The sequence below is a fragment of the Oncorhynchus mykiss genome, chromosome 21, assembly GCF_057628025.1.
Source record: "Oncorhynchus mykiss isolate SJ-2025 chromosome 21, ASM5762802v1, whole genome shotgun sequence".
Classification (NCBI taxonomy): domain Eukaryota; kingdom Metazoa; phylum Chordata; class Actinopteri; order Salmoniformes; family Salmonidae; genus Oncorhynchus; species Oncorhynchus mykiss.
In genome coordinates this window covers 48,300,247-48,372,335 of record NC_143042.1, presented here as the reverse complement: position 1 = coordinate 48,372,335, position 72,089 = coordinate 48,300,247, and the positions used below count along the sequence as shown (strand labels likewise).

At 44.9% G+C, this 72,089-nt stretch overlaps 1 protein-coding gene across 1 annotated transcript; it reads left to right on the top strand.

The window, feature by feature from the left end:
- The first annotated feature begins 23,134 nt into the window (after positions 1-23,134).
- LOC110500728 (arylsulfatase J) lies at positions 23,135-53,985 on the top strand. Its single transcript, XM_021578252.3, has 2 exons — positions 23,135-24,187; positions 51,949-53,985. Exons 1-2 carry the CDS (start codon positions 23,883-23,885, stop codon positions 53,315-53,317), a joined length of 1,674 nt encoding a protein of 557 aa, XP_021433927.3. The 5' UTR covers positions 23,135-23,882; the 3' UTR covers positions 53,318-53,985.
- The last annotated feature ends 18,104 nt before the right edge of the window (positions 53,986-72,089 follow it).

The window sequence follows — 72,089 nt, the reverse complement described above, 5'->3', positions numbered from 1 at the left end:
CAAAAGTCCATCAACTGGTCCGGTCATTTGGTCACGAAAAGCACCTGGCCCTATACTAAGAAGTCTGCCATTTTGAAACTACACCAGTAAATAGAGTTGTTTTCTCAACATACCTGCAATGCAACAATGTCCTTCTCACAGTTCTGTATTATTCTGGACGGTCTCTGCTTTAAATGAGCAAATATTGGAAACCTTTCCATTGCCGATAACAAACAAAAGCGATCGGTGGTCGTCTCTCTGGGCTTTAACAACAGTCTTGACCAAGTGGTGCTCAAGTTCCAATCCTGAACCACTGAATAACCAACCAAATGGCTGTCATGTTATCAGTCTAACTGTTCAATAGATTTATCCAAGGACCTCAGCACCACTGTTACATTTCACAGGAGAGACTGTGGTTGCTGACCCTCTCAAGAGTTATACTATTTCACAAAAAAAAGTGTAAAGAGTTGCCCTTTGCTTCTCTCGTTTTTGGTGTCAGCAAGTCTTTGAAATGGCTTACGTGTGTTAAGTGAATGTTCCTATAGCGTATAGCCTACCACCAGGCCTAAATTACTAACATTTTATCGTTGTAGAAATATCACTGCACACTCATGTTCTCACACGCAGAAACATCGCAGTATAACAACATAATTCAAGTATAATTACTCACCTTTCACATGCAAACATTTACATGCAAATGTTCTCGAAGTCAGTATTATTAATTTAATACTACACTGAACAGAAATATAAATGTAAAATGTTGCTTCCATGTTGAGCTGAAATAAAAGATCCCAGAAATGTTTAATGTGCACAAAAAGCTTATTTCTCTCAAATTTTGTGCACAAATTTGTTTACATTCCTGTTAGTGAGCATTTCTCATTTGCCAACATACAGTTGAAGTCGGAAGTTTAAATACACTTAGGTTGGAGTCATTAAAACTCGTATTTCAACCACTCCACAAATTTCTTGTTAACAAACTATAGTTTTGGCAAGTCGGTTAGGACATCTACTTTGTGCATGACACAAGTCATTTTTCCAACCATTGTTTACAGACAGATTATTTCACTTATAATTCACTGTATCACAATTCCAGTGGGTCAGAAGTTTGCATATACTAAGTTGACTGTGCCTTTAAACAGCTTGGAAAAAAACACATGAAGGTACCACGTTCATCTTTACAAACAATAAATAGTATGTAAGTATAAACACCATGGGACCACACAGCCGTCATACCGCTCAGGAAGGAGACGCATTCTGTTTCCTAGAGATGAACGTACTTTGGTGCGAAAAGTGCAAATCAATCCCAGAACAACAGCAAAGGACCTTGTGAAGATGCTGGAGGAAACAAAAGTGTCTATATCCACAGTAAAACGAGTGCTATATCAACATAACCTAAAAGGCCGCTCAGCAAGGAAGAAGTCACTGCTCCAAAACCGCCATAAAAAAGCCAGACTACAGTTTGCAACTGCACATGGGGACAAAGATCGTACTTTTTGGAGAAATGTCCTCTGGTCTGATGAAACAAAAATAGAACTGTTTTGGCCAAAATGACCATCATTATGTTTGGAGGAAAAAGAGGGAGGCTTGCAAGCCGAAGAACACCATCCCAACCGTGAAGCACGGGGGTGTCAGCATCATGTTGTGGGGGTACTTTGCTGCAGGAAGGACTGGTGCACTTCACAAAATAGATGGCATCACGAGGATGACAATTATGTAGATATATTGAAGCAACATCTCAAGACATCAGTCAGGAAGTTAAAGCTTGGTCGCAAATGTGTCTCCCAAATGGACAATGACCCCAAGCATACTTCCAAAGTTGTGGCAAAATGGCTTAAGATCAACAAAGTCAAGGTATTGGAGTGGTCATCACAAAGCCCTGACCTCAATCCTATAGAAAATGTGTGGGCAGAACTGAAAAAGCATGTGTGAGCAAGGAGGCCTACAAACCTGACTCAGTTACACCAGCTCTGTCAGGAGGAATGGCCCAAAATTTACCCAACTTATTGTAGGAAGCTTGTGGAAGGCTACCCGAAACGTTTGACCCAAGTTAAACAATTTAAAGGCAATGCTACCAAATACTAATTGAGTGTATGTAAACGTCTGACCCACTGGGAATGTGATGAAAGAAATACAAGCTGAAATAAATCATTCTCTCTACTATTATTCTGACATTTCACATTCTTAAAATAAAGTGGTGATCCTAACTGACCTAAGACAGGGTATTTTTACTAGGATTACATGTCAGGAATTGTGAAAAACTTGAAATGTATTTGGCTAAGGTGTATGTAAACTTCCAACTTCAACTGTAATCCATCCACCTGACAGGTATGACATATCAAGAAGCTGGGGACAATAAAAAGACACTCTAAAATTTTGCTACAGATGTCTCAAGTTTTGAGGGAGCGTGCAACTGGCATGCTGACTACAGGTATTACTAGAGCGGTTGCCAGATAATTGAACTTTCATTTCTCTACCATAAGCTGGCTCAAACGTTGTTTTAGAGAATTTGACAGTATGTCCAATAGGCCTCCCAACTCCAAACCACGTATAATCACCCAAGCCCAGGACCTCCACATCCGGCTTCTTCACCTGCAGGATCGTCTGAGACCAGCCACCCGGACAGCTGATGAAACTGTGGGTTTGCACAACCAAATCATTTCTGCACAAACTGTCAGAAACCGTCTCAGGGAAGCACATCTCGTCATCCTGAAAAAAAAAATCCTCACCAGGGTTTTGGCCTGACTGCAGTTTGACGTCTTAACCGACTTCAGTGTGCAAATGCTCACCTTCGATGGCCAACTGTTAAATAGTTAAATAAAATGTTATTTAAAAAAATGCATTTGATTTGAATACATAGAAACACTGCCGAGATCCTGAGGCCCATTGTCGTGCCATTCATCCACCTCCATCACCTCATGTTTCAGCATGATAATGCACAGCCCCATGTGCACAGCCCCAGGATCTGTACACAATTCCTGGAAGCAGAAAATGTCCCAGTTCTTCCATGACCTGCATACTCACCAGACATGTCCCCCATTGAGCATGTTTGGGATGCTCTGGATCGATGTCTACAACAGCGTGTTCCAATATCCGGCAACTTCGCACAGCCATTGTAGAGGACTGGGACAACATTCCACAGGCCACAATCAACAGTCTGATCTACTCTATGCAAAGGAGTGACCAACAGTCATGTGAAATCCATAGATTAAGGCCTAATGAATTTGTTTCAATTGATAGATATCCTTATATGAACTGGGAGTCAGTAAAATCTTTGAAATAGTTGCATGTTGTGTTTATATTTTTGTTTACTGTATATCAAGTTTCGCTGCTGAATATGTGTGTTAATGTGTGGTTACACCAAAAATCTGTCAATCAAAAAAACATTAAAATCCCAGCTACAAATGCTGTGTGAGGTGTTAGGTTTGTGTGCTGATTATATGCCGTCAAGTGTTTGTAGCAAATTCCAGAGATGGAAGGAGTGAGAGAGATGGAGGGAGTGAGAGAGATGGAGGGAGAGAGAGAGATGGAGGGAGAGAGAGAGAGAGAGATGAAGAGAGAGAGAGAAAGAGAAAGAGAGTGTGAGAGAGAGAGAGAGACAGAGAGAGAGAGAGATGGAGGGAGGGAGTGAGAGACAGAGAGAGATGGAGGGAGTGAGAGAGAGATGGAGGGAGGGAGTGAGAGAGAGAGAGAGAGATGGAGGAAGTTAGAGAGAGATAGAGATGGAGGGTGAGAGAGACAGAGAGAGAGATGGAGGGAGAGAGAGATGGAGGAAGTTAGAGAGAGATAGAGAAGGAGATGGAGGGTGAGAGAGACAGAGAGAGATGGAGGAAGTTAGAGAGAGAGAGAAGGAGATGGAAGGTGAGAGAGACAGAGAGAGAGATGGAGGAAGTTAGAGAGAGATCGAGAAGGAGATGGAGGGTGAGAGAGACAGAGAGAGAGTTGGAGGAAGTTAGAGAGAGATAGAGAAGGAGATGGAGGGTGAGAGAGAGAGAGAGACAGAGAGAGGTAACTCACTTTAGTGATGGACTTGTACACTTACCCTCCTGGCACTTTGCCTGTGTTCCCTAGCAACAACTGGAGTTTAACACACACACACACACATACACAGGATGTTTGCCCGGCCAATAGCCCTGTTTGTGTGTCCTCTGATTAATGGTCACTACATACGATCCAGTGGCGGACTGTTAATGTCATATAAGGTCTCTCCTTTACAAACAAAGCCTTTCTCTCCACTGTCTACTCAGGCTCCGTCCCACACTGATACTCCACCCCTCCACTTGCAGCCGATGGTTCCAGACCGTCTCCTTGGCCAGGCCATGTTATGTCTCGACCTCGCCTTTCTGTCACTGTGCACCGCGGCACAGCTGTGTGTTGTCATACAGGACCAGTCAGAGGGCAGCTGGCCATGGCTCACTGTCTATCTGAAGCTCTGCTGTGGAGAGGCCTGCCGGGTTTATAGAGACACTCTAGCACATTTTTTTCCATAGTTCACAGCCGCTGAAACCCACTGTCTCTGTTGTGGAAGGAGATGGCGGCTGTTGGTAACCATGAAGCGATGGGTTTTTAGACCTGCCAAGGGGTTATAGTGGTGTTTAAGATCCAGCATCCTTCTCTGTCTCTCTCTCTCTCTCTCTCTCTCTCTCTTTCTCTCTTTCTCTCTTTCTCTCTCTTTCTCTCTTTCTCTCTTTCTCTCTCTTTCTCTGACTTTCTATCTCTTTCTCTCTCTCTCTTTCTCCCTCTCTCCCTCTCTCCCTCAGCCTTATCACCAGAAAGGTTTCCTCCAACCGGGGCCCATTTCCCATAATTCCCGATCTGTATGGTCGGTTAGCCAGATGCTGAGCCCATGAATCTGTTGACAACTCATGACAAACACATATTTATATACATATGTACTGGAGAAGTTTATGTGTCCAACTCCAGACATAGTTCCTACTGGTAAAGGAATGACATAATACTGTTCAGGAGACCACTGTATGAGATGGTGTTTATATACATTATAATGTCTTTTTACTTGTTTAGCATCAGCTCAGTCTGTCAGACACATCAGAGACACTCAGATCCATCATGCTCAGGGGCCGGCCACACACACACACACACTAACACACACTCATACTAACACACACACACTCACACACTCATACTAACACTCACACACACTCATACTAACACACACACACTCACACACTCACACACTCATACTAACACACACACACTCACACACTCATACTAACTCACACACACACTCATACTAACACACACACACTCACACACTCATACTAACACACACACACACTCATACTAACACACACACACTCACACACTCACACACTCATACTAACACACACACACTCACACACTCATACTAACTCACACACACACTCATACTAACACACACACACTCACACTCATACTAACACACACACACACTCATACTAACACACACACACTCACACACTCATACTAACACTCACACACTCATACTAACACACACACACTCACACACTCATACTAACACACACTCATACTAACTCACACACACACTCATACTAACACTCACACACTCATACTAACACACACACACTCACACACTCATACTAACACTCACACACTCATACTAACACACACTCATACTAACACTCACACACTCACACACTCATACTAACACACACTCATACTAACACACACACTCACACACTCATACTAACACACACACACTCATACTAACACTCACACACTCATACTAACACACACACACACACTCATACTAACACACACACACTCACACACTCACACACTCATACTAACACACACACACTCACACACTCATACTAACTCACACACACACTCACACTCACACACTCATACTAACTCACACACACACTCACACTCATACTAACACACACACACTCACACTCATACTAACACACACACACACACACACACTCATACTAACACACACTCATACTAACACACACACACTCATACACTCATACTAACACACACACACACACTCATACTAACACACACACACTCACACACACACACACTCATACTAACACACACACACTCACACACTCACACACTCATACTAACACACACACACTCACACACTCATACTAACTCACACACACACTCACACTCATACTAACACACACACACTCACACTCATACTAACACACCCACACACACACACTCATACTAACACACACTCATACTAACACTCACACACTCATACTAACACACACACACTCACACACTCATACTAACACTCACACACTCACACACTCATACTAACACTCACACACTCATACTAACACTCACACACTCACACACTCATACTAACACACACACACTCATACTAACACACACACACTCACACACTCATACTAACACTCACACACTCACACACTCATACTAACACTCACACACTCATACTAACACACACTCATACTAACTCACACACACACAGACTAACACTCACACACTCATACTAACACACACACACACTCACACACTCATACTAACACTCACACACTCATACTAACACTCACACACTCATACTAACACACACACACTCACACACTCATACTAACACACACTCATACTAACACACACACTCACACACTCATACTAACACACACACACTCATACTAACACTCACACACTCATACTAACACACACTCATACTAACTCACACACACACTCATACTAACACACACACACACTCATACTAATACACACACACACACACACACACACTCATACTAACACACACACGCACACACACACTCATACTAACACACACACACACACACACTCATACTAACACACACACACACACACTCACAGACCTGTGTTATCTTTACGGTAGTAGCGTACCTTTGCCGTGTATACTATCCAATGAGAGAGGCCTCCAGTTGAGGTAAAAAAGCTCTTTTCAACAGGGTTTATGTATGGTGAAAGAGAGTCAGTGTGCTTGGCTAAAAACAGTGCTCATTCATCTAGTGTCAGAGCTTGTGTGTGTGTGTGTGTGTGTGTGTGAAAGCTGAGGCCCACTGATTACAGCCTGAGCTCAGCCAGCTTACTTAATACACCTCCACCTGGACCAGAATGCACTGGTGCAGCTAAAAATAGACCAAATGGGCCACAGTGGGCTTCCTTTGTGTGAGGTTGGAATCTTGTGATGACCCTCCGCCACGCGCCACTCCAGAGAAGGAGGGAGGGACTGTTTTTCTCTCTCTCCCTCTCTCTGTCTCTCTCTCTCTCTCTGTCTCTCTCTCTCTCTCCGTCTCTCTCTCTCTCTCTGCATTTCAGCTGTTTTCCTCTCCTTAGGTATTCTTTCTTTCTCTCTTCTATTTAATATATTTCTCTCTCTTTCACTCTCTTTCTCAGTCTCTCATTTTCCCTACCTCTTCAGTTCTCCCCTCAGTCGGCACTGTTTGAGCTAGCACAGCAGCCCCTGTATTTGAGTGACACAACAGGTCCTATGTGTGGCTCTGAGGCTCCCAGGGAGAACGGGGAATGAGAGGAGAAAGGAGGGGAGTTGAAAATGGATTCCTCCCCAGAGGGCAGGTACCTCCATGGGCACCGATGCCCAGGCTGCATCCATCTCCCAGGAAACCTGGGAGAGCGGCAATTTTACATTTTATTGGTAGGAACCGTATATGGCGGGAGAGAGAGAGGGGGGAGGGAGGGGGAGAGAGATATGGGAGAGAGGGAGGGGGAGAGAGAGAGGGCGAGAGAGATGGGGGGAGAGAGAGAGAGAGGGAGAGAGAAAGAGAGATGGGGAGAGCGAGAGAGAGAGGGAGGGGGAGAGCGAGAGAGATGGGGAGGGGGCGAGAGAGAGATGGGGAGAGGGGGAGGGAGAGAGAGGGAGAGAGAGAGGGGGAGGGAGAGAGAGATGGGGAGAGAGAGAGAAAGAGGGAGAGAGATGGAGGGAGAAAGAGGTAGAGAGTGTGAGAGAGACAGAAGGAGGGAGAGAGAAAGAGGAAGAGGGAGAGAGGGAAAGGAAGTGAGAGGTAGAGTCTGGTTTACAGGTTAGGTTTACTGTGACATCTGTCCAGTGGTATGAACTTTGACCTCTGTGAGTTGATATGAGTCACAGACAGGAAGTGCTACCGGGGTCAGTGGTGTTGAGTAAGGGGTGGAAACCGTTCCATCACAATGGACTTGAACCCACCATTGAAAGAAAGAAGGAGAGAAATGAGTGGGAATAAGATCGAGATAAAGGAGAAGGATGTGGGACAAGCAGATGGGAAAAGAGATCGGGGAGGAGAGAAAAACGACAACTGTGGGAGGAGACAGCAAACTGAGTGAACAAAGCCACATCTTCACACCATTCCAGTCAAGTAAGACAACCGATGACAACCTCAGCAGTGTGTGTCACTGTCGAGCTGCACGGCGCGGCGACGTCACACAGGCCAGCACACAGCAGGAAAGGTTCAAATTTACGACGTGGTAACACCATGTACACACAACACTATTACGGCTCCTTTATTTTGGCAAGGTCAAGGCCAGGGGCTCCCACAGTTTCTGCAGGATACATCATTGTAAAGAGCAGCGTCTGTGTGTATGCTGCCTGCCCTGGTGGTCATTATGCAGGCAGCAACTCACATATTTTTATCATGCAGTAATCCAGTCCTTGGATGGTTGGATGTGCCAAGCACTCACTTTACACTCTGAGTGGCTCGGTACTTGGCAGAGTTCTGTCCTAGAGTGGTTCTTGGGTTGAGGAGAGAATGTGTGGGTGTTGGGGGGGGGGGGGTAGAGAGAGGGTGGAGGATAGTTGACAGATAGCTCCCATGTGGGTGAGGTTTGTTACTAACTCTTTCTGTTTACTCCTACCGACTCCTAACTCTGCCGCTCTCTTGTCGCCTCATCTTTTCTTTTCTCCTCACTCTTTTCTCCCTCATCTCCTCTCCTTCACTGCTCTACCCTTTATTCCTTTCAATTATCTCCTCTAACCTCTCTCCTCTAACCTCTCTCCTATCTCCTCTAACCTCTCTCCTATCTCCTCTAACCTCTCTCCTGTAACATATCTCCTATCTCCTCTGACCTCTCTCATATCTTCTCTAATCTCTAAACTCTCTCCTATCTCCTCCAACCTCTCTCCTATCTCATATAATCTCTAAACTCTCTCCTCTAACCTCTCTCCTCTAACCTCTCTCATATCTCCTCTAACCTCTCTCCTATCTCCTCTAACCTCTCTCCTACCTCCTCTAACCTCTCTCCTATCTCCTCTAACCTCTCTCCTATCTCCTGTAACATCTCTCCTATCTCCTCTAACCTCTCTCCTATCTCCTCTAACCTCTCTCCTCTAATCTCTCTCCTATCTCATCTAACCTCTCTCCTCTAACCTCTCTCATATCTCCTCTAACCTCCCCCCAACTCCTCTAACCTCTCTGCTATCTCCTCTAACCTCTCTCCTATCTCCTCTAACCTCTCTCCTATCTCCTCTAATCTCTCTCCTCCAACCTCTCTCATCTCTCCTCTAACCTCTAAACTCTCTCCTATCTCCTCTAACCCCCCTCCTCTCTCCTCTAATCTCTAAACTCTCTCCTATCTCCTCTAACCTCTCTCCTATCTCCTCTAATCTCTAAACTCTCTCCTATCTCCTCCAACCTCTCTCCTATCTCCTCTAATCTCTAAACACTCTCCTTTCTCCTCTAACCTCCTCCTCTAATACATTTTCTCTCCTCTAATCTCTCTCCTCTAACCTCCTCTCTCCTCTAACTTCTCTCCTCTCTCTAACCTCACTCCTCCAACCTCTCTCCTCTCTCTAACCTCCTCCAACTCTCTCCTCTCTCCTCTGTCTCTCTCCTCTAACCTCTCTCCTCTCTTTCCTCTAACCGCTCTCCTCTAATCTCTCTCCTCTAACCTCTCTCCTCCATCTCTCTCCTCTAACCTCCTCTCTCCTCTAACCTATCTCCCCTAACCTCTCTCCTCTAATCTCTCTCCTCTATCTCTCTCCTCTATCTCCTCTAACCTCCTCTCTCCTCTAACCTCTCTCCTCTCTCCTCTAACCTCTCTCCTCTAACCTATTTCCTCTAACCTCTCTCCTCTAATCTCTCTCCTCTAACCTCTCTCCTCTCTCTAACCTCTCTCCTCCAACCTCTCTCCTCTCTCTAACCTCCTCCAACTCTCTCCTCTCTCCTCCGTCTCTCTCCTCTAACCTCTCTCCTCTAACCTCTTTCCTCTAACCTCTCTCCTCTAATCTCTCTCCTCTAACCTCTCTCCTCCATCTCTCTCCTCTAACCTCTTTCCTCTAACCTCTCTCCTCTAACCTCTCTCCTCTAACCTCTCTGCTGCACGTTTGCCTCTTCTGTTCTCCAGCCTCTTTTTACTCCTTTCCTGTGCCTCCTCTCTTGTCCATGTTCTGTTCTCCAGCCTCTCTTTTCCCTCCTTTCCTGTGCCGCCTCTGTTCTCCATTCTCTGTTCTCCATTCTCTGTTCTCCAGCCTCTCTTTTCCCTCCTTTCCTGTGCCTCCTCTGTTCTCCAGCCTCTCTTTTCCCTCCTTTCCTGTGCCTCCTCTCTTCTCCATTCTCTGTTCTCCCGCCTGCTGCTGGAGTGGAATCAGGACCTCAGGACCCACCTGGAGCTCCAGACATCTCTTCTCAGCCATGAACAGCTTTCTCTCTCTCGCTCTCTCTCCTTCTCTCTCTTTCTCTAGCTCTCTCACGGGGCCTACTGTATGTTTGTTTATTTGTTATACTTTGCCTCCAGAGAGAGAGATAAAGAGAGAGTGAGAGAGAGAGAGAGAGAGAAAGAGAGAGAGAGAAAGTAAGCAAGATAGAGCTCCTGAGATCCCAGAGCTTTTTGAGGAGGAGAGCAGAAGCTCCTCCAGACCAAAGGCAAACACTGGGCCAAAAGCCAGCAGTACGTCGCTCCAGTCTTCAAGAGTGACCCTAAATGTTTTCCCTATCAATCCATCTCTCTCTTCTCTGCTTTCTCTTGCTAGGTAGACATTAAAATTACAGGAAGGTTGTATCATCCATTGAAGCTGGACATATTTTAGAACCTTGTTTTGGGAACCGTGACGACTCTCCGGTGGGGACTGCTGGCGAAGGGGGTTGCTGGCGAAGGGGGGTCACCCTAATTCATCGTACGGGCAGAGGAAACAGGTCTTGTTGATACAGTCATTCGAGTCAACTGGATAACACATTAGACCATACTAACTGGAGCTGTGCTCCGCACCAGCTGTGCACGTGACCAAAAGAAACCATGCTGAGTTAACATGAGCCCCCCTAATAGATATCGCATAGCCGTATTGGGATGTGATTTACCTGAGCGGTGGGTAAAGTTAATTATTAACCAGTCAACTTTGTTTAGGATATTGGGTATTATTTCGATAGGTCGTTGATTTTAGTTGGGTTTTGAGTTCCAACAATAGCCTATGACATACTGAACCAGTGGAGATTATGTGTGCTTAGAAGCCCACCTGTGTTTTTCTTCAACACAAGAGCCCTATTCTGGCCGGACATGTTGAGAGGCCAAAGGTCAAATTGGGGTTCATATGGTCCTCGAATCAGAACACAGGGAACTGTCCTCTCTCTTCATCTGCCCTTGCTCTCCTCATCCTTCACTCTCTTTTCCTTCAATATCATCCTCACTGACTTTGTCAGGTTGGATTTATCCATTATTCTTACCTCCACTCCTCACACCTTATCTTGAAGTGAAATTACAAACCAGAACCCACATGATCTAATCAAATGAATGAGAAAACGGGAGATGGTAGAGACTGAGTGATGGCGCCGGCGAGGATGGCTGCTATTTTATTGTCTCTTAACCAACCGTGCTATTTTGTTTGTTATTTCACATTGTTTGTAACTTATTTTGTACATAATGTTGCTGCTACAGTCTCTTATGACCGAAAAGAGCTTCTGGACTTCAGAACAGCGATTACTCACCTTGAATTGGATGAATAATTTTCTTTAATGAGTCGGACGAAAGGGATTTACTCCAGTCATCCGAATGGACACTCATCCCAGTCCTTCGCCGGAGAAAGAAACTGAGATTTTGCGGAAAGAGATTGGGGTGCCTTGTGAGGATCAGGCAACGAGTGGCTAATCTGCCTTTGCCATCTGTCCTGCTAGCTTATGTTTAATCGCTGGAAAATAAATGGGATGAACTGAAAGCACGTATATCCTACCAACGGGACATTAAAAACTGTAATATCTTATGTTTCACAGAATCGTAGCTGAACGACGACATTAATAACAGCTGGCGGGTTTTACATTATCGGCAGGATAGACCAGCAGCCTCTGGTAAGACACATTTGGCAAATCTGACCATAATTCTATCCTCCTGATTCCTGCTTACAAGCAAAAACTAAATCAGGAAGCACCAATGACTCGGTCTATAACAAAGTGGTCAAGTGAAGAAAACAGGTCAACATTCACAAGGCCGCAGGGCCAGACGGATTACCAGGACGTGTACTCCGAGCATGCGCTGACCAACTGGCAAGTGTCTTCACTGACATTTTCAACCTCTCCCTTTCTGAGTCTGTAATACCTATATGTTTCAAGCAGTCCACCATAGTCCCTGTGCCCAAGAACACTAAGGTAACCTGTCTGAATGACAACCGACCCGGAGCACTCACGTCTGTAGCCACAAAATGCTTTGAAAGGCTGGTCATGGTTCACATCAACACCATTATCCCAGAAACCCTAGACCCACTCCAATTTGCATACCGCGCCAACAGATCCACAGATGATGCAATCTCTATTGCACTCCACACTGCCCTTTCCCACCTGGACAAAAGGAACACCTATGTGAGAATGCAATTCATTGACCACAGCTCAGCGTTCAACACCATAGTGCCCTCAAAGCTCATCACTAAGCAAAAGACCCTGGGACTAAACACCTCGCTCTGCAACTGGATCCTGGACAACCTTACGGGCCGCCCCCCAGGTGGTAAGGGTAGGTAACAACACATCCGCCGCGCTGATCCTCAACAGGGGGGCCCCTCAGGGGTGTGTGCTCAGTCCCCTCATGTACTCCCTGTTCACTCATGACTGCACGGCCAGGCACAACTACAACACCATCATTAAGTTTATCGATGACACAACACCGACAATGATGAAACAGTCTATAGAGAGGAGGTTAGAGACCTGACTGTGTGGTGCAAGGACAACAACCTCTCCCTCAACGTGATCGAGCCAAAGGAGATGATTGGAGATGATTGTGGATTACAGGAAAAGGAGAACCGAGCACGCCCCCATTCTCATCGACTGGGCTGCAGTGGAGCAGGTTGAGAGCTTCAAGTTCCTCGGCGTCCACATCACAAACAAACTAACATGGTACAAGCACACCCAGACAGTCGTGAAGAGGGCACAAAAAAAACCTATTCTCCCTCAGGAGACTGAAAAGGTTTGGCATGAGTCCTCAGATCCTCAAAAGGTTTTATAGCTGCACCATCGAGAGCATCCTGACGGGTTGCATCACTGCCTGATATGGCAACTGCTTGGCCTCCGACCACAAGGCACTACAGAGGGTAGTGCGTACGGCCCAGTACATCACTGGGGCCAAGCTTCCTGCCATCCAGGACCCCTATACCAGATGGTGTCAGAGGAGGCCCTGAAAATTGTCAAAGACTCCAGCCACCCTAGTCATAGACTGTTCTCTCTACTACTGCATGGCAAGCGGTACCAGAGTGCCAAGTCTAGATCCAAGAAGCTTCTAAACAGGTTCTACCCCCAGGCCATAAGACTGCTGAACCTCTAATCAAATGGCTACCCAGACTATTTGCATTGCCCCCTGCTGCTAGTCTCTGTACCGGTACAGACATTGAGTCTGTACCAGTACCCCCTGTATATAGCCTCCACATTGACTCTGTAGCGGTACCCCCTGTATATAGTCTCCACATTGACTCTGTACCGGTACCACCTGTATATAGCCTCCACATTGACTCGGTACCGTAACACCCTGTATATAGCCTCCACATTGACTCTGTACCGGTACCACCTGTATATAGCCTCCACATTGACTCTGTACCCGTACCCCCTGTATATAGCCTCCACATTGACTCTGTACCAGTACCCCCTGTATATAGCCTCCACATTGACTCTGTACCGGTACCCCCTGTATATAGCCTCCACATTGACTCTGTACCCGTACCTCCTGTATATAGCCTCCACATTGACTCTGTACCGGTACCCCCTGTATATAGCCTCCACATTGACTCTGTACTGGTACCCCCTGTATATAGCCTCCACATTGACTCTGTACTGGTACCCCCTGTATATAGCCTCCACATTGACTCTGTACTGGTACCCCCTGTATATAGCCTCCACATTGACTCTGTACTGGTACCCCCTGTATATAGCCTCCACATTGACTCTGTACTGGTACCCCCTGTATATAGCCTCCACATTGACTCTGTACTGGTACCCCCTGTATATAGCCTCCACATTGACTCTGTACTGGTACCCCCTGTATATAGCCTCCACATTGACTGTACTGGTACCCCCTGTATATAGCCTCCACATTGACTCTGTACCCATACCTCCTGTATATAGCCTCCACATTGACTCTGTACCGGTACCCCCTGTATATAGCCTCCACATTAACTCTGTACTGGTACCCCCTGTATATAGCCTCCACATTGACTCTGTACTGGTACCCCCTGTATATAGCCTCCACATTGACTCTGTACTGGTACCCCCTGTATATCATCTTGCTATTGTTATTTACTGCTGCGCTTTAATTATTTGTTATTCTTATCTCTTACTTTTTTGGGGTATTTTGTTAAAACTACATTGTTGGTTAAGCGCTTGTAAGTAAGAATTTCCCTGTTGTATTCAGCACGTGACAAATACAATTTGATTTGATTTGATTTAATCAGGTATTTTGGTTGTTGGCTGAAAGCTAGCTATGCTTCTACAGACTCTTGTTTTGTCTTCGTCTCGTATTTCCAACGTCTCGTATTCCCAACGTCTCGTATTCCCAACGTCTCGTATTCCCAACGTTTCGTATTCCCAACGTCTCGTATTCCCAACGTCTCGTATTCCCAACGTCTCGTGTTCCCAACGTCTCGTGTTCCCAACGTCTCGTATTCCCAACGTCTCGTATTCCCAACGTCTCGTGTTCCCAACGTCTCGTGTTCCCAACGTCTCGTGTTCCCAACGTCTCGTATTCCCAACGTCTCGTATTCCCAACGTCTCGTATTCCCAACGTCTCGTATTCCCAACGTCTCGTATTCCCAACGCACAACACAGCTAAGGAGATTGTGCAATAAGCACAATCAGACAAACTGAGGGAGATGAAACGACTGAACCTGCTTATCTCAGATCAGATAACACCAGCATGTGTGTCCACTTAGCAAGGATTACTTTCACTCAACACCCAATACCTGAGTGGGCAACCAGACATTGCTGTCATGAACAAATTGACATTGCTCGATTTTGGTTGACGAGACAACGGCTCTGTTGCAAGTTACACCTCCAACTCAACCAGGTGGGACTTCGTGCTTGTTCTCGTTCACCACCATAGTAACAATCACATCCAGACAGTGATTCTATTAGGAAAATAACATACCTGAATTCACCAGAGCACGACCAAACAAGGCTTTTTCTCTCAGCCCGGTCGGTGAGTCGTCATGTCTATGCTGGGGCATGTTTGACACGCTAACAAAGCAGTAGGGAGCTGGCTTGGACAGCTGCCCATCGATGGAAAGGAGAAAACAAGCATTGTTTCACCATCGTGTCTCATTAAACACCATCTATAGAGTTGGGTGACACCCTCAATCTCCTCAACAGTCTGAATATCAACAAGTCTGAATATCAACAATCTGAATATCAACAAGTCTGAATATCAACAATCTGAATATCAACAAGTCTGAATATCAACAATCTGAATATCAACAATCTGAATATCAACAATCTGAATATCAACAATCTGAATATCAACAATCTGAATATCAACAATCTGAATATCAACAAGTCTGAATATCAACAGTCTGAATATCAACAGTCTGAATATCAACAATCTGAATATCAACAATCTGAATATCAACAATCTGAATATCAACAAGTCTGAATATCAACAGTCTGAATATCAACAGTCTGAATATCAACAATCTGAATATCAACAATCTGAATATCAACAATCTGAATATCAACAATCTGAATATCAACAAGTCTGAATATCAACAGTCTGAATATCAACAGTCTGAATATCAACAATCTGAATATCAACAATCTGAATATCAACAATCTGAACATCAACAATCTGAATATCAACAATCTGAATATCAACAAGTCTGAACATCAACAATCTGAATATCAACAAGTCTGAACATCAACAAGTCTGAATATCAACAATCTGAATATCATATCTACAGTATATTGACAACGTCATAGAGAAAACTTCATTTCCATTTCTCTGCTCCTGACTAGAACAAGAAACTTCTTAAGTTTTCTCCCCATTTTCAGATGGGGATGATTGGCGCGTTTGGCCGACAGGAAGCGCTCCACAAAACAGCTATTTTTTGGCCCATTAAACCCAGGAGCTGGCCTGTGATTTGTTCTGAGAGGAAATAAGCTCTGTGTTCCTACTGCTGTTTTTAAATCAGCCCTGTAGTGTGCCTGTAGCCCATTATAACCATAATTATCTGTGATTGGATTAGCCAGCCATTTTGAAGGGATAGCCACAGGGGCCACAGGGGTCATGCAGCACCTCAGTCAGGAGATCAGCTGACTGACTCATTACATTTGTCGGAGGGATGGATAAGTTATTTCCAGGTGATCGGGTCAGCCACTTGACCGCACACTGTCTCTTTTGATGAAGGTGGTTCACATTCCCTCCATATCGGCACATCAGGGATAGTTATATACAGTACGACAGTACATACCGCCGTAGGGACCTTCACCTCCCACATTGGTATTCCCCATAACACACTCTGGAATGTCTGACAATGACAGTACTGCTGGCTGAGTGCCTTAGGTCATGTGGGTCACACTCAGTCACTGACTGACCCAACTGTAATCTCAATGTCAACACCTGAGCATGAAAATAACATGGAGATGTGTCTCCTCTTTTCTGTTAACAAAAAGGGTCATTTCAGTGTTAGCCGTGTTCGACTAAACATTTTGAGTGTAAAGAAACATTAACTATGCAACTTGGTAAAAAGTCTCACAGCTATTCAAAGGCAGGAAATCATGAATGTCTTGTGTAAATGTCTATAATTGTTGGTGCAGAGAGCTATCAGAAGGTGGGCCGGTTCATCACAGAATCTGTCGTTCCGCGAATCAAATAGGCTTTCTTCAAAGCCTCAGCATGAAGCTTCATTATTCTTTGGCAGTTTGGTGTTTTTCATCTTCCCTCCATATGTAAAATGAGTCACCTCAACAGGGAGGCAATTATGCAGGAAGACAGCTCAGTGGGAATGTGCTGAGAGGTTGGTTCCTGGAACAGAGATTGTGGGCTGGCAGGCCCCAGCATCTGCCAGTGTCTGTGTGGGGTGGCCTACATGCATGGGCATTTGCACTTTAAGTCTAAAATTCGCCGTAAAACAAATTCCTTGGAAATAGGACTTGCAAGGTTTTCCAATCTTCCAAAGCAAGGGGATTTTTCCTCACACACACACACACACACACACACACACACACACAACCACACACGTCTGGATCCTTGCATTCTGAATGCCATTGCATAATCATTGTGGGCCGGTCCGTCCGGTGCATCATCATCGTGGGCCGGTCCGGCCGATGCATCATCATCGTGGGCCGGTCCGGCCGATGCATAGAGTGGAAGCAGGTACAGTCACCGTTTGTCCCTTGTTACATTCACATTTGGATCGTTAGACATTCTGGAGCCATTCTCCTATTTACACTAAGTCGTTGGTGTCTGTCAACCTTGTTTGCCAAGCAGCAAATTAATTCACGTCTCAGACACCTTCTCTCTGAGTCGTTATGTGGGTCCATGCATTAACTCTCCCTGGATCCTAGAAAGTCAAGAGTCTGTTTCAGAGGCTTTCATGGACACACACACACACACACACACACACACGCACACACACACACGTGCACACACACACACACACACACACACCCATGGACACACACTGTACAATCCCACCAACGCCTCCTCCCCAGACACCTCTGGCCCAATTCACAAACTCACCAGCCGTTCATATGAAACTCAGTCAGTATCATAATACTAAGACTTGTTTCGTAGTACTACTTGATTTAACCGGCGGCTGAATCCCTCTAAGAAAATAAACCGTTTTTCTCTGAAACACAGTCTACTCCAGCCAAGTGGGCTGCACATGTAGGTTTATGCCCCAGCACTACACAGCTGATTCAAATAAACAAAGCTTGATGATAAGTTGGTTATTTATAATGGCGCCGGAGGAGATGCCGTTTTACAGGCTCCTAACCAATTGTGCTATTTTGTGTGTTTTTTCACGTTGTTTGTAACTTATTTTGTACATAATGTTTCTGCCACTATCTTTTATGACCAAAAAGAGCTTCTGGATATCAGAACAACAATTACTCACCTCAAACTGGACAAAGATTTTTTCTTTAACGAGTCGGACGCGAAGGATTTACTGCTGATACCGGACCAGGCCCAAATCCGTGATATTCACATGAAGAAGAGACGCCTATACAGGGGACGCAGGTCTGGGTGCCTTGTGAGAATTTGTTGGCGAGTGGGTAACCCACCTCGACCATCTGTACTATTGACCAACGTGCAATCACTGGAGAATAAACTGGATGAGCTCCGTTCGAGACTCTCCTAACAACAGGACATTAAAAACTGTAATATCTTATGTTTCACTGAGTCGTGGCTGAACGACGATATGGATAATATACAGTTGGCTGGGTTATCCGTGCATCGGGGGACGGAGGGTTGTCTACTTGTCATTATCAGCTGGTGCACCAAATCTAATATTAAGGAGGTCTCAAGGTTTTGCTCGCCTGAGGTAGAGTATCTCATGATAAACTGTAGACCACACAATTTACCAAGAGAGTTTTCATCTATGTTTTTCGCAGCTGTCTATTTACCACCACAAACCGATGCTGGCACTAAGACCCCACTCAACGAGCTGTATACGGCCATAAGCAAACAAGAAATGCTCATTCAGAGGCGGCGCTCCTAGTTGCTGGGGACTTTAATGCAGGGAAACTTAAATCTGTTTTACCTCATTTCTACCAGCATGTCACATGTGCAAAAGCCTTGAGATAATTGAGACATGGATTGTGTATGTGTGCCATTCAGAGGGTGAATGGGCAAGACAAAGGCTGTAAGTACCTTTCAACAGGAGTAGTAGTAGGTGGTGGTAGTAGTAGTAGTAGTAGTAGGTGCCAGGTGCACCGGTTTGTGTCGAGAACTGCAACGCTGCTGAGTTTTTCATGTGTATCAATAATGGTCCACTACCCAAAGAATGTCAAGCCATCTTGACACAACTATAGGAAGCGTTGGAATCAACATGGGCCAGCATCCCTGTGGAACTCTTTTGACACCTTGTAGAGTCTATGTTCCCGATGAATTGAGGCTGTTCTGAGGGCAGAAGGGGATGTGTCCTTAATGTTTTGCATACACTCAGCATATATAGGAACGTCAAGGAACGGATCTGGGGCAGTGTACCAAAAAATGTTTTGCAGCATTGATGGTCCCCAAGAACACAGTGGCCTCCTCCAAGTTTGGAACCACCAAGATTCTTCCTAGAGTTGGGCGCCCGGCCAAACTGAGCAATTACGGGAGAAGGGCCTTGGTCTGGGAGGTGACCAAGAACCTGATGGTCACTCTGACAGAGCTCCAGAGTTCCTCTGTGGAGATGGGAGAACCTTCCAGAAGGACAACCATCTCTGCAGCACTCCACCAATCAGGCCTTTATGGTAAGCGTCACATCTGGAAGAAACCTGGCACCGTCCCTACGGTGAAGCATGGTGGTGGCAGCATCATGGTGAGGGGATGTTTTTCAGTGGCAGGGACTGGGAGACTCGTCAGGATCAAGGGAAATATGAACGGAGCAAAGTACAGAGAGATCCTTGATGAAAACCTGCTCCAGGGTGCTCAGAACCTCAGACTGGGGCAAAGGTTCACCTTCCAACAGGACAATCACCCTAAGCACACATCCAAGACAACGCAGTAGTGGCTTCGGGAGAAGCCTCTGAACGTCCTTGAGTGGCCCAGCCACAACCCGGACTTGAACCTGATTGAACATCTCTGGAGAGACCTGAAAATAGCTGTGCAGCAACGCTTCCCATCCAACTTGACAGAGCTTGAGAAGATCTGCAGAGAAGAATTTGGAAAAACTCCCAGGAGTGCCAAATACAGGTGTGCCAAACTTGTTGCGTCATACCCAATAAGTCTCAAGGCTGTAATTATTGCCAAAAGTGCTTCAAAAAAGTACTGAGTAAAGGGTCTGAATACTAAATGTGATATTTTCATATTTTATACATTCGCAAACATTTGGAAAAACCTGTTTTTGCTTTGTCATTATGGAATATTGTGTGTATATATATATTTTTCCCCCCATCAATGTAATACATTTTAGAATAAGGCTGTAACGTAACAAAATGTGGATAGAGTCAAGGGGAATACTTTCCGAATGCACTGTATCTCCCCAAAAATGTTATTACAAACTTTGTGACTGACTCCAAGGGCAAACCATCAGGTAGGGCAGAGCACCACCTGTTTAGAGCACCACCTGTTTAGCTACAAAATAAATCATGTTTTTTTCCCTGTTTTGCATGTTATTTTGTCATTAATACGTGTAATATATCAGTTTTTATCATTTTTTTATTATAATAATTTAGTTAATAAAGCCGCAAACAAACATGGTCTCTTTTTTGCTTTCTTGAGTAAGGCAGGTCCAAAATACAGGTGTTTCAGCCTAGCTCAGTGCTTTCTGTGGTGGTGGGGCAGCCAGCGGAAAATACGGAGCGTAGGGGTTGGTAATGTTCTCTAGTTGCGCAGTGATTGGCTCAGTGTTCTGTCACTCATGCGGACATTACGTCAAGCCCTTTGAGTGCTGCCATAGATTTATATTAGAAGTGCCCATCCAAGAAGGCTCAAGGTCATTGGCCACAGATAAAATGACGTCAAATCACATTTACATCTACCGTAGTATGAGTCATCATTATGAATCAAGTTGACAATCTACTGGCAAATCCTTTCAATTCTTGTCATATGAAGAGAAATAATGAAGATAAATTATAGATAAAACATAGCAGTGCTCATCGGCCATCGGACATAAACATTACACAACAAGTTGGAAATCGCAAATTCAACAAGTAGTGGTTTGGAAGGAATCAGTGGCTAACTGCAAGCATTGCAAAGCAATCACTAGTCTGCTATTCAATGGAGTGGGAGTGTGGTCCAAATCTGAGTTTAAGGGTCTCTTTTCCAAGCTTAAAAGGATAAACATTAAACATTGGCCATGCTGTCAATCCAGCATGACTTCTGCCATGTTCAAAACAACTGGAAACTGAAAAAAAAGACCCCTGATTGGGAAAATGTGTTTTTGAACGGTCATCCAACTCTGAATTTCAAGTCGGGAACTAAGGCCTCTTTCTAGAGCTCCGACCTGAAGATCACTGATGTCATGATTTGACCTTGTTTTTTTCTGAGTTTCCAGTTGTCTTGAACGCACCATAAATCCAGAGAATGTCAGACAAAGTTTGATGAGAAAATGTGCCCACAAAGAACAGCCGCACCACCTTTCCTGTTCAAGTGAGCACAGCACAACAAGTTGAGTCCAAAAATGTCTTGTATACTGCCGCATAAATTATGTAATATGCCAGGGAGATATGTATACTGTAGCTAAGAAAGTAATACTAAGTGTATGTTGTGTAGTAAGCTGTTAGTAACCCATGTGCCTCACCCTAATAATTTGGTCATTTTTCCCTTCCTAATTTAGCCAACTGTTCTGACTTGTTGGTGCAGATGTGGCCTATAGCCTGTTTTAGAGAAATGTCATCATCAAATATTATAAGAGCTTTCATTGTCTGCTTATATGCCCCCTTTATTTATCATACGATTCTGACTTGGTGTACAGGGAGAATACTGTAAGTACGGCCCATGTTCTGAATTCTGTCGATGTACATTTCAAAGTGCTGAACAAATAGTTATATTGACTATGTCTGTCCTAGCTCGCTCATTAACGTCTTAATAAAAATTACGGCTTGCCTCTTATCCGCTCGTCGTCCCCTTATGCAATAGCTTTTACATCTCAATTATCAGTAGAAACCACATTTCTTCGGGATCGGTATCCATTCATCGGGACAGTTGAGCTAACATATGCTAATCGCATTAGCCTGAGGTTGTAAGAGAACACAAGAACATTTCCCAGGACATTGACATTTCTGATATTTGCAGAAAGCTTAAATTCTTGTTAAATGCAATGGTTCATTGTATCAGTCTAGAACTTTGCAGATACACTGATGCCATCTAGTGGCCAAAATTGAAATAGCATCCGGGCTGGAATAATACATTATGGCCTTTCACTTGCATTTCAAAGATGATGGTACAAAACAAATACAAAAGAACGGTTGTTTTTTTCTTTGTATTATCTTTTACCAGATCTATTGTGTTATATTCTACTACATTCCTTTCACATTTCCAGAAACTTCAAAGTGTTTCCTTTCAAATGGTACCAAGCATATGCATATGCTTGCTTCAGGGCCTGAGCTATAGGCAGTTAGATTATGTAATTTTCTGCAAAAATGTAATAAAAGGTGCTAATCCTTAATAGGTCAAATCAGCCATATCAGCTATGTTGTTTAAGGCAGTAAATAAGGCTGAATGAACTGTTTCGCTGCTAGATAAGGCTCCACTGATAACCAGGTGTAGCAGTAATAAGGTGTTGGGACTGCTGTAGGCCCTAACAGTTTGTGGGTACCATTTGTCACCGTTATAATGCAATTAATGTATTGTTAGTGATGTGTTGTCCAGTCGCATTTTTTTCGTTTGCGCCTCCAAGATGTACATGCTTAAATCGCCACTGCAAATGTCACTCCTTGCAGGTCTGCAAATCCAGAGACGTAAAACAGCTTTCCTCTAGGAGTTATGGGGAAACAAATCAATTATATTCGAGAAGACGGTTGAAATGGATCCCATTATTTGCATTGACACTGTCACTCATAACCCAAAAGGTTGACGCAGATGTTTTATCGTAGCCCACTGCCCTACTCTCATTTACATATGTGGACTTTGGGAGAGAGAGTCAGACAGGGATGTTGAAATGCCAGAACGCAGAGGCAGTGTCAAAATGCTGCATGAATTGAGCTTTCAGTTCTGCGGTGTTGAGCAGTTGACCGTGAGCGCGAGGAGAGCGCACGCACGGAACAGCCCACGGAGCTGACAGCGCGTGCTGGCATGTCAGGGAGGTTCTTGAAAAGCAGATTCGCGGTTGCTGAGAGAGGAGGACCATTCGGATGGAAAGAAACTGAGCTCCAAAAACCAACCTGTCGAGCGATGTCCCACGTCCCAGACGAAAGAATGAGTTTCGGGATTGATTTTTGGACTGTTTGCAGAGCAAGACAGTGACGTAAATCCAATGACTTTGGTAAGAACCACGTTTCAAACGAGGAATAAAACATTCCGACGGAAAAATGTGTTTTTACATTCCATAAGTTTAGATGAACGTTTATGTGATCACAAAATACACTTGTTGCAGAATTTGAAAGGACTGGACTGGTATATCGTCGGCTTCCGAACATAAACGCTATCTAGAGTAGGAGAATAGTCTATTGAGAACAATGCGAACCCACTTCTGTTATCCCGGAACATGTGCAGCGCGCCACTGCACTCACGCTGTGTCCATTATGACAACCAGCAACTTTGTTGCAATGTGCAATGTAGCAAACAATTATGCTTTTATTTTTTATTTTTTCGAGAGAGTGATGCAGTGATTGGAATGTTTTGGTTTTGATGCAGCGTAAACGGAGGGGGTGAAAATGTTTATCTTCAGTATCCTGGCAAGTTTATTCGCGTTTACTTCACCAACATGTGGTTATCAGATGTCATGGGAAAATTGGAATAGCAATTTGCAAAACCGAGTGAATGAACTTGACAGTCCAACTACTCAACCTCACATCATTTTCATCCTGGTTGATGACCAAGGCTTCCGGGACGTGGGCTACCATGGGTCCGAGATCAAAACCCCAACTCTGGACAGGCTGGCAGCGCAGGGAGTGAAACTGGAGAATTACTACGTGCAGCCTCTCTGTAGCCCCTCCAGGAGTCAATTGATGACTGGCAGGTACGTTTATCCTACTGTTTAGTGGCCATTCAGTTGTGGTCAATGGACAATGCAAGTGTTTTAAATGTGTTATAAAGGGATATAAATGTGTTATAAATGTGTTATAAATGTGTTAAAGTCAAGAGGTGAGTAACTTGCTGACTACACCAGCAGGCGCGTGAGTCGTGGTGCGCCATCACGTGCATGTTGATTTTGTCCATCCTCACCAACACCATCATGACAGGTTAAAATATCAAAACCAACCGTAAACCAACTATGTTCATTTGATGGCAGGTCGAAACACACCTGAAACATTCATGGACATTTAGCTAGTTAGCTGTTGCTAACTTGTTTGTCCTAGGAGATGAACATTGGGTTGTTATTTTACTTAACATGCATATGGGCCTCATTTTTAGCTGGTTCTTTGTCAAATTTTTACCAGGAGTCATAAAGAATGGTGTGTTTCTCTACTCCGATGATTAATCAACATATAAAAAGGGAAACCTAGTTTGTTTTTTGATAGTGGTCTTTAATCTTTCCTCGGTGGCACAGAGGTCTAAGGCTAGAGTGCTAGATGCGTCACTACAGACCCTGGTTCGATTCCAGGCTGTATCACAACCGGCCGTGCAGACCGACTGTAGAGTCACCGTATGTTTTCAAGACACTGAAATGCAAAAGCACACCGTATAAAAATGCTGGAAGCGCAACGAGGTTGCAGCAAATTAAATTACAAAACACATAATTGGATGCTGGAGAACAAAGGTGCACGTCAGCACAGTAACAACTTAGCTGTTTGCAAGTGGAACCACTCTTGGCTTTCCCCATAGCAACCACCTTGTGTTTTGGGTCCACGGAAGGCAACGCTACAGATATATTAAAGAGCAGGGGTGAATACATAACGGTAGCCTGATTGCAGTTTCACTTAGTAGTGTAGTTTATACTGTATGTTTATTAGTCCTACGATGTTTCACATCAGCATTTTTCTCACACACACACACACACACACACACACACAGACACAGACACAGACACAGACACAGACACAGACACAGACACAGACACACACACACACACACACAGACACAGACACAGACACACACACACACACACACACACACACACACACACACACACACACACACACACACACACACACAGACACAGACACAGACACAGACACACACACACACACACACAGGACTGTCCCTATAGAGATGCCTGCCTACACCAGCATCTGTTTCGCTCCTTAGGAAACGGGAAGGTTGCTAGGCACCTCTTCTGGCTAGCGTCCGGGAACATAAGGAGAAAAGTGTCTCCCCTTTTGCCGACTCCCCTCACCCCTCTTGTACAGTATAAAGGGCTGATACTGTGGTAGTAGCATCCATATGGAAATGTAGGTGTACATTCTATTACGTTACCAGGTTACTTCTGGGAGGATGATTGCAAGAAAGTGGTGGTGGGGGGGTATCTATGATTCAAAAGAGAAGGGGTTCCTCCAAAGAGGTGATTAGGGGCCCTTTAGAAGTGATGTGTGTGTGTGTGTGTCACTAATGTGGTCAGAAATGTGTGGACAGCTATGGTACTGTAGTGTGCTATGTGCTGTATGTTGTAGGGACCAGACTGTGTTGATTTACCCTCCATGCCTTGCGGTGGGACTGCAGCAGATTGTCAGGCCAATGATCCATTCTATAGAGGGGTTCAAATGTCAAGATGTTCATGCTTTTATCCGTTTGCAGGCTACAATATTAGTAACTTGAATATAGTGCTGAACGTATGATTGTTGTGATCTTTAAACTTTTGCTTGACACTTAACCTCTGTATTGGACTGTATTCTACTGTTCTGTATTGGACTGTACTCTACTGTACTCTACTGTTCTGTATTGGACTGTACTCTACTGTACTCTACTGTTCTGTATTGGACTGTACTCTACTGTTCTGTATTGGACTGTACTCTACTGTACTCTACTGTTCTGTATTGGACTGTACTCTACTGTACTCTACTGTTCTGTATTGGACTGTACTCTACTGTTCTGTATTGGACTGTACTCTACTGTACTCTACTGTTCTGTATTGGACTGTACTCTACTGTTCTGTATTGGACTGTACTCTACTGTACTCTACTGTTCTGTATTGGACTGTACTCTACTGTTCTGTATTGGACTGTACTCTACTGTACTCTACTGTTCTGTATTGGACTGTACTCTACTGTTCTGTATTGGACTGTACTCTACTGTACTCTACTGTTCTGTATTGGACTGTACTCTACTGTTCTGTATTGGACTGTACTCTACTGTACTCTACTGTTCTGTATTGGACTGTACTCTACTGTTCTGTATTGGACTGTACTCTACTGTTCTGTATTGGACTGTACTCTACTGTACTCTACTGTTCTGTATTGGACTGTACTCTACTGTACTCTACTGTTCTGTATTGGACTGTACTCTACTGTTCTGTATTGGACTGTACTCTACTGTACTGTTCTGTATTGGACACTACTAGAGTTTGACCGATTATGATTTTTCAACGCCGATACCGATTATTGGAGGACCAAAAAAGCTGATACCGATTAATCGGCCAATTTTTTTTACATTTTCTATTTGTAATAATGACAATTACAACAATACTGAATTAACACTTATTTTAATTTAATATAAAACATCAATAAAATCAATTTAGCCTCAAATAACTAATGAAACATGTTCAATTTGGTTTAAATAATCCAAAAACAAAGTGTTGGAGAAGAAAGTAATATGTGCCATGTAAGAAAGCTAATGTTTAAGTTCCTTGCTCAGAACATGAGAACATATGAAAGCTGGTGGTTCCTTTTAACATGAGACTTCAATATTCCAAGGTAAGAGGTTTTAGGTTGTAGTTAATATAGTATTTATAGGACTATTTCTCTCTCTACCATTTGTATTTCATATACCTTTGACTATTGGATGTTCTTATAGGCACTTTAGTATTGCCAGTGTAACAGTATAGCTTCCGTCCCTCTCCTCGCCACTACCTGGGCTCAAACCAGGAACACATCGACAACAGCCACACTCGAAGCAGCGTTACCCATCGCTCCACAAAAGTAGCGATGCAGCTCAAGGGGAATAACTACTCCAAATCTAAAAGCGAGTGACGTTTGAAACAGTATTAGCGCACACCCAGCTAACTAGCTAGCCATTTCACATTGGTTACACCAGCCATTAGGCTGAAAGGCTTGAAGTCATAAACAGCGCTGTGCTTGCGAGGAGCTGCTGGCAAAATGCACAAAAGTGCTGTTTGAATGAATGATTACGGGCCTGCTGCTGCTCAGTCAGACTGCTCTATCAAATCAGACTTAATTATAACATAATAACACACAGAAATACGAGCCTTTGGTCATTAATATGATCGAATCTGGAAACTATCATTTCGAAAACAAAACGTTTATTATTTCAGCCGTTCTGTATATTATCTAACGAGTGGCATCCTAAGTCTAAATATTCTTGTTACATTGCACAACCTTCAATGTTATGTCATAATTACGTAAAATTCTGGCAAATTATTTCGCAGTGAGCCAGGCAGCCCAAACTATTGCATATACACTGACTCTGTGTGCATTGAACGCAAGAGAAATGACACAATTTCACCTGGTTAATATTGCCTGCTAAACTGGATTAGTAGTTATAACTAGTGATTATGATTGATTGTTTTTTATAAGATAAGTTTAATGCTAGCTAGCAATTTTACCTTGGCTTCTACTGCATTCGCGTAACAGGCAGGCTACTCGTGGAGTGCCATGGTTAGAGTGTTGGACTAGTTAACTGTACGGTTGCAAGATTGGACCCCTGAGCTGACAAGGTGAAAATCTGTCGCTCTGCCCCTGAACAAGGCAGTTAACCCACCGTTCCTAGGCCGTCATTGAAAATAAGAATGTTTTCTTAACTGACTTGCCTGGTTAAATAAAAGGTATTAAAAAAATAAAAAAAATAATAATAATCGGAAATTGGCGCCCAAAAATACCGATTTCCGATTGTTATGAAAACTTGAAATCGTCCCTAATTAATCGGCCATTTCGATTAATCGGTTGACCTCTAGAATGTACTCTACTGTTCTGTATTGGACTGTACTATACTGTACTCTACTGTTCTGTATTGGACTGTACTCTACTGTACTGGATTGGACTGTACTCTACTGTTCTGTATTGTACTCTATTGGACTGTATTCTACTGTTCTGTATTGGACTGTACTCTACTGTTCTGTATTGTACTCTATTGGACTGTATTCTACTGTACTCTACTGTTCTGGATTGGACTGTATTGTACTGTTCTGGATTGGACTGTATTGTACTGTTCTGTATTGGACTGTATTCTACTGTTCTGTATTGGACCGTACTCAGCTGTAATCTATTGGACTGTACTGTTATGTATTGGACTGTACTATACTGTACTCTAATGGACTGTACTCTACTGTACTCTACTGTACTCTATTGGACTGTACTCTACTGTTCTGCATTGTACTGTACTCTACTGTTCTGTATTGGACCGTACTCTACTGTACTCTATTGGACTGTACTGTTATGTATTGGACTGTACTATACTGTACTCTATTGGACTGTACTCTATTGTACTCTACTGTACTCTATTGGACTGTAATCAACTGTACTCTATTGACTGTACTCTACTGTACTCTACTGGACTGTACTCTACTGTACTCTATTGGACGGTACTCTACTGTACTCTATTGGACTGTACTCTACTGTACTCTACTGTACTGTATTGGACTGCACTCTACTGTACTATATTGGACTGTACTCTACTGTACTGTATTGGACTGTACTCTACTGTACTATATTGGACTGTACTCTACTGTACTCTATTGGACGGTACTCTACTGTACTCTATTGGACTGTACTCTACTGTACTGTATTGTACTGTACTCTACTGTACTGTACTCTACTGTACTGTATTGTACTGTACTCTACTGTACTATATTGGACTGTACTCTACTGTACTCTACTGTACTCTATTGGGCTGTACTCTACTGTACTCTACTGGACTGTACTCTACTGTACTCTATCGTTCTGTCTTGGACTGTACAGGTCTGTATTGAACTGTATTGTACTGTACTCTACTGTGTGTATTGGACTGTACTCTACTGTACTCTACTTACTGTATTGGACTGTACTCTACTGTACTGTAACCTACTGTACTCTATTGACTGTACTCTACTGTACCCAATTGGACTGTACTCTACTGTACTCTATTGGACTGTACTCTACTGTACTCTATTTGACTGTACTCTACTGTACTGTATTGTACTGTACTCTACTGTTATGTATTGGACTGTACTCTACTGTTCTCTACTGTACTGTATTGGACTGTACTCTACTGTACTATATTGGACTGTACTGTACTCTACTGTACTGTACTCTACTGTACTCTACTGTACTGTATTGTACTGTACTCTACTGTACTATATTGGACTGTACTCTACTGTACTCTACTGTACTCTACTGGACTGTACTCTACTGTACTCTATCGTTCTGTCTTGGACTGTACAGGTCTGTATTGAACTGTATTGTACTGTACTCTACTGTATGTATTGGACTGTACTCTACTGTACTCTACAGTACTGTATTGGACTGTACTGTTATGTATTGGACTGTACTATACTGTACTCTATTGGACTGTACTCTATTGTACTCTACTGTACTCTATTGGACTGTAATCAACTGTACTCTATTGACTGTACTCTACTGTACTCTATTGGACTCTACTCTACTCTATTGGACGGTACTCTACTGTACTCTATTGGACTGTACTCTACTGTACTGTATTGGACTGTACTCTATTGTACTCTACTGTTATGTATTGGACTGTACTCTACTGTTCTCTACTGTACTGTATTGGACTGTACTCTACTGTACTATATTGGACTGTACTGTACTCTACTGTACTGTACTGTACTGTATTGTACTGTACTCTACTGTACTAAATTGGACTGTACTCTACTGTACTCTACTGTACTCTATTGGGCTGTACTCTACTGTACTCTACTGGACTGTACTCTACTGTACTCTATCGTTCTGTCTTGGACTGTACAGGTCTGTATTGAACTGTATTGTACTGTACTCTACTGTATGTATTGGACTGTACTCTACTGTACTCTACTGTACTCTATTGGACTGTACTCTACTGTACTCTATTGTACTGTACTCTACAGTTCTGTATTGGACTGTACTCTACTGTATTGTATTGGACTGTACTCTACTGTATGTATTGGACTGTACTCTACTGTTCTGTATTGTACTGTATTGGACTGTACTCTACTGTACTATATTGGAATGTACTCTACTGTACTGTATTGTACTGTACTCTACTGTACTGTATTGTACTGTACTCTACTGTACTCTACTGTACTTTATTGGGCTGTACTCTACTGTATTATATTGGACTGTACTCTACTGTACTCTACTGTACTGTATTGGACTGTACTCTACTCTACTGTATTGGACTATACTCTACTGTACTCTATCGTTCTGTCTTGGACTGTACATGTCTGTATTGAACTGTATTGTACTGTACTCTACTGTATGTATTGGACTGTACTCTACTGTACTCTACTGTACTGTATTGGACTGTACTGTACTCTACTGTACTGTATTGGACTGTACTCTACTCTACTGTTATGTCTTGGACTGTACAGTTCTGTATTGGACTGTTCTCTACTGTACTGTATTAGACTGTACTCGACTGTACTCTATTGGACTGTAATCAACTGTACTCTATTGGACTGTACTCTATTGGACTGTAATCTACTGTACTCTATTGACTGTACTCTACTGTACTCGATTGTACTGTACTCTACTGTATTGTATTGGACTGTACTCTACTGTATGTATTGGACTGTACTCTACTGTACTCTACTGTACTCTATTGGACTGTACTCTACTGTACTCTATTGGACTGTACTCTACTGTACTCTATTGGACTGTACTCTACTGTTATGTATTGGACTGTACTCTTTTGGACTGTATTGTACTGTACTCTACTGTACTCTATTGTACTGTACTCTACAGTTCTGTATTGGACTGTACTCTACTGTATTGTATTGGACTGTACTCTACTGTATGTATTGGACTGTACTCTACTGTTCTGTATTGTACTGTATTGGACTGTACGCTACTGTACTATATTGGACTGTACTCTACTGGACTGTACTCTACTGTACTCTACTGTACTGTATTGTACTGTATTGGACTGTACTCTACTCTACTGTATTGGACTATACTCTACTGTACTCTATCGTTCTGTCTTGGACTGTACAGGTCTGTATTGAACTGTATTGTACTGTACTCTACTGTATGTATTGGACTGTACTCTACTGTACTCTACTGTACTGTATTGGACTGTACTCTACTGTACTGTATTGGACTATACTCTACTGTACTGTATTGGACTGTACTCTACTGTACTGTATTGGACTGTACTCTACTGTACTGTGTTGGACTGTACTCTACTGTACTGTGTTGGACTGTACTGTACTGTACTGTATTGGACTATACTCTACTGTACTGTATTGGACTGTACTCTACTGTACTGTATTGGACTGTACTCTACTCTACTGTTATGTCTTGGACTATACAGTTATGTATTGTACTGTACTCTACTGTACTGTATTGGACTGTACTCTACTGTACTGTATTGGACTGTACTCTACTGTACTGTGTTGGACTGTACTCTACTGTACTCTATTGGACTGTACTCTACTGTAGTGTATTGGACTTTACTCTACTGTTCTGTATTGTGCTGTACTCTACAGTTCGGTATTGTACTATACTCTACTGTATTGTGCTGTACTCTACTGTACTGTATTGGACTGTACTCTACTGTACTCTACTGTGCTGTATTGGACTGTACTCTTCTGTACTGTATTGGACTGTACTCTACTGTACTGTATTGTATTGGACTGTACCCTACTGTACTCTACTGTACTGTATTGGACTGTACTCTACTGTACTGTATTGGACTGTACTCTGCTGTACCTTATTGTACTGTACTCTACAGTGCTGTATTGGACTGTACTGTATTAGACTGTACTCTACAGTGCTGTATTGGACTGTAGTCTACTGTACTGTATTGGACTGTACTCTGCTGTACCTTATTGTACTGTACTCTACAGTGCTGTATTGGACTGTACTTTACTGTACTGTATTGGACTGTACTCTACAGTATTGTATTGGACTGTACTCTACTGTACTGGACTGTACTCTACTGTACTGTATTGGACTGTACTCTACTCTACTCTACTGTACTGTATTGGACTGTACTCTACTGTACTGTATTGTACTGTACTCTACAGTGCTGTATTGGACTGTACTCTACAGTGCTGTATTGGACTGTACTCTACTGTATTGTATTGGACTGTACTCTACTGGACTGTACTCTGCTGTATTGTATTGGACTGTACTCTACTGTGCTGGACTGTACTCTACTGTACTGTATTGTACTGTATTCCGATAGTTGCAGTGATTCCGTTACAGATTGTTTTGCTCCCCCATTGTAAACCACCCTTAAACACCATAGAGCCATAGATTTTAAATGTGTTTTTCTCAACTGTCACTATATGTACAGGTTGTCTTGCCTCATAAATATTCAACTCTCACTAGGGGACTGAACATGACTGACAGGTCCAAGTAAACATCCAGATATCCTGGCACACGTTGACATGTATGGTAATGAGGTTCACGTAGAGTGAATATCAGCCATTTCTTCAGTCTTATTCCCCACGTCACTGCCACTGACTGGCCATTACAGGGAAGAGGTTAGCGCTTTATCCTGGTGAGAAAGAAATGGATTACCGTGTGTTTCATCTCCTGTGTTTGCATAGTAGGAGCTGGTGTTGAGGCCTTTCAGTGGAAAGACCAGCTGAAGAAACATCCTTGCATGAAGCCCCATAGTTCTGGACTGTGAAGCACTCTCTATTGAATATGCTTTTAGTTCAGGAGTCGGTCTGCACAATCATCCCAAAATCTCTCTCAACCCTCTTGCTCAACCCCGATGCGCCCCCTCTCCCTACGACCATGCCCACACACTATCATTGTGACGGTGACAATGTTCTATGGGCAGCAAGTGTTTTTCCAGAATCAACTGGTGCAGAAGAGTTAGAGATGGTCAGGATCGGATGTTCACTCAACCTGGACACCAGAAAGAAGCCCAGCTTGATACTTCACACACATAGGTGCCCACTGTCTCCTGCCCTCTGGGCCTTCTTTATCAGACACCAGTGACCTGCTGGCAGAATGCAAGACTGACCCTGCTCCTTTTAAGAAACATATTTCAGTCTCCACCTCCGTCAACCTCATCAGGTTATCTAGACTGAGATAACGTTATGGAGTCAGTAATGGAGAAGAGTAGGAGACAGACAAGTGAAACCCCCATTGTGCTGCTGAGGTAAAGCACTTAAAATGTCCCCCATGACAGGAGCTGCAGAACAGATTGCTACGGTACCTGACCTCTCGGCAGCAGCTCTGAACGCGAGCGCCACAACCTATTAGACGATTGGAGGCTGTAGTGGAGCGTTTTCCTCCCAAGTTCAACGGCTAATTTGACTCTTCAAACCCTGTGAACTCTCACTGTTCTCAGTTATTCACTGGTTTCTCGGAGAGTCCACCGAGTTATGCCAAGGAAAAGGCAGAGGTTGCATTGGTCTGGCAGTGGGTCTGCTGTTCTTTTAAAGTTGAAGAATGTGGACTATGTCTGCGGAATGCGTGAGACATGGCAAGACAATGGGTGGTGCTGAAGATCAGTTTCTCTGAAATACCTTCTCAGCAAAACAAGGCGGCTGGGACAAAGGAACTTTGTAAACACTTCTGTCCGTGTCAAAGATTGAGTATTTAACCGCTTGGGAGACGACAACAGACGTGTCCAGACAGAGCAGACGTGTGTCCTCTGTCGCAGGTTTTTAGAGCACGGGTGTGGAATAAGGCATTCAGAAAACACACCTAATTCTCTTTGTCAAAACTTTGGAAACTTTAAAAAGGCTTCTGAAGTTTGTCATTTCCATTTTGAAATTTCAGACTTTATTTTTACCTTACGAAAAAAGTTCAATCCCAACAAAAAATGTCATTAATTATAATCCGCATAATAATTCACATTTCCTGTTGCTACAGGATTATGTTCCTGCTGTAGCAAAGTGGTTCAAATTAAGATCCTCCATCTGTATAACTCCACATGGACATCCTCAGACACACTCCTTTAATATCGATTTGTACGTGGCCAGCCTAATAAAAACGATTGTAAAGGGAGCCAGAAGACCTTTCCTCCTCCATCTACTGAAACATACACTCCCTCCCACTCTCTCTCTTTCACTCCCTCCCCCCCCTCTCTCTCACTCCCTCCCCCTCTCTCTCTCACTCCCTCCCCCTCTCTCTCTCTCTCTCTCTCACTCCCTCCCCACTCTCTCTCTTTCACTCCCTCCCCCCCTCTCTCTCTCACTCCCTCCCCCTCTCTCTCTCTCTCTCTCTCGCTCTCTCTCACTCCCTCCCCCCTCTCTCTCTCACTCCCTCCCCCTCTCTTTCTCACTCCCTCCCCCCTCTCTCTCTCACTCCCACTCTCTCTTTCACTCCCTCCCCCACTCTACCTCTCACTCCCCCCTCTCTCTCACTCCCTCCCTGCCACTCTCTCTCTCATTCCCTCCCTGCCACTCTCTCTCTTTCACTCCCTCCCCCCTCTCTACCTCTCCCTCCCTCCCTCCCTCCCCCTCTCTCTCTACCTCTCACTCCCCACCCTCTCTCTCACTCCCTCTCTCTCTCTCTCTCTCTCTCACTCACTCCCTCCCCCCTCTCTCTCTCTCTCTCTCTCTCACTCCCTCCCCCTCTCTCACTCCCTCCCCCCTCTCTCTCACTCCCTCCCCCTCTCTCTCTCTCACTCCATCCCCCTCTCTCTCTCTCCCTCTCCCTCCCCCTCCCTCTCTCTCCCTCTCTCTCTCTCACTCCCTCCCCCTCTCTCACTCCCTCCCCCCCTCTCTCCCTCTCTCTACCCCTCTCTCTCTCTCTCTCTCTCTCTCACTTCCCCCCCCCTCTCTCTCTCTCTCTCATTCCCTCCCCCCTCTCTCTCTCTCACTCCATCCCCCTCTCTATCTCTCTTTCACTCCCTCACTCCCTGCTTCCCACGGGGGACAACTCAGCGGTCACTCTTGACTACCTGCCAAGCAGGAGGCATCGACGTAAAGCTAAATTAAATGTTGCTATCAAAGGCCCACATCTCTGATGAACCGCTGTCAGTCAACAAACAAATAATTAGGAATGTCCCACTGGTGCTTTCTGGGTCGCATGGAGGAGATTGCCAATGTGGATAGCAACCAACTTTTAAGGGCAGCTTTGTAAAATCAAGCACTGTGTTCTTTTAGAGTGTCAAGGCGCTGTAAGTTGTAACTATCAAACCTCAGGCAGAGTCGTAGTTTATTTGCACAGATCTGCTTTTATCCCTTTTACCTCTCACCCCAGTGAAGTCTCATCTTCCACTTCTCCAGACCCTATTCTGACTCTGTCCACAGCCTCCCTGCTTCTCCCACTCACCCACCTCCTGTCCCTGACTCTGTCCACAGTCTCCCTGCTTCTCTCACTCACCCACCTCCTGTCCCTGGCTCTGTCCACAGTCTCCCTGCTTCTCTCACTCACCCACCTCCATTTACCTCTCACCCCAGTGAGGTCTCATTTTCAACTTCTCCAGACCCTATTCTGACTCTGTCCACAGCCTCCCTGCTTCTCCCACTCACCCACCTCCTGTCCCTGACTCTGTCCACAGTCTCCCTGCTTCTCTCACTCACCCACCTCCTGTCCCTGACTCTGTCCACAGTCTCCCTGCTTCTCTCACTCACCACCTCCTGTCCCTGACTCTGTCCACAGCCTCCATGCTTCTCTCACTCACCACCTCCTGTCCCTGACTCTGTCCACAGTCTCCCTGCTTCTCTCACTCACCCACCTCCTGTCCCTGACTCTGTCCACAGTCCCCCTGCTTCTCTCACTCACCCACCTCCCTTTACCTCTCACCCCAGTGAAGTCTCATCTTCCACTTCTCCAGACCCTATTCTGACTCTGTCCACAGCCTCCCTGCTTCTCTCACTCACCACCTCCTGTCCCTGACTCTGTCCACAGTCTCCCTGCTTCTCTCACTCACCCACCTCCTGTCCCTGACTCTGTCCACAGTCCCCCTGCTTCTCTCACTCACCCACCTCCCTTTACCTCTCACCCCAGTGAAGTCTCATCTTCCACTTCTCCAGACCCTATTCTGACTCTGTCCACAGCCTCCCTGCTTCTCTCACTCACCCACCTCCTGTCCCTGACTCTGTCCACAGTCTCCCTGCTTCTCTCACTCACCCACCTCCCTTTACCTCTCACCCCAGTGAAGTCTCATCTTCCACTTCTCCAGACCCTATTCTGACTCTGTCCACAGCCTCCCTGCTTCTCTCACCCACCCACCTCCTGTCCCTGACTCTGTCCACAGCCTCCCTGCTTCTCTCACTCACCCACCTCCCTTTACCTCTCACCCCAGTGAAGTCTCATCTTCCACTTCTCCAGACCCTATTCTGACTCTGTCCACAGCCTCCCTGCTTCTCTCACTCACCACCTCCTGTCCCTGACTCTGTCCACAGTCTCCCTGCTTCTCTCACTCACCCACCTCCTGTCCCTGACTCTGTCCACAGTCTCCTTGCTTCTCTCACTCACCCACCTCCTGTCCTTGACTCTGTCCACAGCCTCCCTGCTTCTCTCACTCACCCACCTCCATTCCCTGACTCTGTCCACAGTCTCCCTGCTTCTCTCACTCACCCACCTCCCTTTACCTCTCACCCCAGTGAAGTCTCATCTTCCACTTCTCCAGACCCTATTCTGACTCTGTCCACAGCCTCCCTGCTTCTCTCACTCACCCACCTCCATTCCCTGACTCTGTCCACAGTCTCCCTGCTTCTCTCACTCATGACCTCCTGTCCCTGACTCTGTCCACAGTCTCCCTGCGTCTCTCACTCATGACCTCCTGTCCCTGACTCTGTCCACAGTCTCCCTGCTTCTCTCACTCACCCACCTCCTGTCCCTGACTCTGTCCACAGCCTCCCTGCTTCTCTCACTCACCCACCTCCTGTCCCTGACTCTGTCCACAGTCTCCCTGCTTCTCTCACTCACCCACCTCCTGTCCCTGACTCTGTCCACAGTCTCCTTGCTTCGCTCACTCACCCACCTCCTGTCCCTGACTCTGTCCACAGCCTCCCTGCTTCTCTCACTCACCACCTCCTGTCCCTGACTCTGTCCACAGTCTCCCTGCTTCTCTCACTCACCACCTCCTGTCCCTGACTCTGTCCACAATCTCCCTGCTTCTCTCACTCACCACCTCCTGTCCCTGACTCTGTCCACAGCCTCCCTGCTTTCTCACTCACCCACCTCCTGTCCCTGACTCTGTCCACAGCCTCCCTGCTTCTCTCACTCACCCACCTCCTGTCCCTGACTCTGTCCACAGCCTCCCTGCTTCTCTCACTCACCCACCTCCTGTCCCTGACTCTGTCCACAGCCTCCCTGCTTCTCTCACTCACCCACCTCCTGTCCCTGACTCTGTCCACAGCCTCCCTGCTTCTCTCACTCACCCACCTCCTGTCCCTGACTCTGTCCACATCCTCCCTGCTTCTCTCACTCATGACCTCCTGTCCCTGACTCTGTCCACAGCCTCCCTGCTTCTCTCACTCACCCACCTCCTGTCCCTTCATTGAGCGTTCACTTTTTTTCTCTCTCCTTCACCCCATATACTCACTCCATCCCTGCAGATCTAATACAATACACACTGGGCTGCAGATCTAATACACATTGGGCTGCAGATCTAATACACACTGGGTTGCAGATCTAATACACACTGGGTTGCAGATCTAATACACACTGGGTTGCAGATCTAATACACACTGGGTTGCAGATCTAATACACACTGGGTTGCAGATCTAATACACACTGGGTTGCAGATCTAATACACACTGGGCTGCAGATCTAATACACACTGGGCTGCAGATCTAATACACACTGGGTTGCAGATCTAATACACACTGGGTTGCAGATCTAATACACACTGGGTTGCAGATCTAATACACACTGGGTTGCAGATCTAATACACACTGGGTTGCAGATCTAATACACACTGGGCTGCAGATCTAATACACACTGGGTTGCAGATCTAATACACACTGGGTTGCAGATCTAATACACACTGGGCTGCAGATCTAATACACACTGGGTTGCAGATCTAATACACACTGGATTGCAGATCTAATACACACTGGGTTGCAGATCTAATACACACTGGGCTGCAGATCTAATACACACTGGGCTGCAGATCTAATACACACTGGGCTGGTTGATGAAGTGAACCTGTGGATAAGTGAAGCAAGGCCAACGTGTGAGTAAGGGAATGAAGAATGTGTTAGGTAGAGTCTGAACGTTTGAGTTTGAGTCCTGGAAGAGAACGTATGATAGAGTTTAAAGAGGAGTGCCAAGGCGGTAGCAGCAGAGATAGATTGAAGGGACGGTGTCAGTCAGAGAGATAGTGGAAGGCTGAGTGAATAGACGTGAGGAGGGGGAGGGAGGGAGGGAATAAGCCAGAGAACCACACTGCTCCAAGGCTGAATTTTCAAATCTTTAGAAAGCCGAGGAGAGGCTGCTTATTTGAACCATATGTAGGGAAGACGTGGAACAGTTACATGTTTGGCCCATGCAGCCGGGGCCCGGGCCCGGGGATAGTGATGGTTTGGAAGCTGGTACAGGCCTAGAACTCGGAGGCTGGGTGGCCTAGTATTTGTTTCCCCTCGTGCCTTGTGGGACTCTGTGTTTGGTGATTTGTGTTTAATGGCGTGTGTGTTTTGTTGGCCTAGCGTTCCAGTGGTTGTGTAAAGACACCAAAGAGACAGTTAGTGTGATTACAGGGAAGAGAAGCAAAAGTAGGAAACAACTGCTAAAGGTTTTTACTGCCTGGTATGACTCCTTGTTGGGCATCGAAAGTGGAGCTGGCTGGCCTTCAGCCCTCAACCTTTGACACCTAGAGGCCTGTTCATGCCATGAAATATGTTAAAAGGTGTTTGTGAATGGGCTGTATTCAACATGGGGTGTGGCTGGGGGAAGTGGGGCACATCTTGAATATGCTCATGACTCCAGTCATATTTTTTAAGGGCCTAAAAGACTAGAAAGTAGAACTGTTCTTCAACCACTAAAGACCCGTACAATGTACCATTCCCTTGAAATCCCCAAATCCTATAGGAATAGATAGATATAGACCAGAATACTTTGGAATTCCTGGAGTTCCACCTTGTACCAATCCACATCAAGATATTCTGTTCAGATGACTGATCTATGTAGGAAACAGAGATTCCATGCATGGCATGACATTCTCATTACAAGTCAGTAACCTTTTGGTATGTGAGCACCAGCAACGCCCAAGACTCCGGAGGGTTAGGAGTATATGATGAACTCACAAGCTTCCTTGCTCACACAAGCACTCTCTCCCTCCCTTTCGCATGAACACAGACACACACAGCTCTAGGATGCATCTGCACTTGGAGTTGTGTCCCATTGCTATTTTGTGGGGCTTGATCATCTGGAAGTTAAGATACCCTCAGGGAGATATTGTTCTTTCCTCTCAATCCTAGATTTCAAGGAAACCTCCAGGAACAATGTTTTATGGACATTTATCGACAAAGGACGAGAATCAATATAAACGTGTAATTGCTTGTGAAAAGAGCTGTAGAGATAACGGCCTATAGATGGAAACTAAAGCCTTTTATGAAAGCTTGCTCTGCACATTCTATATAGCGTTGTAAAGTCCTTTGAGATAAAGTCCACATATGTCGATTAATATATTATAGCTGTAGTCGAAGTCTACAAGCTCAGCTCCAAGTTCCACTACGGACCTCCAAAGAGCTCACTTCATTGAGTCTCTCTAGTCTCTACCCTAAGACAGATGTTGGTTCCCCCTCCTCTCTCTTTTTCCCATCCATCTATTAGTTCTTTGTAGACATATTGGATCCAGCTAATGATATCCAGTCAGCACAACAATGCTTCCTTTATTCCCCAGTGAGTGTGTTTGTTGTGGAGTGGTGGGCAACAGTCCCCTGCTCAGACTACTAACTGGTGAGAAGCCATCATCCCAGGCCCACATGAAACCAACAAACACTCTGGTTCCCAGATCATCCCAGGCCCACATGAAACCAAAAAACACTCTGGTTCCCAGATCATCCCAGGCCCACATGAAACCAACAAACACTCTGGTTCCCAGATCATCCCAGGTCCACATGAAACCAACAAACACTCTGGTTCCCAGATCATCCCAGGCCCACATGAAACCAACAAACACTCTGGTTCCCAGATCATCCCAGGTCCACATGAAACCAACAAACACTCTGGTTCCCAGATCATCCCAGGCCCACATGAAACCAACAAACACTCTGGTTCCCAGATCATCCCAGATCCACATGAAACCAACACTCCCTGGTTTGCATTCTGCTCTGGTGCCAGTATGGATTCCTCTCTGATGCCAGTATGGATTCCTCTCTGGTGCCAGTATGGATTCCTCTCTGGTGCCAGTATGGATTCCTCTCTGGTGCCAGTATGGATTCCTCTCTGGTGCCAGTATGGATTCCTCTCTGGTGCCAGTATGGATTCCTCTCTGTGCCCTTATGGATTGTGAACATTAAATGATTGTTTCCATTTCTATCCTCACGGTCTCGACTTTAAAGATGAATTCTGATATATCAATATCTTAAATGTTATATTTAAAAATGTATATATCATTTTTAAGGTCTCCATTTGTTATTTGCCAGTGTTGAGAATCTCAGGACCCATTCAGATGTACTTAACACCAATGCTTCCACAGTGTCTTCTTCAACATACAGCTCCTTCCACAGTGTCTTCTTCAACATACAGCTCCTTCCACAGTGTCTTCTTCAACATACGGCTCCTTCCACAGTGTCTTCTGCAACATACAGCTCCTTCCACAGTGTCTTCTGCAACATACAGCTCCATCCACAGTGTCTTCTGCAACATACAGCTCCTTCCACAGTGTCTTCTGCAACATACAGCTCCTTCCACAGTGTCTTCTTCAACATACAGCTCCTTCCACAGTGTCTTCTGCAACATACAGCTCCTTCCACAGTGTTTTCTGCAACATACAGCTCCTTCCACCATGTCTTCTGCAACATACAGCTCCTTCCACAGTGTCTTCTGCAACATACAGCTCCTTCCACCGTGTCTTCTGCAACATACAGCTCCTTCCAAAGTGTCTTCTGCAACATACAGCTCCATCCACAGTGTCTTCTGCAACATACAGCTCCATCCACAGTCTTCAACATACAGCTCCTTCCAAAGTGTCTTCTGCAACATACAGCTCCTTCCACAGTGTCTTCTTCAACATACAGCTCCTTCCACCGTGTCTTCTGCAACATACAGCTCCTTCCACAGTGTCTTCAACATACAGCTCCTTCCAAAGTGTCTTCTGCAACATACAGCTCCATCCACAGTGTCTTCTGCAACATACAGCTCCTTCCACAGTGTCTTCTGCAACATACAGCTCCATCCACAGTGTCTTCTGCAACATACAGCTCCTTCCACAGTGTCTTCTGCAACATACAGCTCCTTCCACAGTGTCTTATGCAGCATACAGCTCCTTCCACAGTGTCTTCTGCAACATACAGCTCCTTCCAAAGTGTCTTCTTCAACATACAGCTCCTTCCACAGTGTCTTCTGCAACATACAGCTCCTTCCACAGTGTCTTCTTCAACATACAGCTCCTTCCAAAGTGTCTTCTTCAACATACAGCTCCTTTCCTTTAAAAATACACTAGACGCTCTATTTGTGGCTGGCGTGAAGCCAGCGTAATTGTCAAAAGCACAGTCGGTAGTGATTTTGACCTGGTAAAGCCGTCGCTCTTCTATTTTCCAACCCTAGAGCCAGGATTGGTAATTTACCCGTTTTATATGAGCTGGCTTGTGCTGAGGTGGGGAGGCAATATCTGAGGTGTGTCCTTAAAAACGTGTGCTGAAGTGGCAATTTCAGTGTGCTCTGGTGGGGATATTTAAGACCAACCAAAAGCTGGTTTTAGTGGTAACGGGTTGGCAACGACATGGATTTTGACAGAAGAAGCGCTGCCTATCCAGCCGTGACGCACAGTAACCATATGCACATGGAACAAGACATATGTGCTTTTTTGTTCCCAATTTGTTCCCAACCCCAATTTCAGCCTTTCCCCAACCACTTAAAAAAAATGTATGCCTTCATGTGAGAAGTTGTGGGTGAAGGAAGTTATTCATTTTGGGGGTGGGTAAACATAGTTGTACCTGATCCCAACAACACTTTCTCACTAAAGCATACTTACCAGAAGTCCAGTGGTACGCTCTGATAATAAAATTATGTGCATCACGAGCAAATATGGCTCTGTACAGTTCTCACAGTGATAAGGCTCTGTACAGTTCTCACAGTGATAAGGCTCTGTACAGTTCTCACAGTGATAAGGCTCTGTACAGTTATTTCACAGTGATAAATCTCTGTACAGTTATTTCACAGTGATAAGGCTCTGTACAGTTATTTCACAGTGATAAGGCTCTGTACAGTTATCTCACAGTGATCAGGCTCTGTACAGTTATTTCACAGTGATAAGGCTCTGTACAGTTATTTCACAGTGATAAGGCTCTGTACAGTTATTTCACAGTGATAAGGCTCTGTACAGTTATTTCACAGTGATAAGGCTCTGTACAGTTATTTCACAGTGATAAGGCTCTGTACAGTTATTTCACAGTGATAAGGCTCTGTACAGTTATCTCACAGTGATAAGGCTCTGTACAGTTATCTCACAGTGGTAAGGCTCTGTACAGTTATCTCACAGTGGTAAGGCTCTGTACAGTTATCTCACAGTGGAAAGGCTCTGTACAGGTATCTTACAGCATAAGGCTCTGTACAGGTATCTCACAGCATAAGGTTCTGTACAGGTATCTCACAGTGTTAAGGCTCTGTAGTTTGTACAGGTATCTCACAGTGATAAGGCTCTGTACAGGTATCTCACAGTGATAAGGCTCTGTACAGGTATCTCACAGCGATAAGGCTCTGTACAGTTATCTCACAGCATAAGGCTCTGTACAGGTATCTCACAGTGTTAAGGCTCTGTAGTTTGTACAGGTATCTCACAGTGATAAGGCTCTGTACAGGTATCTCACAGTGATAAGGCTCTGTACAGGTATCTCACAGTGATAAGGCTCTGTACAGGTATCTCACAGCATAAGGCTCTGTACAGGTATCTCACAGCGATAAGGCTCTGTACAGTTATCTCACAGTGTTAAGGCTCTGTAGTTTGTACAGTTATCTCACAGTGATAAGGCTCTGTACAGTTATCTCACAGTGTTAAGGCTCTGTACAGGTATCTCACAGTGATAAGGCTCTGTACAGTTATCTCACAGTGTTAAGGCTCTGTAGTTTGTACAGGTATCTCACAGCGATAAGGCTCTGTACAGTTATCTCACAGCGATAAGGCTCTGTACAGTTATCTCACAGTGATAAGGCTCTGTACAGTTATCTCACAGTGATAAGGCTCTGTAGTTTGTACAGGTATCTCACAGCGATAAGGCTCTGTACAGTTATCTCACAGCGATAAGGCTCTGTACAGTTATCTCACAGTGATAAGGCTCTGTACAGTTATCTCAGTTATAAGGCACCGAGTTCCTGACATCTATTGCCACTTGCGGTGTAAATTCCAATCCCCCATGGGGCACAAAAAATATTTGAAATGTAGACTCACATTTATTGCGGCATTGTGTTGGGAATAAAGGTGTAATCATCACCTAGAAAATTAAGAGATGGGGCTCAATCCAATCTGCATTGCAGTATTTACGCAGTAGCTCTTTTTCCAATAGTGATGAATTTATTTACAAATTATGGTGGAAAATAAGTATTTGGTCACCTACAAACAAGCAAGATTTCTGGCTCTCACAGACCTGTAACTTCTTCTTTAAGAGGCTCCTCTGTCCTCCACTCGTTACCTGTATTAATGGCACCTGTTTGAACTTGTTATCAGTATAAAAGACACCTGTCCACAACCTCAAACAGTCACACTCCAAACTCCACTATGGCCAAGACCAAAGAGCTGTCAAAGGACACCAGAAACAAAATTGTAGACCTGCACCAGGCTGGGAAGACTGAATCTGCAATAGTTAAGCAGCTTGGTTTGAAGAAATCAACTGTGGGAGCAATTATTAGGAAATTGAAGACATACAAGACCACTGATAATCTCCCTCGATCTGGGGCTCCACGCAAGATCTCACCCCGTAGGGTCAAAATGATCACAAGAACGGTGAGCAAAATTCCCAGAACCACACGGGGGGACCTAGTGAATGACCTGCAGAGAGCTGGGACCAAAGTAACAAAGCCTACCATCAGTAACACACTACGCCGCCAGGGACTCAAATCCTGCAGTGCCAGACGTGTCCCCCTGCTTAAGCCAGTACATGTCCAGGCCCGTCTGAAGTGTGCTAGAGAGCATTTGGATGATCCAGAAGAAGATTGGGAGAATGTCATATGGTCAGATGAAACCAAAATATAACTATTTGGTAAAAAGTCAACTCGTCGTGTTTGGAGGACAAAGAATGCTGAGTTGCATCCAAAGAACACCATACCTACTGTGAAGCATGGGGGTGGAAACATCATGCTTTGTGGCTGTTTTTCTGCAAAGGGACCAGGACGACTGATCCGTGTAAAGGAAAGAATGAATGGGGCCATGTATCGTGAGATTTTGAGTGAAATCCTCCTTCCATCAGCAAGGGCAAAGGCATTTAAGATGAAACGTCGCTGGGTCTTCGTAAGAAGCATTTCAAGGTCCTGGAGTGGCCTAGCCAGTCTCCAGATCTCAACCCCATAGAAAATCTTTGGAGGGAGTTGAAAGTCCGTGTTGCCCAGCAACAGCCCCAAAACTTCATTGCTCTAGAGGAGATCTGCATGGAGGAATGGGCCAACAAAGGGTATATAACAAAAGTATTGAGATAAACTTTTGTTATTGACCAAATACTTATTTTCCACCACAATTTGCAAATAAATTCATTAAAATCCTACAATGTGATTTTCTGGATTTTTTTTCTAATTTTGTCTGTCATAGTTGAAGTGTACCTATGATGAAAATTACAGGCCTCTCTCATCTTTTTAAGTGGGAGAACTTGCACAATTGGTGGCTGACTAAATACTTTTTTGCCCCACTGTATACTGTATATTACAACTGTGAGCAGACTGCACCACCAGTAATAACATTTGGGAAAAAATGATGATTGGTGTGTATTTCTTGTTATGATGGATGCAGCTACGAATATAAACAAATACTTCTCATATCCTACATGTTTTTTTCTTCTTCGTAAAAAGCACAGAAATGTGCATGAAACGGTAAGCAAACATGTTTAATTTGGTCATATGTGGAAATGTGCCTTTTGAATTTTTTTCAGTAGTCTAGTCAAGGAAGCATCATGCAAATATATTGTACCACCCAGTACATTTAGAAAGGAGTGTATTTCATACCGACCACTCCCTTGAGATGATGTGCCTCTACATCGAGAAGGGTGCAATTGCAGCCTGCAATTTGGGACGTTCCACTCTGGAAGGTGGGGGTGCTCCAGTACAGTCGCCCCCGCCTGTCAGGTACTGTTTTCCCACAGTTTTGTTAACGACTGTGAGGGCAGGCGGGAGCGAAGGACGCCGTCTAGCAGTGTCACTGCCGCTAGCTAGTAAGGAGGACTCTGGGAGGTGGGGCTGGGAAAACACAGATCATTCGCTTATTTTCCTTTAGACCCAAAAGTGCCACACATGACGATGTCGTGTTTGGGGGCGGGGGTTCATGAAGGAACCAATGGGATGCTTGAGGGGGGAATGTCCACCTGCAGGAACGCCCAGAATTGCGGGCTGCAGTGGCACACTATTGTCTACGTCACGATTTCAATGGTCAAGTTCAACCGCTAGGGTCCAAAATAGCTTTATTCATTTAGATTTACTACTAAAAGACCGAAATATATCACTTTTAGAACCATCTGTCAAAATGAAGCCCAGAATTGATGTTTCACTATAAATAAGCCTAAAACATCTGGTTTTACACAAAGAAAATAATATGTTCATGAAAGTTACTCTTTAAAAACCAAGCATAGCCTCTCCTCCTCTCAGTAAAGTTTTTTTTTGTCATACCCAATGCTGTCGCCAAGTCGTCCAGACTATCGATACAGGGTTTCTCGTGAGACCACAATCACCAAAGCTTTATTAAAAGGTCAAGTTTGACAAGACTGTGAGAGGACATCCCCTTTTTATCTATGTAGGCTATTACATGATTTCAGACAGCTCCTGTTGTTATTGTGGACGTACAGTACAACCCCTCCGTGGAGGTTATATGCCCATCATGGAATGAGATAACCCGGTGACATTCTTTAGAAACATTTTAAGTTATTTTCCTTTAACAATTTGTATTGTATTTCTTTTTGATTAAAAAGCAAGCCCCTTTCCCTGCTATAACGGAAGCTGGTTCAACAACAACGTGCCTGGTCTCTCTGATCCTGGCCATCCGTTAGCCAAGGAGCCGATACATAAAAGGTTTATGCTTGTGAGGCTTTTGCCGACATGCTTTGGAATGAATTATTCCTAATTCACATTGGCCCACCTACAGTGAATACTCCATTCCGCTTGTATATATCGATCCCCATTTCCAAACGCCGCCTCTTGTCCAGTTACCAAACACACGCTCCTCCAAACAAAAGTTTCAGTCCTATAACACCATATCAACAGCAGGCCTAGGCTATATCTGGCTTGTTGAGAACATGGCTCACACATGTCTCACACAATTTACAGGAGCTTAGTATTTTTTATTTGAGAAGAGTGCGATGCCTAAGGCCTGTACTCGTTCGAAGCCAATTACAACAATGTTGACTGTCAACAATCCAAACATATTGAGCCAACACTGGATGTTTCTGTTTTATGTTGCTATCAGTCGTTAGCCTCTGCTATTTAATAAACTGTAGTATCGATCCACAATGGACTAGGACTAGAATATTCCGTGGCCCCAGACGAATTGGAGATGATGACATCTCAAAGACAGTCAATAACCGACAAAACTTGAGACAAACGCATGCCTTATTAAACAATGGAACGCCTTAATTGACCCGTGAGTGGCCAAGCCCTCATCACACCTACAACTTGTTTATTTATCAAAAACCAGCTCTTTTCACACTACCGGCAGCTATTGAGCTCATAATAAAGGCAATGAAAACCCCAGGACCAAAAGTGCTACCACCAGGGTTTATATTTCTCATTGTGTTAGGTTTGTTAAAATAGAGCCCCTGAGGATCTTGGGGTTTAAATGACGGGTGTTGGGTATACTATACTACAATTACACTACACTCTTAAGGACATGGGAACAAACAGCAACCCTGCTACCAAGTGTGTTGTTAACGGTCGATAGCGGCCGTGCAGCGTTCGTTGAGAGACACTTCTCCACACAGCGGTTTAGGAGGAGAAGGAGAGGTGGAGGAGAGGTGAGGAGGTGGAGGAGGAGAGGAGAAGAAGAGGAGAGGTGGAGGAGGAGGTAGAGGAGAGGAGGAGGAGGAGGAGAGGTAAAGGAGGAGAGGAGGAGGAGAAGGAGAGGTGGAGGAGGAGGTAGAGGAGAGGAGGAGGAGGAGGAGAGGTAGAGGAGGAGAAGTTTGTGGAGGAGAGGAGGAGGAGAAGGAGAGGTGGAGGAGAAGGAGAGGTGGAGGAGAGGTGAGGAGGTGGAGGAGGAGAGGAGAGGAGGAGGAGAGGTGGAGGAGAGGAGGAGGAGAGGTGGGGAAGGAGGTGGAGGAGAGGTGAAGGAGAGGTGGAGGAGGAGGTGGTGGAGGAGAGGTGGAGTAGAGGAGGAGGAGGAGAAGGAGAGGTGGAGGAGAGGAGAAGGAGAAAGAGAAGTGGAGGAGGAGGTGGTGGAGGAGAGGTGGAGTAGAGGAGGAGGTGGGGAAGGAGGTGGAGGAGAGGAGAAGGAGAGATGGAGGAGAAGAAGAGGTGGAGGAGGAGGAGAAGGAAAGGTGGAAGAGGAGGTGGAGGAGAGGACGAGGAGGTGGAGAAGGAGAGGTGGAAGAGGGGAGGAGGAGGAGAAGGAGAGGAGGAGGAAAGGTGGAGGAGAGGAGGAGGAGGAGAGGTGGAGGAGGAAGCGGAGGAGAGGAGGAGGAGAATGAGAGGTGGAGGAGAAAAAGAGGTGGAGTGGTGGAGGAGGAGAGGACGAGGAGGAGGAGAAGGAGAGGTGGAAGAGAGGTGGAGGAGGAGGAGGAGAAGGAGAGGTGGAGGAGAGGTAGAGGAGGAGGAGAGGTGGAGGTGGAGGAGGAGGAGGAGGAGAAGGAGAGGTGGAGGTGGAGGAGGAGGTGCTCCATGTGTTCAGTTGTTCACTGAGACAGACAGTCCTCCCAACTGACTGACTCCTGAGGCATAGTATACTGTACTATATGGAGTTACACCTTGTGGAACAGCGGGGACTCTGAAGGAACACAAACACACATAATAACATACACACTATACACACGTACACATAGATTTTGTGTTGTAGATATGTGGTAGTGGAGTAGGGGCCTGAGGGCACACACTTAGTGTGTTGTGAAATCTGTTATGAATGTATTGTAATGTTTTAAAAATGGTACAACTGCCTTCATTTTGCCAGATCCCTGGAAGAGTAGCTGCTGCCTTGGCAACAGCTAATGGGGATCCATAATAAACCCCAGGAAGAGTAGCTGCTGCCTTGGCAACAGCTAATGGGGATCCATAATAAACCCCAGGAAGAGTAGCTGCTGCCTTGGCAACAGCTAATGGGGATCCATAATAAACCCCAGGAAGAGTAGCTGCTGCCTTGGCAACAGCTAATGGGGATCCATAATAAACCCCAGGAAGAGTAGCTGCTGCCTTGGCAGGAACTAATAGGGATCCATAATAAACCCCAGGAAGAGTAGCTGCTGCCTTGGCAGGAACTAATGGGGATCCATAATAAACCCCAGGAAGAGTAGCTGCTGCCTTGGCAGCAGCTAATGGGGATCCTTAATACACTTCAGGAAGAGTAGCTGCTGCCTTGGCAGGAACTAATAGGGATCCATAATAAACCCCAGGAAGAGTAGCTGCTGCCTTGGCAGGAACTAATAGGGATCCATAATAAACCCCAGGAAGAGTAACTGCTGCCTTGGCAACAGCTAATGGGGATCCATAATAAACCCCAGGAAGAGTAGCTGCTGCCTTGGCAACAGCTAATGGGGATCCATAATAAACCCCAGGAAGAGTAGCTGCTGCCTTGGCAGGAACTAATGGGGATCCATAATGAACCCCAGGAAGAGTAGCTGCTGCCTTGGCAGGAACTAATGGGGATCCATAATAAACCCCAGGAAGAGTAGCTGCTGCCTTGGCAGGAACTAATAGGGATCCTTAATACACTTCAGGAAGAGTAGCTTTTGCCTTGGCAGGAACTAATAGGGATCCATAATAAACCCCAGGAAGAGTAGCTGCTGCCTTGGCAGGAACTAATAGGGATCCATAATAAACCCCAGGAAGAGTAACTGCTGCCTTGGCAACAGCTAATGGGGATCCATAATAAACCCCAGGAAGAGTAGCTGCTGCCTTGGCAACAGCTAATGGGGATCCATAATAAACCCCAGGAAGAGTAGCTGCTGCCTTGGCAGGAACTAATGGGGATCCATAATGAACCCCAGGAAGAGTAGCTGCTGCCTTGGCAGGAACTAATGGGGATCCATTATAATCAACAGGGAGAGTAGCTGCTGCCTTGGCAGGAACTAATGGGGATCCATAATAAACCCCAGGAAGAGTAGCTGCTGCCTTGGCAGGAACTAATGGGGATCCATAATAATCCCCAGGAAGAGTAGCTGCTGCCTTGGCAGGAACGAATGGGGATCCATAATAATCCCCAGGAAGAGTAGCTGCTGCCTTGGCAGGAACTAATGGGGATCCATAATGAACCCCAGGAAGAGTAGCTGCTGCCTTAGCAGGAACTAATGGGGATCCATAATAATCCCCAGGAAGAGTAGCTGCTGCCTTGGCAGGAACTAATGGGGATCCATAATAAACCCCAGGGAGAGTAGCTGCTGCCTTGGCAGGAACTAATGGGGATCCTTAACAAATACAAATACAGAGACTACACCATTACCCTCACCCCCACTTTTTTCTGATGTCCATTAGCTAATCCCTGTTCTGTCATTTAGCATGCAAACACACACGCAGGCATACGCACACTAACGCACACACACATACAGCTCGCAAACCACACACACACCTAATGTCATTTTGCAAACCCTGGTCAACATCTGTCTGACAGTTTAATGCTGTGTGAACATTTTAAGTGAATTACCTAGGGGAACAACCAATTAAATCTAAAACCACTAAGAACACTCCAATGTTTCATCAACTAAACTAAATGTTTTCCAGGGATTTAATAGCCAGTTTCCCTTACACACATAGAGTAATGCTATCTGCTATTAAAGTTCAAGTCAAGGGCAAGATGTTACTGCAGTAAGTAGACTACAGTATTTGCACTTCCAAGATACAGTTTGCTAAAATGACATGCAAAGACTTAAATATAACTGTGTCCAAGTGTGAATAAAGCGAGTGTTTTGGTGCTGTGGATACGTTTGAAATCATTTAAGATGCGGCTAAGAAACCCCTGGTTCGCCAGACCACCCTCCAAACGAAGCCTCCTTTTTCAAAGTGCACACCGACCGCTTATGTCATTTACCATTTCCCTGGTGAGTGATTGTGCCTTTTTGCCACTGGCCACAGCAGAGAAAGAGGGATGAGTGAGAAGGGGAGGAGGGGAAGGCAAAGGAGGAAGGGAGAGAAAAAAGGGATTGAGGAAGTCTGGTTTTCTCTGTCTGATAGCAGGAGAGTCAGACAATGATGAAGTCAGTCCAGGGGTAATTGTAGCTGTTAAGTCATTTCACCACTACAATGACTTCATCCTCTGGCATATTGCTCTTGGACATCTCCTGTCAAACTCGTTCAGCTGTCAGTCTATACCTGTTGGCTTTGGATTGAGTCCATTGCGATTAGAATTAGATTGAGTAATGCGTACTGTGTGTAATACAACGCTGATTCTGTCCTGTCTCATTGCATTTAAAATGTCTGTGAAAGGATTCATTGTAGAGTGAAAGAAACGACCTAATCTGGCGTTTTAGAAACTTAAACTGGATGAATTGTCAATGTGTTACCAGAACCTTGGCAGACTGTTTGGTTTATTTGGAAATCATACCGTATCATATTCAAATTGTATAAAAAGTATCTTTCTAGTATAGCCTATACCTATCTGGAACTATTTCTGTGCACATCATATACCATAGAATTCTACAATTCAAGCATAGAATTCCAAGGATTCGAGGTTTAGGAAGCCAAGCTAACGGGTGTATGTCAGATAGTGAGGAACGAGAAATCCAAACACCATGGTAGAATCATGGCAGACACATGTCTGGACCTGTCATACCACAATACTGCATCCAACTATATTATATTTAACTGTAAATGTTAGCAAACACTTTATTTGATGTATGACTGGTTTTGGATACTCTGACTGGCCAGATGAGGATGGTCTCTCCCTCTGCGCTCTGGTTCTTCACAATGTTTATCTAAACTAGCTATGTTTCCTAGACACGGTCACCTTGGCCTTCTCTTTAGAGGTGTACTTTGTAGCAAAGGTCATAGATAAGATTTGCTTGGTCGATTGGTTGACTGGTTGATTGACTAACAGCCTTTCTTTTCTCTGTGTCACATGCAGGTACCAGATCCACACGGGCCTCCAGCACTCGGTCATCAGGCCCACCCAGGCCAACTGCCTGCCCCTGGAGAATGTCACACTACCCCAAAAGCTCCGGCAGGCAGGCTACGCCACCCATATGGTGGGCAAGTGGCACCTGGGCTTCTACAAGCGTGGCTGCATGCCCACTCAGCGCGGCTTTGACACATTCTTTGGGTCCCTATTGGGTAGTGGTGACTACTACAGCCACTATAAATGTGACGGTCCCGGCATGTGTGGCTATGACCTGTACGAAGGGGAGGAGGCAGCCTGGGAACAGGATCGGGGCCGATACTCAACCTTGATGTTCACCCAAAAAGCTGTGGACATCCTGGCACACCACAACCCCCAGAAACCCTTATTCCTCTACTTGGCCTTTCAGGCAGTCCATTCCCCGCTACAGGTGCCCGCTCGCTACTTGGAGCGCTACAAGTCCATCCCTAACTTACATCGTCGCAAGTACGCCGCCATGGTGTCCTGCCTGGACGAGGCCGTCCACAACCTCACGCTGGCACTGAAGCGTTACGGTTTCTACGACAATACAGTGATAGTGTACTCGTCAGACAACGGGGGTCAGCCCATGGCCGGGGGCAACAACTGGCCTCTCAGGGGGAGCAAGGCCACCTACTGGGAGGGGGGAATCCGGGCCGTAGGCTTCGTTCACAGTCCCCTGCTACTGAACAAGGGGACCCGATGCCGGGCATTGATCCACATCACAGACTGGTTCCCCACCCTGGTGTCCCTGGGGGAAGGGACCCTGGACGAAGATCTCAACCTGGATGGCTACGACGTGTGGGAGGCCATTAGCGAGGGCCGCCAGTCCCCCCGCCACGACATTCTGCACAACATCGACCCGATCTACACCAAGGCAAAGAACGGCTCATGGAAGGCTGGCTATGGCCTCTGGAATACGGCCATCCGAGCCGCCCTCCGGGTGGGCCACTGGAAGCTTCTCACGGGGGTGCCTGGCTACAGCGACTGGGTCCCTCCGCAGACCTTCTCCAATCTGCTTCTGACCAACCGCTGGCATAACGAATATGTCCGCTGGGACCAGGGGAAGTCCGTCTGGCTGTTCAACATCATAGCCGATCCCTACGAGAGAGTGGACCTGTCTCTACGCTACCCACACATAGTGAAGAAGATGCTAATGCGGCTAGCACAGTACAATAGGACGGCCATCCCGGTGCGCTACCCGGCTAAAGACTCCCGCTCCAATCCTAACTTCAACGGAGGGGTGTGGGGACCCTGGTACAAAGAGGATGAAGATGATAGAGAGACTAACCTCCTTACCAACAACCTGGCCAAGAAGAGACGGAAGAAGAAAGTGAAGAAGAGGAAGGTGAAGGACTGAAAGAAAGGTGGAGGACTAGTTTTTTTATTTATTGCTGTGCCTTTTTGTTGTGAAAGACTTTTAGATGGTCAGATCTCAGGGATTGACACACGATCGCTCTTTAAAGATTGTCCTGCTCAATGATTTGAAGACTTTAATGGACTGGTGCTTTGGATATTACATGAACTCAATGGACAAATTGACCTATATTTGCCTCAGAGAGTAGGCTTTAAGGAAACAACCCACTTTAATAACTACTGTCAGACCCAGCACCTATGACCTCAAGACTATGAGTTAGGGCCTTTAAATAATGTTTATTTTTCTAGATTTTGATTGCATGCTTGAACTTCTGTGACCTTACGATTTTTATTAGATTTCTGACATTTAGGCAAAGAGAAAATAAATATAGAATTAATCTTTGTAGACGGCACCATATATTTGGGCTAAAAAAAAAGAAAAAAGATTAATAGTTATATTATATTAGCTGTTGATTGTAGTGTTGTAAGAAAATGAAAACAAAATGTCGGATTTATATTGGATAGTCAAATGAGATTGACTCTGTTTCATGAGTACAGTCCGTCTGAACTTGAGAACAGTCTATGTTCTCCCCATTAGTTCTGTCTAGTCTGGCACCAGGTAAACCTGAATGTAAAAGAAATTAGCTAACAAAATAAAATATGTTTTTCTCATTCTCTCATTTGTCTCATTCCACCTCTTGTCTTTCTCACCATCTTTCTCTCTCTGTACTTCCATGTCTCTCTCTCTCGCTCCCGCTCTCTCTCTTTCGCTCCCGCTCTCTCTCTCTCGCTCCCTGTCTCTCTCTCTCTCGCTCCCTGTCTCTCTCTCTCTCGCTCCCTGTCTCTCTCTCTCGCTCCCTGTCTCTCTCTCGCTCCCTGTCTCTCTCTCGCTCCCTGTCTCTCTCTCGCTCCCTGTCTCTCTCTCGCTCCCTGTCTCTCTCTCGCTCCCACTCTCTCTCTCGCTCCCTGTCTCTCTCTCGCTCCCTGTCTCTCTCTCTCTCTCACTCCCGCTCTCTCTCGCTCCCTGTCTCTCGCTCCCTGTCTCTCTCTCTCTCTCTCTCTCTCTCGCTCCCACTCTCGTTCCCGCTCTCTCGCTCCAGCTCTCTCTCACTCCCTGTCTCTCTCTCTCTCGCTCCCACTCTCACGCTCCCGCTCTCTCTCTCTCGCTCCCTGTCTCTCTCTCTCGCTCCCGCTCTCTCGCTCCTGCCCTCTCACTCCTGCTCTCTCTCTCGCTCCCTCTCTCTCTCTCGCTCCCTGTCTCAAGCATTTATTGCCATTTTTATCAGACCCATTTGTCTCATATGTCGGGCGGCAGTCAGTGTTTATTTGTGACCAGAAAAATAATATAAAGCTCAAATTTATCAGATTTATCAGTCTTAGTGTTGAACAGCAAAACGTTCAAGGGAAAAACAGAAATCCCATTAATGGGAACAACTCACATGGGATGGGCAGAGGAACGTAACTCGCAACCAATACGTCAAAGTGTTTAATTTGACTTCCTGTTCCATGGCGTGGTCACACAGGCACACTTATTTATTTTATTTTGTATTTTGATCTTATTTTTTTTACTCCTTTATCTCCCCAGTTTCGTGGTGTCCAACTGGTAGTTGCAGTCTTGTCTCATTGCTGCAACTCCCATACGGACTCGGGAGAGGTGAAGGTCGAGAGCCGTGCGTCCACCGAATCACAACCCAACCAAGCCACGCTGCTTCTTGACACAATGCCCACTTAACCCGGAAGCCAGCCGCACCAATGTGTCGGAGGAAACACTGTGGCGACCGTGTCAGCGTGAACTGCGCCCGGCCCACCACAGGAGTCGCTAGTGCGCGATCAGACAAGGACATCCCTGCCCGGCCAAACCCTCCCCTAACCCGGACGACGCTGGGCCAATCGTGCGCCGCCCCATGTGTCTCCCGGTCGCGACCGACTGTGACAGAGCCTGGACTTGAACCCAGAATCTCTAGTCGGACAGCTAGCACTGATGCCTTAGACCACTGCACCACTCGGGAGGCCGAATGCACACTTTTTGATGAGGTACGCACCCCAACATTTAAAAAACGAAAGAGGTGCCGTTGCTTCGTTTTATTTGTATTTTATGGCCAAATCAGTCATTTAATGATGCTAAATGACTGTTAAATGCCCCCTAAAGCTATATACAATGCTTGATGATGATAGATCCCCACCTAAATGTATTTCTATAAAAGTGTGTTGTTGTTAAGTGCTGCTCTTTACATGCATTCCACATGCTCGTATTAATGTGAGCCTTTTGCTTGGTGCTATTACTGGTGGTGCTACAATTGAGTAAAGAGACCCATTTCTGTAGTTTTTTCTTTTCTCTCCTGTAAATCTAAAATGTCGTTTTTTAATCATGACCAGATCCCCATGCTAAGCCGCTCTCCCCATGGGATGCACTGCAGGTCATAGCTCAAGAATGTAACCAAGGACGACCAAATTGTTTGCTACTTTAAATCCAAATGACAAAGTAGAATTCCACAAAGTGGAATTCCGGAATGCTAGCTCGCATTCCAACTAACCCAACCAGGTCTAGAAATACAATCTTTCCATACTATTGGATGGTCCCCATCCAGACAGCCAGAGATAGGGGCTCGCTGCTGGAACCTTCCCCAGAGCGTGATGCACTCTTCTCCCATACAGACCACCCCACCTCCCCCTAACCTAATCCGTGCCAAGTCATGATCTCAAGCTACACCACATAAACCCCCCTCTATGGTGGCTAACCGACCGAGGCTAACCGACCGAGGCTAACCGACCGAGAAGAGTTTTTCCCATTCACATGACCCGACAAGAAAAACCCCAGTCAAAGTCCAGACCTGAATCCAATCGAGAATCTGTGGAAAGAACTGAAAACTGCTGTTCACAAATGCTCTCCATCCAACCTCACTGAGCTCGAGCTGTTTTGCAAGGAGGAATGGGAAAAAATTTCAGTCTCTCGATGTGCAAAACTGATAGAGACATACCCCAAGCGACTTACAGCTGTAATCGCAGCAAAAGGTGGCGCTACAAAGTATTAACTTAAGGGGGCTGAATAATTTTGCACGCCCAATTTTTCAGTTTTTGATTTGTTAAAAAAGTTTGAAATATCCAATAAATGTCGTTCCACTTCATGATTGTGTCCCACTTGTTGTTGATTCTTCACAAAAAAATACAGTTTTATATCTTTATGTTTGAAGCCTGAAATGTGGCAAAAGGTCGCAAAGTTCAAGGGGGCCGAATACTTTCGCAAGGCACTGTATATACACTAAATATACCCTCACCTCTGTTTTATCCATATATACACTATATACACTATATATACACACCTCTGATTTATCCATATATACACTATATATACACTATATATGCACTATATATACACACACCTCTGTTTTTATCCATAAATACACTATATACACTATATATACACACCTCTGTTTTTATCCATAAATACACTATATACACTATAAATACACACCTCTGTTTTTATCCATAAATACACTATATACACTATATACACACACCTCTGTTTTTATCCATAAATACACTATATACACTATATACACACACCTCTGATTTTATCCAGATATACACTATATATATACACTATATATACCCTCACCTCTGTTATTATCCATATAGACACTATATATTCTCTATATATATATATATATATATATGTATACACTATATATACACTATATATGCACTATATATATATATATATATGTATGTACACACTATATATACACTATATATGCACTATATATACACTATATATACCCTCACCTCTGTTATTATCCATATAGACACTATATATACACTATATATATATATATATATGTATACACTATATATACACTATATATGCACTATATATATACCGTATACATACACACCTCTGTTTTATCCATATATACACTATATACACACACCTCTGTTTGTATCCATATATACACTATATTTACAGTATATATACACACCTCTGTTTGTATCCATATATACACTATATTTACAGTATATATACACACCTCTGTTTGTATCCATATATACACTATATTTACAGTATATATACACACCTCTGTTTTATCCATATATACACTATATTATATATACATTATATATATATATATATACACTATATATGCACTATACAGTGGGGCAAAAAAGTATTTAGTCAGCCACCAATTGTGCAAGTTCTCCCACTTAAAAAGATGAGAGGCCTGTAATTTTCATCATATGTACACTTCAACTATGACAGACAAAATGAGAAGAAAAAAAATCCAGAAAATCACATTGTAGGATTTTTAAAGAATTTATTTGCAAATTATGGTGGAAAATAAGTATTTGGTCACCTACAAACAAGCAAGATTTCTGGCTCTTACAGACCTGTAACTTCTTCTTTAAGAGGCTCCTCTGTCCTCCACTCGTTACCTGTATTAATGGCACCTGTTTGAACTTGTTATCAATATAAAAGACACCTGTCCACAACCTCAAACAGTCACACTCCAAACTCCACTATGGCCAAGACCAAAGAGCTGCCAAAGGACACCAGAAACAAAATTGTAGACCTGCACCAGGCTGGGAAGACTGAATCTGCAATAGGTAAGCAGCTTGGTTTGAAGAAATAAACTGCGGGAGCAATTATTAGGAAATGGAAGACATACAAGACCACTGATAATCTCCCTCGATCTGGGGCTCCACGCAAGATCTCACCCCGTGGGGTCAAAATTATCACAAGAACGGTGAGCAAAAATCCCAGAACCACACGGGGGACCTAGTGAATGACCTGCAGAGAGCTGGGACCAAAGTAACAAAGCCTACCATCAGTAACACACTACGCCGCCAGGGACTCAAATCCTGCAGTGCCAGACGTATCCCCCTGTTTCAGCCAGTACATGTCCAGGCCCGTCTGAAGTTTGCTAGAGAGCATTTGGATGATCCAGAAGAAGATTGGGAGAATGTCATATGGTCAGATGAAACCAAAATATAACTTTTTGGTAAAACTCAACTCGTCGTGTTTGGAGGACAAAGAATGCTGAGTTGCATCCAAAGAACACCATACCTACTGTGAAGCATGGGGGTGGAAACATCATGCTTTGGGGCTGTTTTTCTGCAAAGGGACCAGGACGACTGATCCGTGTAAAGGAAAGAATGAATGGGGCCATGTATCGTGAGATATTGAGTGAAAACCTCCTTTCATCTGCAAGGGCATTGAAGATGAAACGTGGCTGGATCTTTCAGCATGACAAACACACCGCCCGGGCAACGAAGGGGTGGCTTCATAAGAAGCATTTCAAGGTCCTGGAGTGGCCTAGCCAGTCTCCAGATCTCAACCCCATAGAAAATCTTTGGAAGGAGTTGGTAGTCCGTGTTGCTCAGCAACAGCCCCAAAACATCACTGCTCTAGAGGAGATCTGCATGGAGGAATGGGCCAAAATACCAGCAACAGTGTGTGAAAACCTTGTGAAGACTTACAGAAAACGTTTGACGTCTGTCATTGCCAACAAAGGGTATATAACAAAGTATTGAAAAAAACTTTTGTTATTGACCAAATACTTATTTTCCACCATAATTTGCAAATAAATTCATTCAAAATCCCCTCATTTTGTCTGTCATCGCTTAAGTGTACCTATGATGAAAATTACAGGCCTCTCTCATCTTTTTAAGTGGGAGAACTTGCACAATTGGTGGCTGACTAAATACTTTTTTGCCCCACTGTGTATATATACACTATATATACACACACCTCTGTTTTATCCATATATACACTATATATACACACACACCTCTGTTTTATCCATATATACACTATATATACACACACACCTCTATTTTTTCCCGTATATACACTCGTATGGATCCCATGGGTTTAGAAGGCTGCCAGTAGGGAGCTCTGATACACTGTCACGAATTAAACATCTTAAGCACAGCCTCGCTGACAAAAAAGCTTCAATATAAAATACCAACAGAAGTGAGAGGGGAAGCATCTAGGCTTAACATCTATTGTCAGAGTTCTACTGCTAGGTGACCTATATTGGGATATGCTTAACTCCCCGGCCATCCTACAATCTACGCTACATGCCCTCAATCTTGTACAAATGATCAAGGAACCTACCAGGTACAACCCCAAATCCGTAAACATGGGCACTATCATCCTGACCAACCTGCCCTCTAAATACACCTCTGCTGTTTTCAACCAGGATCTCAGCGATCACTGCCTCATTGCCTACGTCCATTATGGGTCCGTGGTCAAACGACCACCCCTCAACACTGTCAAACGCTCCCCAAAACACTTCTGCGAGCAGGCATTTCTAATCGACCTGGCTCGGGTATCCTGGAAGGATATTTACCTCATCCCGTCAGTAGAGGATGCCTGGTTGTTCTTTAAAAGTGCTTTCCTCACCATCTTAAATAAGCATGGCCCTTTCAAAAACAATTGAACTAAGAACAGATATAGATACGTCATGGTTGGGATGGTGTTCTCCGGGCTTGCAAGCCTCCCACCTTTTCCTCCAAACATAACGATGGTCATAATGGCCAAACAGTTCTATTTTTGTTTCATCAGACAAGAGGACATTTCTCCAAAAAGTACGATCTTTGTCCCCATGTGCAGTTGCACACCATAGTCTGGCTTTTTCTATGGCGGTTTTGGAGCCATGGCTTCTTCCTTGCTGAGCGGCCTTTCAGGTTATGTCGATATAGGACTCGTTTTACTGTTGATATAGATACTTTTGTACCTGTTTCCTCCAGCATCTTCACAAGGTTGACTTGCACTTTTCGCACCAATGTACGTTCATCTCTAGGAGACAGAACGCTTCTCCTTCCTGAGCTATGATGGCTGTGTGGTCCCATGGTGTTTATACTTGCGTACTATTGTTTGTACAGATGAACGTGGTACCTTCATGTGTTTGGAAATTGCTCCCAAGGATGAACCAGACTTGTGGAGGTCTACAATTTGTTTTCTAAGATCTTGGCTGATTTCTTTAGATTTTCCCATGATGTCAAGCAAAGAGGCACTGAGTTTGAAGGTAGGCCTTGAAATACATCCACAGGTGCACCTCCAATTGACTCAAATGATGTTAATTAGCCTATCAGAAGCTTCTAAAGCCATGACATCACTTCTGGAATTTTCCAAGCTGTTTAAAGGCACAGTCAACTTAGTGCATGTAAACTTCTGACCCACTGGAATTGTGATACAGTGAATGATAAGTGAAATCATCTGTCTGTAAACAATTGTTGGAAAAATAACTTGTGTCATGCACAAAGTAGATGTCCTAGCCGACTTGCCAAATCTATAGTTTGTTAACAAGAATTTTGTGGAGTGGTTGAAAAACGAGTTTTAATGACTCCAACCTAAGTGTATGTAAACCTCCGACTTCAATTATATTAATGATGTCGCTCTTGCTGCGGGTGATTCTTTGATCCACCTCTATGCAGACGACACCATTCTGTATACCTCTGGCCCTTCTTTGGACACTGTGTTAACAAACCTCCAAATGAGTTTCAACGCCATACAACACTCCTTCCGTTACCTCCAACTGCTCTTAAATGCTAGTAAAACGAAATGCTCTTCAACCAATCGCTGCCATCACCACTCTGGACGGTTCTGACTTAGAATATGTGGACAACTATAAATACCTAGGTGTCTGGTTAGAGTGTAAACTCTCCTTCCAGACTCACATTAAGTATCTCCAATCCAAAGTTAAATCTAGAATTGGCTTCCTATTTTGCAACAAGGCCTCCTTCACTCATGTTGCCAAACATACTCGTCGCCAAACCCACGGCTCCAGGTCATCTATAAGTCTTTGCTAGGTAAAGCGCCGCCTTATCTAAGCACACCGGTCACCATAGCAGCACCCACCCATAGCACGCGTTCCAGCAGGTATATTTCACTGGTCATCCCCAAAGCCAACACCTGTTTTGGCCGCCTTTCCTTCCAGTTCTCTGCTGCCAGTGACTGGAACGAATTGCCAAAATCACTGAAGTTGGAGACTTATATCTCCCTGACTAACTTTAAGCATCAGCTGTTAGAGCAGCTTACCGATCGCTGCAGCTGTACACAGCCCATCTGTAAATAGCCCATCCAACCAACTACCTACCTCATCCCCATATTTGTTTTAGTTTTTCTGCTCTTTTGCACACCACTATTTCTACTTGCACATCATCATCTGCACATATATCACTCCAGTGGAAATTGCTAAATTGTAATTACTCCGCCACTATTGGCCTATTTGTTGCCTTACCTCCTTACTTCCTTTGCACACACTGTATACAGATTTTTCTATTGTGTTATTGACTGTACGTTTGTTTATCCCATCTGTAACTCTGTGTTGTTGTTTTTGTCGCACTGCTTTGCTTTATCTTGACCAGGTCATAGTTTTAAACGAGAACTTGTTCTCAACTGGCCTACCTGGTTAAATAAAGGTGAAATAAAATAAATAAATAATAGTATGTGGCCCATGAGAGATCAGATTCTTATTTTTCAGCGGATCCTTAGCCCCCTGGAACTCATCAATGAAACGGTTTAAGCCATGACCCTCTCTCTCTCTTTTTCTCTCTCTCTTTCCATTTTCTTGTGATTCTTGGTAATAAAATCCGTATTTTGGGGGAAACAAAAACGATGGGTACAATCCTTCCCGTAACTGTTTTGGGTAAAGGTGATCCATCAATCCAAGGTTAGGATTAGTTCATAAAGCCTTGATAAACAGACCGTAACCACCCATTTGGAATCATATACGTAAACACAGTAATACGCTTTGATCCTGATAATCGTGGTAACTTTTCATTCAGCACTCATGCGAACAGCCATGTCTGTACGGTTTGGGTTTCCGCATGATCACGGTGCAAATTAGAGAAGGCCGGATCAGCTGGCAGTGACTACATCTGAACACCTTGACACAGCTAAGATCCTGCTGTACATCGTCTCTCTCTCTCTCTCTCTCTCTCTCTCTCGCTCTTGCTCTCTGAGTGATGAAAGATGATACAAAATGCCGTGCTGCTGTTGTCCAACGAAGAAAAACATACATAGATGTAATAATCCATGTGAAATCTCTTAAATGCAACCAAAAACGGCAAATGTAATTGGCACTCTTGCAAAAGCACACACATAGCAAACACTGCAAGTCTGCACTCCCAAATCTCTTGGCAGGAATGTCACATTCCAATCAGGAGAAGTAATGGAGTTTTTAATAAGGGGTTCTATGGGATTAAAGATGGCCGCCGCCCCACTCATATTTGTCAATGGTGTAATGTGGTTTCCACTAGTTACTACAGCCACAAAGTAGAAATGTGCTATATTGTAAAAATTCATGAAAACAGAAAATATAATTTGGGTCTTAATTGAAGGTTAGGGTTAGGCATAAGGCTAGCAGTGTGGTTAAGTTTAGGTTAGGTCACTGTTCTGCAACAATCTTAAACAATGGAATAATTTTCTGTTAGAACTAAGGGTTCATGTTTGCTATATTAATGTTGTTTTACATTCTAAATCTAGAAAAACATGCCAAAATGCTAACAAAATTAGCTCTGGAGCATTATACAGTGATATAAAACAAAACAAAAACAAGTTTGGAGATTTGTATTACATATTTGACTAATCAAATGTTAGAATTAAACAATCAAGGCCTTTAAACACTTGTTGGACAATACTTGTACAAATGAAATGCCTTATAATTAGTTGTGATGATTCAATAATTGTTGTATTTTATTTAGATGTTGTACCTTTACATAGTGTGATCGCTGATACTTTGGTCAAAATATATCATTCCATTTTTTTAAATATCAAGACAAATATTTGTGGGGAAAAAGTTGAGATTGTCCCGTCTTTCAAGAATCCCTGAGCTCTAAAACAGCAACATTTTCTCTAATCCTGATGGCAAAATGTGTAAAAAAAAGCATGGGATTAGCTTTAATACTGTTCATCTGTCATTCTGCCCCATAAAAACATTGAAAAATAATCATCATTTGGTGGTGGGGACGCACTGCCCAGGAGGAAGACGCTCCGCCCAGGAAGTGTCTTCAAGGTTAGTGATTGATGTGTTAGGATGTTACATCCATTGCCTGTGGGAACAGGAGCTGCCTTGCTTTGTTATGATGGGAAGTTTATGTAGGAACACACAGTCCCACATTGTACACACACACTTTGCGTGTCATACCTGCAGCTGGAAAAACATAGTGTTCTGTTGTAATGCAAAATTACAGCTCCACATACACAACTGAGTTAAGCCTAAATATTAACAGTGACATTTATTGGTCCTTGTGTGGAGGTGTGGAGTGTGGGCGTTGGCGTGTGTGTGCTTAAGTACATGTGTGCTTCTGTCAGTATAGTGTTTGTGTGTATGGATGTATGTGTTTTGCAGAGACTGCATTCACGGTAAACACTGAATATGTCGGCTCAGTCTGAAATTACCTTTACATTTCAATTGCACTATATCGCAGATCTTTGATTGAATCTATCCTCTAGTTAGTTCTATCCCTACCCCTCACTTGTCAGCGTTTATCCCCTTTTCCCTCTATTTCAATCCCGCACTCTCTTTTTTGTCTACTCTTCTCCTGCTTGTCTTTCCATAGTCTTCTCCCCCCCCTCCCCTTTCTCCCATTCTAACACAGGCCCAGGCCTGTGGTGGAGCTAGCCCTCCAGCTGTGCTGTCAGCTTTAAGCTCTCTCCAATGAGGGCCCCAACACTCCCACCCCCAGTGGACCTATCCATCTCTCAACAGCATGCTCTCTATCAGATCCGCTGACCACACGCCCTGCTCCGCCCACTGAGAGCTGGGCCATACCATTAGCCACAGGAGGGGTAACGCCTTCTACTCCCATACAGAATACACCATGACAATGGCCAGGAGGATTTCCTCCTCCACTCTGACCCGGAGTCACTGATTATACTGGCAAGAACACTCTAAAGACTACACCCTCAACAATGAATGCGCTGACCAAAAGTTATGGTTGAATCAATTCATCAACTCACAAGTCACACGCATCACTCAGAGGTATGATGATGTCATAGATTATGGCTTTCTGTAATTTTGGTTGCAGGTTTGCGTGACGGACCATGAGAAAGGAATATCTTGTTCTCTCCTATACCATAGGATATGCAGGAACTAGTGTTTCTGTTTGCAATGATGTCATGGGTGACCCCTTCTGATCCTAGCCGTCCCTTGACCGTGGCCACTACCCATAGCTGACAATGGAAGGCAGGTCCAAGCGTGGAACAAGCATGTTTCCCAGGTTGAAAGGCAGATTTATTTTGCCAAATGACCAATGATGTAACCTGTATTGGTTGATGATTCACTGGCTCCTCCTTCTTTGATTAATCACATTCAGTTTCTCAAAACACACATTGACTGTTTAGTTTGTCCATTGGGAGACTATAGAGAAATGTGCTAATTGGGGCAAACATGCAGACCATTTACTCTATGTCCTTCATTGGCAGATGAAGGAAATTATGAATATCTATTATGAATATGAATTTATTATGAATATATTATGAATATTCGCAATCCAAATGATGCGTATGAGATCAGTCTTCCGCTGTTTCTCTGTCATCATGTATGAAACAGAAAGCAAACTTAGCGCCAGCAGGTTTTCACAGCGTTGTCTATATCAGTGTTTCCCAAACTGTGGGGCGCATCGCAATATATGCTGTATTTTAAAGGAACTCAGTCCAGCATTCAACTTACTTTTGAAAATTGTAATAGTAGAAGGCACAAGGTGCAATTTTTTAATTGGGTAGTATATCATCAGTTCCTCTTGTCATGTCAATAATTGCAGACCTTAGAGAGCTATTTATAACTTGTCAGAAATGTCCAGATCAACTGGTCCATGCCAGCTAGTTTTTATTAGCTAGTGTTTGTTTAACCCATATATTGTTGTAATGTTTGAATCACTCAAATATCACATGAATACATATTAGACATGGCAAAATGCATAGAATTGCAAGAAAATTAGCTTTAATACGGCAATATTTTCTCTGCACTCAATGACAAAATGTGTAGATTTGCATAAAATTAGCTTTAAACCTGCAAAAATGTCTCTCCACCAACAAGAGTGGTGTGAACAGTTTGTGTCGTGAACTGTGCTTGGATAGCTCTCTGTCAACTGACTCAGGAAGTGGAGGAAATGTTGGATAGCTTCCTGTCAACTGACTCAGGAAGTGGAGGAAGTGTTGGACAGCTCTGTGTCAACTGACTCAGGAAGTGGAGGAAGTGTTGGACAGCTCTGTGTCAACTGACTCAGGAAGTGGAGGAAGTGTTGGACAGCTCTGTGTCAACTGACTCAGGAAGTGGAGGAAGTGTTGGATAGCTCTCTGTCAACTAGGCTGGAAGCCTAGTCATTTAAAATTTAAAATCATAATTTTCAAGCACACACCCAATTCATTAATATTCCAGGATGAGCCAGCATTTAACAAATAAATGCACTGACTGTGCATGTGTGCGCACAAGTGAGTGTGTGTGTATAGTGTACTTGCGATGTACTGCATGTAGTGTGTGTGTAAAGAGCCTGGAGCACCAAGGAGTGTGGTACTCCTAGAGCCCTCTATGTCTTTCTGGAGGTGAGGGCACAGCTGGGGTGCGTCAGCTCCTACCAGAGCCGACGTCATAGTGCCAGTCCCCTCCCTCCCACGTGTCCACCCTTCACCCTTCAGACGAAAACCACTCAGGAGTCTCATTGCCTCATTGCCTGAGGGCTCCAACCAGTTTATTTGGCAGCCAAGGTTTCCTATTGCCGAAAGTCTTAACAGAGGGAGAGAGGGAGGGAGAGTTAGAGCAGCGAGAGAGCGGTGAGGAGAGGTGGAGGGACCGACAGAGAGAGAGAAAAAGAGGGATTTAATGAAAGAGAGAGGGGGAGAGGAAAAAGTACAAGTGGAGTTGCGGCCCTCCAAAGATACAACAGCAGTATGGGCAATAGGCAGGGCAGCAGTATGGGCAATAGGAAGGGCAGCAGTATGGGCAATAGGAAGGGCAGCAGGTGGGGCAATAGGAAGGGCAGCAGGTGGGGCAATAGGAAGAGCAGCAGTATGGGCAATAGGAAGGGCAGCAGTATGGGCAATAGGCAAGGCAGCAGTATGGGCAATAGGCAGGGCAGCAGCATGGGCAATAGGCAGGGCAGCAGTATGGGCAATAGGAAGGGAAGCAGGTGGGGCAATAGGAAGGGCAGCAGGTGGGGCAATAGGAAGGGCAGCAGGTGGGGCAATAGGAAGAGCAGCAGTATGGGCAATAGGCAGGGCAGCAGTATGGGCAATAGGAAGGGCAGCAGCATGGGCAATAGGCAGGGCAGCAGTATGGGCAATAGGAAGGGCAGCAGTATGGGCAATAGGCAAGGCAGCAGTATGGGCAATAGGCAGGGCAGCAGTATGGGCAATAGGAAGGGCAGCAGTATGGGCAATAGGAAGGGCAGCAGTATGGGCAATAGGAAGGGCAGCAGTATGGGCAATAGGCAGGGCAGCAGTATGGGCAATAGGCAGGGCAGCAGGCGGGGCAGCATTATGGGCAATAGGAAGGGCAATGGGCAGGGCAGCAGTATGGGCAATAGGAAGGGCAGCAGTATGGGCAATAGGAAGAGCAGCAGTATGGGCAATAGGAAGGGCAGCAGTATGGGCAATAGGCAAGGCAGCAGTATGGGCAATAGGCAGGGCAGCAGCATGGGCAATAGGCAGGGCAGCAGTATGGGCAATAGGAAGGGAAGCAGGTGGGGCAATAGGAAGGGCAGCAGGTGGGGCAATAGGAAGGGCAGCAGGTGGGGCAATAGAAAGAGCAGCAGTATGGGCAATAGGCAGGGCAGCAGTATGGGCAATAGGAAGGGCAGCAGCATGGGCAATAGGCAGGGCAGCAGTATGGGCAATAGGAAGGGCAGCAGTATGGGCAATAGGCAAGGCAGCAGTATGGGCAATAGGCAGGGCAGCAGTATGGGCAATAGGAAGGGCAGCAGTATGGGCAATAGGAAGGGCAGCAGTATGGGCAATAGGAAGGGCAGCAGTATGGGCAATAGGCAGGGCAGCAGTATGGGCAATAGGCAGGGCAGCAGGCGGGGCAGCATTATGGGCAATAGGAAGGGCAATGGGCAGGGCAGCAGTATGGGCAATAGGAAGGGCAGCAGTATGGGCAATAGGAAGGGCAGCAGTATGGGCAATAGGAAGGGCAATAGGCAGGGCAGCAGTATGGGCAATAGGAAGGGCAGCAGTATGGGCACTAGGAAGGGCAGCAGTATGGGCAATAGGAAGGGCAATAGGCAGGGCAGCAGTATGGGCAATAGGCAGGGCAGCAGTATGGGCAATAGGAAGGGCAGCAGTATGGGCAATAGGCAGGGCAGCAGTATGGGCAATAGGTAAGGCAGCAGTGTGGGCAATAGGAAGGGCAGCAGTATGGGCAATAGGCAGGGCAGCAGGCAGGGCAATAGGCAGGGCAGCAGTATGGGCAATAGGCAGGGCAGCAGTATGGGCAATAGGTAGGGCAGCAGTATGGGCAATAGGCAGGGCAGCAGTATGGAAAATAGGCAGGACTGCAGGCAGGGCAATAGGAAGGGCAGCAGTATGGGCAATAGGAAGGGCAGCAGTATGGGCAATAGGAAGGGCAGCAGTATGGGCAATAGGAAGGGCAGCAGTATGGGCAATAGGCAGGGCAGCAGTATGGGCAATAGGAAGGGCAGCAGTATGGGCAATAGGAAGGGCAGCAGTATGGGAAATAGGCAGGGCAGCAGGCAGGGCAATAGGCAGGGCAGCAGTATGGGCAATAGGAAGGGCAGCAGTATTGGCAATAGAAAGGGCAGCAGTATGGGCAATAGGAAGGGCAGCAGGTGGGGCAGCAGTATGGGCAATAGGCAGGGCAGCAGTATGGGCAATAGGAAGGGCAGCAGTATGGGCAATAGGAAAGGCAGTAGTTTGGGAAATAGGCAGGGCAGCGGTATGGGCAATAGGAGAGGCAGCAGGTGGGGCAATAGGAAGGGCAGCAGTATGGGCAATAGGAGAGGCAGCAGGTGGGGCAATAGGAAGGGCAGCAGTATGGGCAATAGGAAGGGCAGCAGTATGGGAAATAGGCAGGGCAGCAGTATGGGCAATAGGCAGGGCAGCAGTATGGGCAGCAGTAGTTGTGTCCTACAACTATAGTTGCTCTGCAATTATAAGGCTTTGGGTTTTTCCCCAGAGCCCTACTCATGGTATTAGGCGAAGGAGGTAAAGTTTCCCATCACAATCTGATCCAACATCTGGAAAGGAGAATATTGGGATGCATAGTCTACTACACTAGTGGGCTGAAATTATATGGCCCCTCTCACCTTCTGTCCTCACTTTTAATTTGTTTAATTTAATTTAACCTTTATCTTCTCCAAATAATATTTTATTTTTGTTTTGTAACGAAGAAAGTGAGGTTTAATTCCTTCTGGGCGTTAGTGGTCTATTGTTGACCTTCGCACTGAAGCAGATAGAGATATCAGAGGAGCTCCGAGTCTTCATGTGAAGTCCACATGTTCTCCCTGCGTCAAGAGAAAGATGTACCGTTATTAAATGTAAGGTCATGAGTTATTTCATCGTTCATTTTAATGACGGGCCTCTTGGGAAATGTCAGAGTGTGCATATTTAGTCAGGGTTAAACTGTGCGGGTAGAGAACATGAGGACGTTTAATGTCAAACTGTCAATCATTATCAAACGTGACGGCACCGCATATGATGTTGTGTAGAAGGTGTATCCATATGTGTCAGTTGTGTCTGATCACTGTCAAAATACGAGGGATCACAATTCATATGGAAATATATTCATCCTAAATTATACATGGAAAGATGTTGTCCTTTCTGACACGTGTTACCGTATAAATAAAATCATTTATTATAGACATTTTTCACTTGTAGCCCATGTCAGAAACTTTCCCGAACATCTTGGCTTCATAAACAGTTGTATGAGTGGTCACAAACCCACACGCCCAAACGGACGCACACACACATGGAAGGAGTATAACATGAGGCAGTGGAGAGTTGGGTAAGTGGTAAGTTGAGCCATTTTGTACATTCAGCATCACTCCATCAAGGGAAATATAATATTGTTTCTCACAAAGTTATCTACATAGATTTCAGGATGTGTAGAAAATCAGAATTCATGTAAACATGACAGGTTTGAAAACAGCTTATGGGGTAAGTGTTGGGTAAGTTGAACTGAGGGACAGGGTAAGTTGAATTGAGGGACAGGGTAAGTTGAACTGAGGGACAGGGTAAGTTGAACTGAGGGGCAGGGTAAGTTGAACTGAGGGACAGGGTAAGTTGAACTGCGGGACAGGGTAAGTTGAACTGAGGGACAGGGTAAGTTGAACTGAGGGACAGGGTAAGTTGAACTGTGGGACAGGGTAAGTTGAACTGAGGGACAGGGTAAGTTGAACTGAGGGACAGGGTAAGTTGAACTGAGGGACAGGGTAAGTTGAACTGCGGGACAGGGTAAGTTGAACTGAGGGACAGGGTAAGTTGAACTGAGGGACAGGGTAAGTTGAACTGTGGGACAGGGTAAGTTGAACTGAGGGACAGGGTAAGTTGAACTGAGGGACAGGGTAAGTTGAACTGAGGGACAGGGTAAGTTGAACTGAGGGACAGGGTATGTTGAACTGAGGGACAGGGTAAGTTGAACTGAGGGACAGGGTAAGTTGAACTGAGGGACAGGGTAAGTTGAACTGCGGGACAGGGTAAGTTGAACTGCGGTACAGGGTAAGTTGAACTGAGGGACAGGGTAAGTTGAACTGAGGGACAGGGTAAGTTGAACTGCAGGACAGGGTAAGTTGAACTGCGGTACAGGGTAAGTTGAACTGAGGGACAGGGTAAGTTGAACTGAGGGACAGGGTAAGTTGAACTGAGGGACAGGGTAGGTTGAACTGAGGGACAGGGTAAGTTGAACTGAGGGACAGGGTAAGTTGAACTGAGGGACAGGGTAAGTTGAACTGAGGGACAGGGTGGCTCAAGTTACCCCACTCTCCCCTAGGTATTATGTACTGCCAGTCACCCCTGACATGTAAATAAATAGGATGTTTGACTGACTCTCCCTTTTTACTCTGTAACAATTATTCTGATCTCTTCCTCCTAATATGGTCAGGGTCTGGCCATAGCCTGACATTCTCCTCATATGGTCAGAGTCTGGCAAAAGCCTGACATTATCCTCATATGGTCAGAGTCTGGCCATAGCCTGACATTATCCTTATATGGTCAGAGTCTGGCCATAGCCTGACATTCTCCTAATATGGTCAGAGTCTGGCCATAGCCTGACATTCTCCTAATATGGTCAGAGTCTGGTCATAGCCTGACATTCTCCTAATATGGTCAGAGTCTGGTCATAGCCTGACATTCTCCTAATATGGTCAGAGTCTGGTCATAGCCTGACATTCTCCTAATATGGTCAGAGTCTGGTCATAGCCTGACATTCTCCTAATATGGTCAGAGTCTGGTCATAGCCTGATATTCTCCTAATATGGTCAGAGTCTGGTCATAGCCTGACATTCTCCTAATATGGTCAGAGTCTGGTCATAGCCTGACATTCTCCTAATATGATCAGAGTCTGGCCATAGCCTGACATTCTGACAGTTTAATCTGTGTATGTGATAATTCACTGGGCATGAAAGTTAATATGGTCAGTATCGGTCAGTTGTGGTCACACAGGACATGACCATGATCAGGCAATACATGGAGCAGTGATGTCTAGACTGAGCAGTGAGACATGAGGCAGGGCAAAGTGCATGCACCATCCTTATATTCTTATATTCTATCATTTAGCCCAAACAACTACCTCTTCCCCTACTGTATTTATTTATTTATTTATTATTTTTCTCCTTTGCACCTCATTATTTCTATCTCTACTTTGCACATTCTTCCACTGCAAATCTACCATTCCAGTGTTTTACTTGCTATATTGTATTTACTTCGCCACCATGGCCTTTTTTGCCTTTACCTCCCTTATCTCACCTCACTTGCTCACATTGTATATAGCCTTATTTTTCTACTGTTTTATGGATTGTATGTTTGTTTATTCCATGTGTAACTCTGTGTCGTTGTATGTGTCGAACTGCTTTGCTTTATCTTGGCCAGGTCGCAGTTGTAAATGAGAACTTGTTCTCTACTAGCTGACCTGGTTAAATAAAGGTGAAAAAAATCAAAATAAATAAATATTCCCACAAGAGGGCGGTGTGAGTCCAGAAATCAGTAGGCTAGTGTAGTGGTTCCCAAACTTTTTTGGTTACTGTACCACCAACTGAATTATGCTCTAACCGGAGTATCCCTGAAGTTCCCCTCATGTGCATTTGGTCTCATGAGTCTTCTCAAGTACCCCGGTGGATAGGCCAAGTACCCCCAGTGGATAGACCAAGTACCCCCAGTGGATAGGCCAAGTACCCCCAGTGGATAGACCAAGTACCCCCAGTGGATAGACCAAGTACCCCCAGTGGATAGGCCAAGTACCCCCAGTGGATAGACCAAGTACCCCTGTAAATAGGGTCCTAGTACTCCTGGGTGGGAACCACTGGGCTAGTGCACAGACACCTCAGTTATTCCAAATATAGAACATTGTCATGGGTGATAGAGCTGATGCAAATATGGTAAGAAATGTGAATGGCATTCTGGGAAATAATCGAATGTCGCCTGTATGACTATAATCTCTATCATATGATGGGACAGAAGTGACACTATTTCTAACAATTTGACAGAGCAGGACAATATGTGTTTGGTCTAGTGCAAAGGGGCAGGCAACCTTGGTCCTGGAGGGGTAGGCAACCTTGGTCCTGGAGGGGTAGGCAACCTTGGTCCTGGAGGGGTAGGCAACCTT

Bases quoted from the DNA above. Each gene is read 5' to 3' on its own strand.
- LOC110500728 (XM_021578252.3), top strand. From the start codon at position 23,883: ATGTTTATCTTCAGTATCCTGGCAAGTTTATTCGCGTTTACTTCACCA. The intron at 24,188-51,948 runs GTACGTTTATCC...TGTCACATGCAG, and splicing joins AGTCAATTGATGACTGGCAG to GTACCAGATCCACACGGGCC.